General features: G+C 39.0%; 1 protein-coding gene across 1 annotated transcript; it reads right to left on the bottom strand.

Moving 5' to 3' along the window:
- Positions 1-19,196: 19,196 nt before the first annotated feature.
- On the bottom strand, positions 19,197-68,528 carry LOC104279132 (synaptotagmin-1-like; the record flags this gene model as incomplete). The annotated part of the gene is made up of 6 exons (XM_009876319.1): positions 68,360-68,528; positions 59,881-60,107; positions 46,963-47,085; positions 44,285-44,452; positions 40,450-40,617; positions 19,197-19,314 (listed from the first exon to the last, which is right to left on the bottom strand). Coding segments are annotated over exons 1-6 (973 nt in total), but the record flags the coding sequence as incomplete, so codon positions are not given.
- Between the last annotated feature and the right edge of the window lie 3,561 nt (positions 68,529-72,089).

Genomic DNA, 72,089 nt, shown 5'->3' with positions numbered 1-72,089 from the left:
GGCAAAGGACTTCCTCCATCAAGTAAGTGTCTTGCATATCCTAATCTATAGCAGCTCCAATGCTTCCAGCTCAAAACAGCCAATGTCTTTAGACAGGACTATGGCTTTGCAGAAAGAAAATCAACCAGAAAGCTAGAAAGCCATTCTGCAGATTGGCGAGTGTCTGGATTGAACCCTCCAGGAAATCCATGCCTCAGCAGCCTGGGCTGCAAGGTCTTCTCTACACATTCTTTGGGAGGGAAGAGAGTGGGGCAAGAGCTGCAGGAACTGCATCCCATCCTTTTTGTTACTTATTTTTTCCTGCAGGCTTGCAGAGCTCCTCTTATTGCCTGACTATGGGCACATTCAGCGTACAACTGCAATGTCTTCTCTCAACAGCTTGTGGGAAGATAGGAAAGGGATACCAGCTCTTTGGTCATCTGGTGAGCCTATTTTCAGTTGTATGATGAGAGGAAGAGTGGAGAATTTAAGCCCTGCTGTGCTCTCATACCAGGTGAACAGCTCCTCTTTGCTGCTTTAAATTATAGACTTGCAAGCTTTTTGGAAGAGCTGTGAATATGTGAAAGCTGCAATGCAGTTATTTCTTGGTTTCCCATCTATTTTTGTATTTCACTTTCTAAATTATCTTGTTACATAAAATGAGCTTATCCCCACCCACTATTCAGCATCCTTAATTTCGTATTTGATTCTTTCCCCATTTATTACTAAATCTTCTCTCAGCATAGTTTTGCCTTTTTTTTGGTAACTTTGGCCTGTTTTATTTCAGGGACATTCAAGTACATGATTACTCTCATGGATGATTTTAGTTCTCTCTGCAGTTTTTCTGTATTATTCCTTTTACTCAGCTTAAAGACTTTGGCTGATTTCAAAGAGTTAACAACTAAGAGCTTATACTGCTGTACAAAGTATTCTTTTCCATACGTGCGCATCAGTTTTCTCCACGCATCTGCCTAACTAATAATACATGTCTAAAAATATATGGATTTGAGATTAATCCGATTGATCTATGTGTGTAATCCAATCAATCTGTTTGTGTTTAAATATGTCTGTATATTGTTATGGCATTTGGGTACCTCCTATGACTAAAATCTAGAGCTAAATTAATGATACCCACAGAGAATTGTCAGGCCCCAATTACTCGTGTGCTGCTGCTGTCATTAAACTGAGTAAATAGCCCGTCTGTGTTGCAGTACAGAGAGTGAAGATGAAGTATTGTAATGCAGATTCCGGTGCTATCCATTAGCATACCCTCTGAGAGTATGAAGCATTTATACCATGCTAACTTAAAAGAATAGACTTCATTCCCATGTAATACACAACTAATAATTACATTAAAAAGCCTCCAATTAAAGTCCTATCTGAAAGCTTTCCAGAGCTGCAGAATCCCAAACAAGGAGTGGTCAATGTCAATTGAAAAATAAATTAAAAAGAATTTGATAAAAACCTTAATTAAAAGTGTGTCAGAACAAATACACCTCACTTTATGTCCTGAAGCCCATTAAATTTCAATACAACAAAGTGCCATTGGGCGTGAATGTTGGTGATTCAGTGCTGCCAGAGATTCGGTGCTGCTTTCTCAAAAGTCCTTTTTTCTTGGCCTGAAAACTTTCCCTTTTGCATCCTGACTGTCTCTGTGGCCAGCAGGAGAAGCAGCATCTCAGAAAACTTATTTCCCAGACACCCAAGATGGCAGCTAGGCTCTGGGAGGTGGCAGCGAGGAGACCCAGGTACTGCTTTTTCCCAGCTCCTGACACACCAGTAATATTTCCATCAGCTGCCAGCTTCTGAGCAGCTGGCAAAGAGAAACAGCAATAACAGCATCGACCTTTGGTCCTCTCGACATTGAGATGTCATGTGCACAGGAGCGACCAACCATAGCCAGCTAACCACCCAAAGGGGCCCTGGTCCTGCTCACCATTGGAAGGAGAGCAACCTTAAATTTAACCAGCAACAGCCAGGACAACTCCAGTCATCTTGAAAAGAGTGGACACTACACTCTCTCCCCCGCACATAAAACCCTGCAAAATTATCCATAAATTTCCCCTTACCAATAAGCTGTTTTTTTTGTCTCAGCCTAATCTTAGCTGGGACACACTTTTTTCAGATCTGTATTTTGGCTACTGAAGAATAAGACAGGAGGATCACAGAACCTATTTGCAAAATATATTCTGCAATAAACTCAAGCTGTCACAGTCACAAAGCAAAAAAATAGAAAAGCAATAATAAAAAAAAGCAAACAAAGAAAAGAGCAGATAGGTTTTATTCAGTTAGTGCTCAAATTAATAGACTAACACAATTGAAAATCACTGCAATTTCCATACATTGGTATTTTTTGCAAACATAGGGAGTATCTTGATAATTTTTTGATATGTTAAATAACACAGGTCCCTATTATAAAACCTACCAGAGACAAAATCTCCAAACCAGTGGTGAAACCCTCCGAGAAGAAACCCCAAAATCATTATAGCATTGTATAATTACTTTATGATTTTATCAGTGTGTATGTCAGCAGGAGCAAGAAACAGCCTGCTCTTCACAGAGACAATTCTATCACAACAAGGCTTACAAAGATATTAATGTAAAAGCTTCTCATTGTCTGAAAATCCTTTGCCATGGCAACTTAAAATCAGCTGCATCCAAGTGATTTTAAAGCTTAACCACCCCTCCCTAACCCTTGAGCTTCAGACCTGGTATTTCAACCACAACTATTAAATCTTCCAAACAGGAGTATACATTATCTCTACAAAGACCTGCATGATGAGCAGGTCCATTTACCCTACAGGGACAAGTAATCATTTCGGGTCTCATGCGTGGCAGAAATTACTGTATCAGGAATCTTGTATTCAAATCACTCAAACTCTTGCACAAGCACTCCCAGAATGGCTGGAGAGCTGAGACTTTTTTTGCATTATAATGAAGCTGCTTTTCACCGAACTGTATTTTTGTGCTGCTTTGCACTTGCTGACAGCATTGATCCTCTTATCATCTTCAAGGATATCTGATAAGAATTATCTGATTCAATGGGAACTTGAGACAGTTTCAGCTATAGATGTACCAAAATTTGCGTTGAAAGCTATAGATGCTCCTCCATTCAGTCAGTGAGACTGAGTATGTAGATAAGTTGAAAAAAAAATCTGTTACAAAGTTGAATTGGAGAAATGTGTATTTCTGTGAATATAAAACCTGCAGACTACATTTTCAGCTATGAGATTTTAAACTGTGTTGAGCTTAATGGTTCTTAGGCTTGCGTAACACAAGCAGCAACTGTAAAGAAGTTAACCCCCTCAAGAAAAATACCCAACTCTAGGCATTTCAGAAGGACTGCTTGTCATTTTCTGGTTCATTCACTTTATAATATACAATATACAACAGTCTCAGGGAAGAAAGGAATCTGAGCACCGATGGAAGGAGGAGAGAGAAATCAGGAAATTCAAGACTTACTGTTGTCATTGCTGCCCCAGTAGCGTTCAAGAGGCCCCTTTCAGTTGGACATGGGCTCTATATGGCAACAGGCAGTCCTGTCCCACATGTGAGTGCAAACAAAGGCACAAAGAAATGCTCTCCAAGGTCAAACTCAGCCAAATACCTTTCCAAATGGTGAACTAATAAGTTACAGGCAATTCTGGGAAGTTAATCTTGTGGCTCAAAGTAGCATTTAAGGAGTACAGAACAACACTGGCACATCTTGGGTACCAAAAAGAATAAATGTAAAATTACCTTAACACATACACATGAGGGGACATAGCTGGCAGTGTTTTCTGGAAATAGATTTCTTTTTCTAAGTGTCCAACATCACACCACTGCATCGCCCATGGAGCATGTTAACTTGGTTACCCATCATCTGGAGATGCCCTAACTCTCCTAAATATTTTGAAAAACGGACACTTCAGCTCCCTCTGAGATGCACTCTGACTCTGCTTGTGTTTCACACAGAGGTAGAGAGGTTGCAACTGAGCTCTACACAAAGCACAGACTTTGCACACTTGATAAAAAAATGCAGCTGTACCTGGAAACAGAGAAGGTAATTCTGAGGACTAGGTTTTCACCAGCAGAACATGCATCAGGGAAGCAGGAACTTCAGTCCTGTTCCTGCTCAGCATGAGGGAATTTAATCCTCCAACTCCTCTGAGCATCCGCTATCCATCAAGGTATAGTCTTGGCTGGTAGTTAGGAAATTAAACCCTTTCCACAGAAGCACAGAATGTCAGGGATTGGAAGGGACCTCTAGAGATCATCCAGTCCAACACCCCTGCCAAAGCAGGATCACCTACAGTAGGTCACACAGGAAAGCATCCAGGTGGGTTTTCAATGTCTCCAGAGAAGGAGACTCCACAACATCTGGGCAGCCTGTGCCAGTGCTCTGTCAGTGAAAAGTTGTGGGGTTTTTTTTGTGGAACATCCTATGCTCCAGCTTGAAGCCACTGCCCCTTGTCCTATCATTGGACATCACTGTGAAGAGCCTCTCAAATCTGTAAAGTAAATGAGATGGAACGGCTCTTGGGGCAAGAAGGACATCTGGCAGGAAACATCCTGACTTTGCAAACCACTGGGTAGGACACTTAGGGGGATGAGGACAGATGAAGGTCTCTAATTTATGAGATTTTACTTTGCTGTGATCACACAAGCCTTTTACATTAGGAAGTTATGAGTTAAAGCCCACTCACAAAGCATACACTAAAGTGGGAACCAGAAAGTAAGATTTCACTGAAGGTTCAGAGCAGAAGCTACTACTAAATCAGTCATGTTCCCATGCCACCCGTATGGCCACTACCTCATGCAACTGCATTTGCAGAGTCATTTGGAATACTAATGTTTAGAGCCTCCCTGAAAAATGCTAGAGGTAATTCACTGACAAATACAGTTAAACTTTTTCTCGTTTTGTTTTAATGCCTTAGGAACTCAAGAGTACCTACTAATCTAAGCTCTCCTTTAAAAATTTTTATCATCTAGCAATATATGGTTCATTGACATCCAAGAATCAGCTTTTGGACAAAAGAGCTCAAGGGAATGAGCAACATGCACATTTTTCTCCTGAGTGCTCCTTTGCAAATTTGGCTATCCAAGTCACATGATAGATAGCTACATTCCCATGCATTCTGTCATTTCGCTGTTGACTGCACATCTAAGGGACTCTGGTAAGCATTAGCTTAAGTCCGAAAACATCTATGAAGTCTCAAGTATCAAAAAGCATTTTTTGATTTTAAGTCCTCTAATTCATGAAAAAAAACCATTAACAGCTTCTCTGTGCTGTCAGAACAGTGTAAAAGAGTTTTCATGTAACTGAGACATCAGCTTTCTGCTTTTCCGTTTACAAGGCTTGGCCATGAACTGCTGATTCAGTGAAAAATTTGTCTCTGTGACAGACTGAATCAAGAAAAGTTGGTAAAAGTACAGCTTACAATGTATTTAAAAGCCTCAGTATGAATGAGATTTTCAAAACCACATAGCTAAGCATCTTTCATGGAACTACTGAAAATCCCATCTGATTTCTAACTCTTTAACGACTTAAAAATTATGGCCAAATTTCTATGCTCCAGTTTTTAAAAATCACTGTAAAATTTACTATTCTACTAAGTATTTTTCTTCCACAGTAAGTGCAAAGTTGTTTCTGTATGGTTATTCATTTTGTCTGTTAAAAAACATCTGTCATAACTGAATACCGCTTCTTTGCATTTGTAAGAGGACAAATAAAGACATACCGATCATCTATTCATGTTTGGAAAAAAAAGAAGCCCAAAACTCCTGTCATCCACTGGTGTTCAAACTCATCAATTGTCCTTATCTGAAATAAAAATGTTAGCAGAAGTTCCTCAGCATTTCAGTTAGGTTTTTCTTGCCCTTCGTTGCCTGTGATTTATTAGTATGCTATCCATTAAGCATCATGCCCGTAACAGAGTAGAACCAGATGTCTGATGTCAGGATACGCTGTCATATCTGTTGATGTAAAGTTTGAAAATACGCATTTGAACCAATTTTAATGCTACAGCCTTCTAGGACTTTGGAGAGGTAAAGGTAAGCTTTATGTTTTTTCTACAGTTGTTTGTGTTTTATGACCATTGCCAAAACTGTGACGTGACTGTGTTAGCTTGCTTGGTCTTTGGTGATGCATAGATGGCAACTCTCTGTGTCTTTTATCAAACCCAAAATTTATGCCTTCCTGGCATCTTGCATGTAATTTCTTTCAAACACTTTTCACTGTAATTAGTTAGGGTTTTTTTTATATCTTGCTGAGTATCTTTATTTATCATGCTAACCTGATTAAGTCATTAAGTGATTTACTGTTTCTTATATGCCTGATTTCTTTCCTTCCGATTAGCTTGTGAGACACTCTTTAATCACTGTGCTTTTTCTCTATAATACGGCTTGCAGATCATTTAGGAATATGTGCTATTCAGACTATTTTATTATCCCCATAAAAAAATCACATAGAAATTGTTGACAAGAAATAAAAAACACAGACAACGACAGGCAACGCTCCTTGTTTCGTAGGGGCAAAAAGGTGGCACTACTTTACGCACAAGCAGAACAAGTACCCAGTCAACACAGAATACTCCTACAACAGTCAAAGCCTTTACTGGTTCAGTGGCCACGTAGATGTTCAAAAAACAATTCAAAACAGTTAAGCATTAAAACAATGCAAAATCTGAGTTCTAACAGAGACTTCACCTGATGGAAATCAGCAGGACAATCTGAGGATATGTCTTATTGGCATATTGTGGAATGGCAGGATCTAACTGTGAGTTATAGCCAGTTTTCACTTCATAACATATGTACACAAATTGAAAGACAAGGAGGAATATAAACATTCAGTGTACATGGAAAGATAAAACTGGCAGATGGAGAAGACAGCTTTTATACTTTCAAGAATAAATAAAAATTAACAGAGAAAAACAAAGGTAAAAATATAAAACTGAGCATGAACATTTTGCATTTGACCAGAAAGTTATTTTTCAATGAAACAACACTGGAATTAAGACAGAACACTATTGTACCATATGGATGCTTGGAACCCTGTCAGAAAAACTGCACTATCTGTCCTTTTACTAAAAAGTGGACTGAAATGCTGTGAGTTACAGGAAGGCTACCATTCTTTTCAGTTTGCCAGACATGATCCTGACTAACAAAGTACACTTCTCAGTCCAGTAGTATTAGCAATGGTCCTGAGACAGCACTTGCAAACCAAGACTGACCCAAAGATACTGAAGGACTGTTTAATTACCGTGTCATACTTCAGAAACCCATGCCAGCAACATAAAATCCGATCACCATTAATGAGGAATTGTCAATAATCATATTCAGAAGCCACTTAGATTTCTCTTTGGTTACAATAAAACATTATTAACAAAATTTCAGATAAGTCTAAGTTTCCCCACCTGTCTCATCAAGCTGAGTACAACAACTTTGCCTACAGATGGTACCACTGTCAATTTACTTACTTCACACTGTTACCAAACAGACAACATAAAAAGCCATAAACAGCACATAGAACATGCGCTTATACAATGCGTCTCATTTAGTATGCCTGATTGCTATAATATAAGTAAAACAAACAAACAAAAAAACCCATTCCCCCAGGGTTCCTCACATTTGAAGCAGGTTTCATGGAAATTTAACTCAATTTCAGGAATATAATTGAACTAACAATCTGTTCTCTCAGACAGGATGTCCCTTGCTTGATACTATGCAGGGCTGGACAGATGCCAAAGCAGATTTGAATGTACCTCAAAGTGCTGGTGAAAAATGACTGGCTTTTTCTAAAAGCAAGACGCGTGTGCTGGGTAGGTCAGGCAGCAGCACTTTGGCTGATGCTAGTCTTCCCTTCCACTTAACCTATTAGGACTCAAATACGCTGGAATTGTAAACAAAGAGAAAATACAGCAAGCAGCATGTAAACAAGAAAACCTAAAGTGTTTACCTTGTGACTGCTCTGCAGAGAACAAACCTGTATGGAAATGCACAGCAATGGAATGCTTTGGGACCATGCTCTTTGCCAAAGTATGACGCCAAGAGCTAACAGAGCCAAAATTTGTTTTCTAAAATCAGGGTACGGCTTAGGTTATTCAGATTTACAGTCTCTTTTCCAGGGAAAGGAATTAAAACTAGAGAGGAAATAATGGAAACATTTGGAGCACCTATCTAGATTAAAACAAATAAATAAAGTATTAATTTGCTTTATCCAGAGATGAGAAAGAAAGAAAAAAATCCACTGCATGTCAAGAAAATGAGAATAGATTTAAATACGAATCATCAAAGTATGCTGTCAGTGGACTTGCAAGAAAGTAAAATGTATTTTTTTCTGGGGGGTTCCCAAGCAAACATAGTGCAAGTAATCACTCTGTCTTCTTTGTGAGCAACTACCAGCCTGGTGACGGTCTTTTTAGTATGCCTTTTTAGTATACCGGGCAGCATCAATCAGACTTGAGAGGATCACAGGCCGCTCTACGATATTATATTCCTACAAGTTTTGTGAAAGTAGGCAGCCAGGCAGCATAGAGAAAGCCTACTAAGTATCCCTATATGAGGTGAGAGCTGCAACATGGTCTCACTTCTTATTACACACCAGAAAATGGATAAGTAAGAGATATTAATGCATGTTCAAACTGTAGAAAAAAGTTTCAGCTGAGGCATGTATTTTATTAGACATGAGAATATCCAGTCACACTCTGAAATGTAAAGGAAATCATGCCTTATAATTCCACTGCTCACAGAATTATATTTTAAATTACTAAATGACTACTCTTGGCCTTGGGCTGTTGCCAAGTGATAATGCAATGGAACATTTAATCAGTGCAAAGCCTATCTCAAAGCTGAAAAGCTATCAAGTCCGTATTCCCTGCTACATCCTGGAACCTAAAGCTAAGGGCCACAGTACCTAAACACTACAGCAACTAGTATTTCATAATAGCATAGACATATTAGTTACATAAACAAGTGTGCATTGATGTATGCAGAAGATGTGCTTGCCTGAAAAATTTAATTTACGAACAAATGATTGTCTATATTTTGCTGTACATTCTTTTATACTACTCCACTTTATTGTGAGAAGGATTCAGACTTTGATCAAAGAGATGCAATCCATGAACAGATTAGACAAAAGCAACATCTATCTTGTAGTTGAGTCTATTTCTTGACTAACTCAGGACAAAGAACTTGATCAATTTAGAAAATCACTCACTCACTCTCCTGCAGGGACCACCAGACACAAAGTCTGAGCAGAGCAGCAGAAGGAAAGATTGCTTTTGTCTGTTTTCCCAACCACAAGTCAGACTAACTTCCTGAAGTTGATGTTCCTCTGCAATGGGGTACTACAGAGAGTCCCCAGGAATGGCTGAGCCAATTCCTGGCTTCCATTATCCAGGAAGTGGTTTAGTCTGACACCTCTTAAGCTTCCTGAGTCCCAGTGAAAGTGATTTTGAACGGTAACAGCAGGTATCTCTCCCAGAAGCACCTTTCCAGATCCCAGATACCTTACTTGTAAAGTAACATGCATTTCTGTTTAATTAAACATTCCCTCTCCTATTTTTTTTGTCCATGAGGGAGCAGCCTGAATTAACTCAGCTCCCAACCAGCTGAAACAATTTGCAGCACAAGACTTGCTGATGCTGTCACATCCTTACATAAGCATTTCTTCACATCCCACATAGCCAGGGCTCCTGAACTTAAAAAAAAAACCCCAACTCGTTATCCTGCATGCTCTCATAATCACTACTTTTAGCATCGCTCAAATGTTGACAAGCATGTGACGGTTTGCTGATGGGAAGCAACTGATATAGCCGAGTACTTCAACTCGGCTTCCTGGAACTCACTGCACGAATGCATCCCCTCACAACAAGGTTGTAATGAGACAGGCCCTGGTGCCAGCTGTACCACAAAGATTTCTGGAGAGGCTCAAACAGAATTTAAGATGCTTTCTCACTAGGGCTCAGTCGGGACATTATCATATTCTCTTCACTGGAAAGGTGGATTTAACCTGCAGACCTGTATATGTAAAGTGTTTTGTGATGCCACCAGGAATCTGAAGAAAAAGAGGTCCCATGAATTGGGCTTGACAGCCGAGATTAAACTGAACTCCTTACTTCTCTGACCTGAAGCAATTCCTACAAAGATGTTGCTAAACTGCAGAGATTACATTTGGCTCCTGAAATCCTCTTGTGTCACTACTTAGAGAACAGGAATTAAAATTTGGTTCAGCCTAGTGTTAGATCATGCAGAGTTTTATAACATGTAGCTGTATCTTCATTTGGTTATCGACAAACTAAAACCTGAGATTACACTGTGACAAAGCTCACAATACAGAGCTTACAAATCCTCCTCTCTGCCTTCACAAAAAAATAGTAGAAAACAGGCGAGCTTTGCAGGGGGTGGGATCCTTGATGACAGATTTCCTTTTAGGCAGGTTTTGCAAAAAACCCTCTAAATGTTACCCATTGCTCGTTGGTCAGTTGTGTTGCATAACATTTGAATTTTGCAGTCAAATAAAGAAGTTTATGGATACTGGCATGCATACTGGACAGATGCTATGTGATCTATGTTTTGTTTGTGTCTTCCCTTAATGAGAGTTATATATCATCCTATTCAATAATTATTACACTAATATCTAATATGATCGTATGCAGCAAGAAATCCACTCACATAACTTATTTAAAGAGAGGAAAAAATGTTTCTATGTGTAAACTTGAAGACAGCTAAGCAGAAACAAAAGGAATTCATGTGGGGAATGAGCATATTCATCAACAAGACAAAAAAAGACAGCTTAATAAACATAAGAGGAAGAAAAACTTAAATCTCCTATGGACCAGAGTCACTGCACTAACAACCATAAAATGTCAGGAGATGGTCCCTCCAGCTTTACTATTGCGTTATGTTGGTGATAGATGCATCAGTTGAGAAACATATCGAGCACCATTTTATCAAACAAGACTGGCATAATGGAGGAAAAAAACCCACAGTATTTATTTTAAAAGCAATCATATTGTTTAGGGAGACAAAAAAAGCATTTGAAATAACTGCTTTGCACCTTAGTTGTCTTACATAAATTAAGTATCTAAATAAAGGTGTTGCCTGTGTAGATACTTCACCCATACCCAGCCTTGTCTTCCCTTTGAATACATCTGAATGCTTCACAGAAGCAGCACATCTTACAAAACTATGCCTGAAGAGCCCAGTTGTTCAGTTTATTACAAAGGAAATGTAAAAACATCCTAATGATGATGGAGAAGACCTTCATGAAGACAGGACATCCCCTGTGCTGACTTTCACAGCTAATAAACCAAAGCACAAGAAAAAGGAGCTAGGAATTAAATCCAGATAAATTCTCACCTCCACCACACAGGAACTTCTTTGCAGGTGAAAAGTAGCATTTCTGGGCTACGCTTTCCCACTTTGTTGGCAGGTAATTTGCAGTTAGTCAAACCTCCATGACTGACTCAACTAGAACAAGGTGGCTCTAAGGCAGCATGGCCTGTCCTGGCAGGACGAAACAGGACCCAAATGCTGGGTTTTCTATCTCATTGATTGCTTCTGTGATGCTAAGCGAGGGATAAAATATTTGGAAAGATAATCCCAGTGAGATTTGTATCACTCTCCGGAGACACACAAAAGGCCCAATGAGAAAAACTGAATGTTGGCACCTCAATCTCAATCAACAACGAGATTACATTTCTCTGTTACCTTGAGAACAGTAATGGCACTTTTTGGGGGGACTTCAGTGGAAGAGAAAGCAGGACTTCCATCTTCATTTAGAAAGGTTTTGGGAAAACAAATGTTGAAATTGGCAAAGGGAAAACTCCTTTTTCATTTTTTTGTTGAATGATAAGCATCTCATGACTGCCAGCAGAGAGCTTCACTTGCCAAATGCGTGAACAGAATCAAACAACAATTGCCCATAAAGCATATATGTAAAGAAATGATACTGACAAATAACTAGAAACACCTGTCTTTCTGTCCCTCTCCTTACACTGAAGTATACTCTGTTGTCACTGATGTATTTTTCAGCACAGTGTACTAGAGGAGACACGCAGTTTCCTCCTCTGCATACGGTTCCTGCTACCTTCAGGGATCCTTCAGATCAGGATTAAGTGTCCAATTTGTGCAATGTTTCTTTCCATTGAGATGTGCACACAATGGAGCTACCCATTGGAAACAGAGTGAGGAGGCCTATAAGAAGCAACCACATAAAGATCTAGCAGAAACTAATCAATCATCTTTCTTGCCCATATGGGATTAAACAAACAAAAAAGGCATGTAGGATTTAAAGTAATGCATACTCTTGAATTTGCAGTTGTTTTTATTTCTTCAGAAAGTCCTATTAACTTCATCAAACTTCAGCTGTGTAACAGTGCTAATAAAATGTTCATCATGCTCTCGTAAAAACCTGTATGACTGTACACAGTCTTGTAAAGGAAATATCCTCAATTATAATTTCCACACTTTCTGTGACCATTTAAGCACTGATTTAAACTGTATTTATAGAGATGAAAAAGGACATTTCCTTTTTTTAGTTCATTTTTTTCTTCAAACTCATTAAAAGAAAAGACATAGGCTTCAATTTTCAGAGAGTAAAAAGAAATTAAACTTACTTGCAAGAGAACTGACTAATTTCCCTAAGGACTCTAGAATCTATCTACAGTATTTCTACATCCATTTTACAGCCACTCACATTGCTACGAAATTCTTGTAGAGCTTGGAAACCTAAAGTATTAACCATCTCATTTTCATATAAGTAATTAACACACACATCTTCACACTTGCTTTGGGACTGCATAACCGAATAAAAAATACTATAATTTAATCAGGAAGAAGCATGCACACACACACACAAAATGCATTATTTAGATGCAACTATTCAAATAAAAGAATAAGAAGTCTTCCTGCTCTCTGTTTTGGGGAAGGTGGGGGGGCAATCAATAGTAATGCCAGTAATGCAGAGCCCACATAGCGGGGTGCTGACCTCCTGTACCTTTGGGCATTGGGTACAATTAAGAAGATGTACACATACAATAAGCTTTCTTTCCTTTCTCAAACCGAGATGCTGCTCAAACATCTCCTGAGCCCTGGCACTTTTTCAGCACAGTGTTTGTCCTAAGGTTTCTCAGAGCAATGTCTGCAGGTTTTGTACGGATTCACTGGTAATCAGCAGGCACAATCTCCTTTTTTCTCATTTTAAGCATAGGAGGCAAAAAAGAGCAGAACAATTTGACTCTGCTTCTTTGTAGTAATCACCACATTTGATGGTTCATCTAATACAATATCTTATTGTGTGCAATAGCCTGTAGCATATGATTCAACAGAAATTGTGTTCTTGCTCCAAAATGGACAATTACCTGACAGTTTCCTTGTAAGGCTCTCCACAATGCCCTGGAATATGAGTACCTATGTATCCTTTAACATGGCTTCTATGATGAATACATTGTAGCTTGGAATATACTTCAGTTTTGGAATTGCCCTCTTTAGCTTTTAACTTGAAGAAGAAGGTTGATGTCGAAGGCTTGAGTTGGGATTAGAAGAAACAACTCCCTAAGACCAAATTTATCCATTAAAAAGAGGATCATTTCAGACAGAGGATCATTTCAGCCTGCCACAGCTCCTACTGCCCAGTCTTAGGGAAGACGTCGTCATCAGGAATGTTCTTCCAGGCAGGAGAGACAGCTTTTAACATGATAGAGACTTGGTGACCGATTCCATCACCACGGCAGGAGCCCACAGTGAGTTTATGGCGATGCTGAGATCGCTTTGCAAGTGCTAGAGAGATGTTTCGCTGGGGCCACCTGCTGCTGGAAGTTCTGCCAGTGCATTACAGTAGAGATACTGACTTAATAAACGTTATAGAAATCCTTCCAGTAAAGTAGAGATCTTAAAATGGTACTGATCTCTGTTGGATTCTTTAGGATTAGGCTAGTTGCAAATGCAGCTGTTGTGGTGGTGGTGGTTGTTGTTTATGTTTACTTTTGTCTTTTAATAAAGCCATTTTCTTTTGCCTTAATATTCACTGAGTTATGCTCACAATACGGGTTATAGCAAGGCCATGGCACTAATGGTGTATTTCTGTTCCCATAATTCATGTTAGCTAGCTTTTAAGGTTTCTTATGTTTTAATGAAGTTATTAAAGTGAATGCTCTGACTGCATAATTCATGAGCCTTCATTCTTTCTTCAAAGAGTTGATCTCTAAACAATTTTTAATTTTTCAATTCTTCTCTAAGACATCCAACTAAGCCTTTTGAATTTGAATGCAATATTTAGAATAAATGTCTAACTGTAGAAAACTAACTCTATTTCTGCTGTAGCACTATTCGGTCCTGATTTATAGTATTTGCTTGGCAGATACAAAGAGGTGCTATGAATTTTCTATGTATTACTCATATATATTGAGATTAGATTTCACATACAATGGACTGGACTATGGGCCGCTTGCTCTTCATGGCTCTATTTGCAGCCTTTTGCAGAAAGGAAGAGCACATGGATCCAATGATAAACATCTTTTCATTGCAGTTCTTCCTAAGAATTAATTTGGCATAAATAGGCATATAGTTTAGGGTCTGCTATAATATTTGCTACTTGGCCACAGTTCCTAAGGCAATACTTGAGCACATGCCAGCTAGGGCATCTCTTCCCCACTGAAACTCTAGGTCAGAGTGGTGAAAGGCAGCAGTGCTGAGGAGACAAGAGGAGGGTACATTGCTTGCTACTAGGATGTATTCCTGGTAATTAGGTTCACTTAAATCTGGGCATATTAAAATAATACACAGAGAACAAAACCATATTAGCTCTCAAAGATTTTTAGAAGGAATAAACCACACTGATGTTAATCCTGAAAAGACTATAAGCTACGTAAAGGCTTACACTTATTAACAGCTACCAAGAGATGACAAAATAGTATTTCGCCAGTAATACATACAGGCACTCAAGTTCTTAAAAAGAAAAAAAAAAAAAAAGGAAAGGGACATTTAAGCTGATTGGCCTGGGTAGCTAAACACCCATAAAAATAGTCTGTCCAGGTGCCAGCCTCAGCCCAGCCTCTTCTGAAGGTTCAGAGGGAAAATGCTTTTCAATGTATTCAGGGTATTTATTTCAATGATCGGCTTGGTCAAAGCAAGGACAGCTGTTGGAAGTTGGAATAAAAGCTTTTATTTCATGTCAGGATCAAAAATGAATACAAATGGAGGGTATGACTAAATACACGGAAATCGATAGAATTGCCTGCATAAATGCCCATTAATATTGGGAATCTTCCTATGTAATACAAAGAATCCCCATATTTACTGCACAGACCACATTTAGCTGCTAGTCAGTTGTGCTGAGGGTTAAACAACCATTTTTTTCTTTATAAAGTAAGTAAAAACTACAAATCCAAACCAAGATTGAAATGAATTTAGATAAAAGTTTCATACTCATATAAATCTGTATGTGAAATCACTACCACTTAGAACGAAATGAATATCTCACAGGGGAGCTGCAGATAATTCCTGCCCTCTTTCTGAAGCAGAAGGGATTGTAAACCTGAATGAAGTATCATAATTCATAGACAACCTTTGTGAACTGAACAGCATTGCTGAGCTGCATTGTGCCCCTATCAATGAATTAGTCAGATTATGTCTCTACAGCCAGTTTGGAGAGATTAAACTGCAAACAGTTTTTGAAATCTTCCAGTATCGCAAATCAATTAAATGAAATTAAACAAAAACATCACATCACAGTGACTTCGGAGTTTAAGTTCCTTTAATTTGCTGTAAGACCTAAGCTTCTAAGTCACACAGAGATTTTGGGTAAGGGATACCTATAAAACTATCTAACCACAGTTTACCAAAATCAGACAAATAAAAATAATCTCTTTATAGCTCACATTCCTACATATCATCTGCCAGATGTCAGATTCATTAAAAATGCAATTGAATATAATGTAAATAATTAAAATGCCATTTTAAAACATGCATAATTGTTTGCCAGAGGCCCTCGCTCAGAAGTAGTATTTTCCACTTGTTGATGAGCTCAGGCTGAACAGTTCCAGTGCTTGAGCCAAGGTTTGCTTTAGTCACAGCCTGATGTTGCAATTAAGTTTAAGACCTGGGAGTTTATTGCTCAGATGGGTGATCTGGTTTTGTTACAAGCAGTCTAATGAATTTGACGATTAGTCTGTCGTCTTTTATTGTCTATTTCCAAAGTAATTTGTGTTCAGCTTTTGACTGCTAATAAAATTTATGGAAAAGTTCAAAATGCTGGAGATAAACGCTATTTTTTTGGAACGGTAGTAACCGTTAAATAGGATATACACGCTGACTAGCACGATTAAGGTTTTACCAATAGGAGCCATGAAGAAGTGCTAGGAAAGGTAGTACTCCCAATCTCCTTCGATCTATCTCTTGCTTTTGGCATGTACTTTTGTAACTGGTCTCTCTGTCTACATAATGTAAATGTATGTGTTAAAAATCAAGCATGTATTTAAATCCAATTGACCACAATTACAGATTTAGTATATTTCTAAATAGGAGTTCAGAAGGCTACTGAGCCACAGCGACTGGTTCCTTCTATGGGGACTGAAGATAACATCCAGGCTAAAGCTTTGCACATCAAAGAGGTGCAATGGTATAGCAGCTATTTATTAGCAGCAGGAACACTCAAGAGACATGGAGAGAAGGGGACTGAAGGAAGCCGCAAGGTGACCCGCCGCTGAGTACTTGGCAGTGCTGTGCCAGATCTCCTGCAGAGCCTGGGCCTTGCTCCTCCTTTCTGCAAGGCAGAGAAACTCCACGGAGAGGCACAAAGGCTGGATGCAAGAGAAAGCAGAGCCCTTTCCAAACGTCTGTCTGCTGCGTTTCCAGCACCTTCTCCAAAGCAGGAGAGAATAACAAAAAGACACATTCTAAACTTAAAAAACCAGAGAATTCTTGTCTTTTTGACAAACTTCTAAGATTTATTTTTCCGCTCCATTTGTGTCAGCTACATAATTTTCACCTCTTGATAATGGCTTTCCCTTGGTGACAGTAAGTGCTGTTGAGTATATAGGTAGCATTCAGTTTGAGATCACATTTGATTGCTAACATTTTCCCACCTCTACTGCAACGCTGAACTTTTGAGTTTTGCAAAAAGAAAAGACACTTAGTATCAAGAGAAAATAAAACTAGTGGGGAAAGCATTCACTAATCTAGATAAAATCCTATCACCTTCACTACCACTTAGCAGTACTGTATCTTGAGAGTAGGTATTATTTACTGTGAATAATGACAACAGAATCTCAGCTTGATTTCAGAAGTTATTTCTGTATGATTTATCCAAACGATAAATTCCCTAATGACAGATACTGGATCCACTTTAAACCAACATTATTTCATCTATAATTACCATCTCAGGAATACCCTGCTAAGTGTCATATATCATGGTCAGTGACTTTTGAATTCCTGCTACAACCATGGTATCTCCCATTTAGTTTGTTTGTCTTTGAGAGAACACTATGTTCCTAATTTGGCATAGCCCTAAAAAAAGGAGAACAAAACCAGTCATCCCCTAGAAATATATTCAAATGTTCTCTATATGCTTCAGTATATAAAGCAGAGAAAGCCCATTCATTTCCTTGTAGTAATTTCTAACACAATGCATTACATCTTCCACCTGAAGTTTGTCTTCAGTTCATTAGTGCTTCCCCTGCTCCTTTCTCTCTATTCTTGTGAGCTGAGAACACACTATCCATCACATGTCTTGTAAAGTTTGGGAAAGAATATAGATGCTCTGGCTCTTAGAGCTACACTTCAGTCAAAAATCCCACACTTCCTCATTAGGAGAATCTAACCTTTCATTACAAAACAATTAGGAAGTAAATGTGCTTAAGAACATTCATTTGCAAGTGGTTCAGTATTAGGGAAACTGTTAGTGATGTGTCCTAGTCCAGTGTCTGTTTTAGACAAGAAAAAGTTAGACTTGGTTGAGGTAAAGACCACGGCAATATTGGGATGTTTTTTTTTTTATTATGGCTTTTGCTTTGCAGTGGAAAACTCTAGCAGCAGGTATAAATGAATTAAAAAAAAAGAAAAAAAGATAACTGGTTACTTTTAAGAGGCTTTGTTTCCCCCTACTTTCTGAAGTTCCTCTTGTTATTGTTCATCAAAAGTGGCAAATAAAACTTCAGGCTTCCTTTCAGCAGGTTTCCATTTCTCTGTGTATTTCAAATATAGCTCCTTCCTTGTGCCAAGATTATAAGTAAATAAAAGCAAAACACTCTTCCCTTGTTACTTGCTAATTCAAAATTGGTAATTACATCATCTGTGCGTTAGTGACAGCTTTAGAAGTTTGCGGTTCTAGAGCAGCACTGGAAATATCCTCATTCTCAATGGTGGGTAGAGAAACTCTCTTTTAAACAGAAGGTACATGAAATAAAATTCTCCTGGAAAGACTTCTCCTTCTAAAGCAGCCTATTATTTAATTTGGTCTCAGCTAACCAGCAATTTAGACAGTAATGTGCACCCAAATTCCAGACAGAGCAGAGAACAGAAGCCCCACCAGGTCTATGCAACACAGCTCTACCACAGAGACACAGCCCCAAAGTCATGCCCTCAGAGACAGCTACATTGTGGTGGGCAATGTAGGAAAAACCACGAGTACTATTTGTAGGCACTGAGCATGCTGGAGGTACCTGCCTCCACTTGCCCAAATGCAAGACTGTCATTTTGCTTGCCCGTGTACGTGCAAATGCAGAGCACTCCCAACTCTGTGCACTGAAGCAATCACACCTGAGCCCTTCAAAAGCAGAAACAATTATCCTAGCACCCCAGCCAGCAGTCAGCATGGTCACCTGGGGTGAGTTTCCTCAATTACATATTATCAGCAACATTGCAGGGAAACGCTCACGTTTTGTGAGATTAAACAGACAATAGGAACTGTAGTCAGGTTTTTTTTCTCTCGCCTGAATAGTCTGTATTTATCTCCAGGCAACAGGAGAGAAGGAAAGCACAGAGAGCTTGCACTGTCATCTGACTGCTTAACTCTTCAGACCTTGGAAGGCAATGCATAATGAAATTCCTTTTTTTAAGCTAGAATGAGTTCTGATATACTCAGTCATGCCTCAACTTTCAGAGAACACAAACCACATTTTTCAGACAGTGAACAAGAGCCCTCACCTTCTCAACCAAAAGATCACCAATGGAAAATGAGTTTATTTTCTGCCTTTACAAGCTGACAAAATCTACAAGCAGATTTTCATGCACGTTACCTGATAGTCCACCGACATCCATCTTCTTCAGGTTCTTCGCCTCCAGAATGACGACAGTCAGTTTGCCAGCAGTAGGCACATAACGGAGGGAGAAGCAGATATCACCCAGTTTTTCTTGCTGTGAAAGCAAACAAGGCACTGTGTTATAACTTAGCAATTTTTTTTACATTTTAGAAGTGCAATTTTGGAAGTTCCACAGAAAATTAACAGGATTACATCTCAAACTCCTACTGTTAAACAAAACATTTTAATAAACAATATGAGATATCTGCCACAAGTTGCTTAGCTAAAATCCTTGATAACCTTAAGTCTGTTCCAGTAACTGGAGTCCACAGCAACTGTATGGAACAAAAAAACAAGGTATGTGCTGACTGTACAGTAAACTATACGACCCAGCATTTCACCCTTGACTATCAGAGCCCCAGAAATACTGGTTGCCCTTAAACAAAGAAATGATGTTTTTTTTCAGGTTGTGTTTCAGTCAAAATCAATTAGGCTTACACAACTACTAGACTTTTTCTCCGTGAAACTGTAACACACTTTGTCACAGAAGCACAAAGTCTAAAACCCACAAAGCACAAACCATTCAGTATAAAAAAAAAAATTTGCCTCCTACCTAACAAGAAAAAATAATAATAAATGACAAAAGAAAAGGCAATTATAGACCAGGAAAGCACACAGTGTTTCCTCCTCACATCAAGAATGGTTGGAAGGATTTGGTTTTGTTTTTAGCCCTGCATCCTCTCATCTGGCATCCTGCCAAATGCAGCCTTCTGCTATTCATTGCTTAGTACCTTCCTAAGAGTCTTGGCAAAGAGGGAAAGGCTGAATTACAGGAGTTCAGAATTACAGGAACTTTATTTTAAAAGGAGGAATAGTCAACTAGAACTAGCAGATACAAGAGACAAAGAGGAGAATACTGCTAAGAAACGGTCACTAGGATGATCCAAGCTGCTTTCCTCCCTCCTTTCAGGCACAAAGGTATCTTCTCTAGGGGAGTAACACTTGCTCTTGAGACAAGCAGCATCAGGTTACACTGGACAGTCCCATCAAGCATTTCAGACAGCAATTTTTCTCTTTCAAAGACAGCAGTTCTTATGGCATATGTGTGTTTCCACAATTTATCCTGGCAGCAAAGTATAAAGTACAGTGCTATGAAGATATATTTCTGCGGATCCAGTGTCTTGTTAGAAAACACTGGAAGGTTGGTTGTAAAAACATTTTAGGGGGTGTACCCAAGCTGTTTGTTAAGACGTTAATTATTTTTTTTCCCGAGTTATGTAACATAACTTTTCCCCATACCACAAACAGAACATGGCAATCTACCAGGTTCAAAGAGCCAAAGGTAAAGAGGCAAAGTCAGAACATTAACTAAAGAGCTTGGGGAATACTACTAAGAGCAACTGGCTCACATATTCATGGATGTAGCAACTATTTCCTAGAGAAAAGACACTCCATGTCCTAAGGTCTTTACCATCCATGTGAAAGGAAACAAATATTCCTTTTCAACTTGGAGCTCAAGCTTTCAAGCCATTTAAGAGAAACTGAACTTTGTCCACTAGGCCAAATTTTCAGCATCACTGGCAGCTGTTCTCTCAATAACTCTTAGAGACAATCACTTCTGATCCAGGTTTGGATAAACATCCGCAGTACATCCATCTGAAGGATTCACGACAGATACTCAGCTATACTTTAGAGTTTACATCTCCCTCCTTTATCAAAAGGTGTGTGGGCTTGTCTCGGAATTCTTCCTTGGGGATGGAGGATTCTTTGTTGCTCCCAACAATGGACTGGAGCAGTATGTATTAAGAATGGTATCATGTAGTTATTCTTCCTTTTAATTTTTTAAAAAATAGGAAAATGCAACAATAACGCAACACATATAAAGTGACAGTCTCTGAACTGATTATTACAAGTTGGGAACAAGACCCAGGGATTGTCATAGATCCCTGCAAAACATCAGCTCCATGACTGACAGTGGTCAGGAAACATAGAGAACAGAGTTATGTATAGTGAGGAAATGCTCAGACAGATCATTTACAAAATAGCTCATGATGTTAAATGTGTGTATCACCTACAAAAACGCTGTCAAAATGCACTTGTAACCAGTATCTTGGAAACTTACTGTGTCCTCCCCACCTCAAAAAGGATATGGTAGAACTGGGAAAGATTACAAGAAAAGTAGGAGAAATGATCAAAGATACGACACAGCTTCTGCTGAAGGGAACGGCTAAGTAGATTAGGACTCTTCAGGCTGCAAAGGGGGCTGTTGGAGAGCAGTATCTTAGAGGCATCTGTCTCACCTAGGAGAGCCATAATGATGTTATAACCTTGCTCAAAAGAACAGATCCCAACAACAGAAAATTTACATTTTTAACTCATATCTAGAATAACCTAAGATGCCTTTAACAGCATGGACTGCACTGCTGTAGAAGAACTTATATTCCTCCCTGCCTGCATATACTGTTATAAATCCCAGCATAGATTCAGATAATGGAAATACAGATCTCAGCATAGTTCATGCTTGACTCTAACTAAGCCTGCAAAGGCACAGTGACAGCAAAACACACTCCTAGTTCCCCTGACATTTGGGTTTAGAAGTCCATGTTGGCTAGGCTAATGGTGAAGTTGATCTATCACTTGCAACTTACTCAGAATGGAAGAAATCAATTCCTTATCGGCTTTTGTTATCGTGATCACAGCTCACCTAGCCATCCTGTATTCTCCACAGATTCTGTTCTATTATTTGGTAGACTTGGTTTAAATTAGCCTGGTTGATTCATGGGGCTCTGAATAAGACTGAAAGCTCTTTTCAGCCACCCATCTTAGAGACCTTCATATTCAGCTATCACTCGATATTCTGGGGCTCTGCCCTCATTTCTAGGTTCACAAGACAGAGCTTTGGTGGTAGCAGCACGGGAACTTATGTTCCCTTGTATTCCTCAGAAACCTACCTTGATGACAGAATATCTAAACGTCTATTTTGGAAAGTACTTTTAAATCAATACCATGCTTCGGATATCATTCTCCTTTGAGTGCTGGGTTTTGTTAATTTATTTTTTTTTTTAGTTCTCATTTGTTTGATTTTTTTATCCTTTTTTTTATTTGTATTTTTTTTCTACTTGTGTTGAGGCTAGAGTGTATTTAGTAAGCATACAGTGGTGTTAGGATTGTTGTTGCTTCTGATCAGAGCACTTCAGCAGAGGCTGGGAGTGGTATTTTACAAACATAGTTATTGCCACGGAGACCATCACCTCTCACCAGCCTTTCTCCATCTGTAATCACGTTATGCTTCCGTGCAAATAGCGCAATTGTCTACACAGAAGAGTAATCTTATGAGAGCATTTAATGCATTTTCAGCCTCTTTTAATGTAATTTTAGCTACAGGAAGCACGGAGAAGAAGTCAACATCGTGTAAACAGCCTGTTTTCCATACATCACTAGCAAGCCATAGGAAATAGCAGCAGATGATGGGCTCATTCCAGTGAATATAATAAAAAAAAGCAGAGGTACCTCTTTAAATGCCTACAGAATCACATTTAGTACTTTTCTCTTGTTATTACAATCTGTATTAACTCCATTTCTTCAGCCTTTCTTGCACTTTTAACATTTTCTCTTTGCATGGCTGCCACAAGTTTTCTATTCTTAAGCTTTTTTTTTTTTTTAATTTCAAAAATATTTGTCAGGCAAAATACTGCAACTGTCAGCACTGCAATGAAGCAACAAAAAGCAATCACTAGAGGTGTGGTTTGCAGGAGATAATTACAAACCCCTGCAGGGCCACAAGGTACAGATGAGTGTTTCTGGTATGGTGATTATCTCAGGGAGGTGCCTTATTGTTATTATGAATTTCTTTCAGCCCTATGTATAAATAATTTATACTAGTAAATTACTTTGATCTCTGACGGAAACTCTAAGTTAGTCTTAGAAACTTCCAACTGGGAGGTTCAGAGACATTGACCTATTCATGTATAATGCCTGAACACCAATCAAGAGACTCTCTCCATCTAAGCAACTTCATAACTTCATTACATTAAAGAGGATGCAATGGAGCAGAACATAAATGACATAGACAGTGCTACTAACACTTCCTCAGCTTAGAAAAGGCTATTTGAAGTCCTATTGAGAACCTGGGCTTTTTAGAGATGACTCTAAGTGGCTCCTGCCTGTCTCATGTTTCTTCTCCTATTTGTCAGTAATCATTTTTGCCTTGACAGTACAGTCTCCTAATGAGCTACAGAGAAAATGTTATTTATGCAGATTAGTCTCATTCGCACTGCAGAATCTGTAACACAGATATATATCTTCTTGATACAAACATTCTCCACATTTTTGTGGAATATATTACAAGAAAGTTGATGCTTGCAGCTTTCTTGGTAAAACAACACCAAAATAATGAGCCACAGCACCTTACGCTTTTTTTCCTAATTGGATCTAAGATCGAAAATAATCCAAACACAGTGAGGTGGGTTTCCAACTTCAATACCTGGTTTTGATTGTGGATATTTGCATAAGCCTAAGAGAAATACGATAGGACATGGTTTACGGGCAAAGACCCAAACCACAATCTTCCCCCAATCAGTATATACATTGGAAGCTCATAATGTTCCTTGTATAGTTTTTGCACCAACCAAAATGTTTTAAAACTGTGGAGTAAACAGGGAGAGCAGATAGGTGGGTTACAAGCTAAATTAGAGCCTTTCAAATTCAGGGAATGCAGGTAATCCCAATTCCCACATTCAATCCCAATTCCCAATTCCCATATTCACAGGCTTCAGAGAGTTTTGAGGCCATCATATTCTGCCTCCACATAGAGATCTCAAATCCAACAAATTCCTTTTCTTGGCACTAAAACCATGAACACACTAAGCCACAAAGGTGTCACAATAGTACTAGCAACAGAATCACACGGATGCAGAAATGGATGACATGGACTGGCCACAAATTCAATGAAGCCACCATAGCAAGTTGGCAGAATCAGTAACCCATACACATAGCTGGGATCTACAACTGGGAAAGCATTGCTTCTCTACAAATCCAGGACAAATAGGGATCCCATTGGGAAAAGGAAACACTGGTTTGCTGAGCTCCCATTTTTTCCTTTAAACCTGAAATTTTATTGCCACAACAGCCATCTTTAACATTATCAGCTTCAAAGGCATTCTGTTTTTGATAAACAAACAGTTAAATATCAAAACAGAAGATTTCTTGATTATACCTATTGCAGGTTTGAAAGACAGACAATCTTTTTCTCTTGTGCTTGCAAATCAGGGATGAGATGACCCGCAATATGAAGATGATTCTGCCACAATTAGGCAAAGGAGTGGGAAGCGAGCAAGAAGCTCTTAAAATTCAGTTTGCAAAAATAGGCTAGAAATAGAAGGTGCAGCAGGGAAGGATAAAGAAGAACTGCAAAGAGAAAGAAAAACCGGAGCTAATGTGTCAGCCCGTTATTAAAGCACTTTTGGAGATTATCACATGAATATAGATGCAACCAAGTAGCACTGTACCCCAAATTCTATGAACTACTTTTGGGATAAAGTACTGAGAACGAATAGGAGAGGTAGATTTCTCCCAATCCTTCTCAATCAAAAGGCTGATCACAGAAGCAGCTATTTCAGACTTGCAAAATGTTAACTATAAAACCCAGTCAATATAACTTAAGGACTTCAACAACTAAACCATTAATCTGACAAGCAGAATAATTCCTTTGCTGTCTAAAAAAATTCATGCTCATGAACAGAGCAGCGATGGTGTTGTACAGCTATCAGTAAAGAGGTGCTAAATGCCTCTGGAGAGAAGGAGGAATGTTCTTAATGACTGTACCCACTACACTTTTGAAGAAAATATGTTAACAAAATAAAATATGACCAGGCAAGTGCCCTATTGTGCGTTTCCTTATTTGAAGATCAGTCTTTATTTTCTGGAACAACCCACTTAGCTTACACAATGGAAATACAGAATACCTGTGATCCAAAGTCTCTCCTTTTTGCTTTAACTACTAACGTTATTTCAGAAGCATAGGTTTAATAGGTTATACCCTCTTTGAAAGTGCAAACTTGGCTCTAAAAGGAAGCTCCTGTTTACATAAAGTGTTCAGTCACAAGCCACATAACTAGCAAATTAAGAAGGAAAGCAAAGTCAAATAGGTTACAGCAGAAGATCTCGGAAAAAACAGGCGTTCTTCAGGCAAAGACCCAGTGGGCTCGTTCTAGATTCTGTGAATAGGGACTAGCAGTGACAACAGGCTGAAGAAGAGAGGGAAAGAAAAAGGTGAACAGAGAACATGAATAGAAGCAAAGGTCCATGAGGTGAGTTTTAAAAGGGAGAAGTTCTAGGGCAGACAGGGAACAACCTGTCAAATGAAGTGAATTTATTAAAGGTGGTATCTGTAGTGATACAGCCATGGTGTAAAATAGGAGTGAGGAAGAGCCAAAAGAAACTGTTTAATTGCATATTCCTTTTGACTGATTTCCCTACTACAGGACTACTCTCTGACTCCTTTGTGATATAACTGCTGCATACCAGCACTACTTTTTGCCTTCGGTTAAAGGGAACAGACCTAGCAGGATCTTTGTGTGGAAATAAAAATCTACTTTTTTTTTTTCTTTCCCCCCTGCTTCTGAATAGTTCTACTTGACACAGAAATTCTTCACAAATCTCTGTCTTGCTAGTGCAGTATATATAGAAAGGCAGTAGACTGCATTTCTTTTAACTGCCCTAATTATGTAGTGTTCTCCAGCACACCAGTAAATCAGACCTGAAAGCAAGTTGGGCAATAATTTGAATCAGACAATATTAATAAAAAATTAACAAGTCAGGTTTCCTCCTTTTAGTCCTCTTTATTACATTTTTAACTGTTTGAAGAAAGCACTTCTATTACTGCTTTCTAAAAAGCAGAGGAAACAGAAAGAGGAAACACTGTTATTATTAGTAGAAAATGACACTTCACGGTCATCAGTTTAAAAGCATTACAATCAGCTGCCTCTTGCAAAATGAGAAACACCATGGTTGAAGCCACTTGAAATCAAAGATTAGCAGAAACGCACTCTTTGGTTTCCAAACAATAGACTGTGCTACCAAACATACCACATTCTTAATTAAACAAGTAGAAAATGAATTTTTTAAATCAACGAGAAAGAGAGGAAAGAATTAAAAGAAACATATATACCAAAATATTATAGCTTCGCTTTATGTAACTGCCTACCCACAAATGCTTGCAGCTGGCTGCTCTGCTTTAATCATTGCATCTCACTCTGTTCTGCCACTTGGCTTCTCCTCAGCTCCTGCCTGATCATATTTCTAAATGTCACTCACGTTTATGCAGGCTAGTGCACAAAACAAAATTAATTTAACTGAATGGCACATTAATATTATTACTTTTGACAGCATGGAAAACTTATTAACTATAGCATGTCACAAAGCTAGTCTTCTAGTCAGTAGCTAAAGTACAACATTAAAAGCAAATGTAATACATTTGAAAGATGTTTTTTTTCCCTGCTTATCAGACACCATGAGGTCAGATCACAAAGCTTTTCCATAATTATTAGAATATTGTATATGCATTGCAGTCACTCTACAAAAAGTCCTTGTGCTTCTGTGAGAGGGTACAGGAAACCACTGTACCATAGCCTTGCTTGATGTGAAAACATCTAAGCATGTTACCTTAAGGTGACATCTAAGTATGGCCCCTTAATGCTTACTTAGTTAACACGGTTTCTACTACCAAGGGTGTCTTAGTTTCCAAAACTGATTGCCTGCAAAGCCTTAAGTTATGGACTGGAATTACAGGATACATCAAAAAATATAAAGGATCGATAGACAGCAGACAAGCATAGTTAAGAATCAAATCAATTACTGTGTTCTTACTTGTAAGATGCAACACTGGATGTGGTAACATATTAAAAACCTGGCATGAATAGAGTCCTTGCTATAATGACCATATATTATTGAAAGACAGAATAAAATGAATTAATGAAAGACAGGATAAACAGATTAAACAAGCCAGCAGGTGGGAATGATTGGCATGACGGCATGAGCAATCATCTGTGGCTGCTGGTAAATTCTGCTGAAATTCAGCAGCCTCAGAGGAAGACTACCAGGTGAATGCACTGCCTCCATTACTGAAGTCTTATAATACATTCCTATTTGTTCTGCGAGAACTACATAGAGAAATTTGGTGGAATTTGTGGACTACCTTTGTAAGAATCCATCTTCTTCCCTTTTCTCTGTAACAGACTACCAAGACAAAAAGACCTTGTACCTCGTACCAGGCCCAGCAACAAATAAATGGTTCTTTTTTCAGTGACACTAGTACGGCCTCGTTCACTCAACTCTTGTCTACAGGTGTCCTCCTTTCTTCTCATCTCTTGCCTGTTGTTGCACCAATTCAGCTTTCATATTCCTCCATAATATCCCTCAGCACTATCTCCAGCTCCCTTCCATGACCCCAATCACAAACTCCACAAAACACAGCAGTCTCCTCCAAAATCATCTAAATTGGCCATTAGGCAAGATGCAGTATGCGATAGCGTTTTAAAACTAGAAACTTGCTGGAGGCAGGCCAAACAGAACATATGAGGACCTGGCACATGCTCAAGGGTTTCCCTGAACAGGGCAAGAATCTGAGTATCTATCCCTTTTAAAGCACTGCCTTCCATTAAATTTATAGGAACCTTCTCAGTGTGCTCCCCAGCTTCCAGGATAACATACAACACAATTCTGTGCCAAAACTAGCTTGTGAATTATTTTCAAAAGAAGACAACAGAGCCACACAGACAGGTTAGGATCCTCACTGCACTGCAGCCACAGTAGCAACTGCACAGCAAGCTGAAAAAAAGCTCTGGCTCAATGACGTTCATTTTTAATAAATCTTAGACCACAAGGGAAATTCCAAAAGACTGGAACAGTGCTAATGTTGTGCTCATCTTACTCAAAAAATGGCCAAATGGTTTAGCAAACCCAGATGAAACTAAGGGAGAACTCATAAAAGTTTGTATTGATGTTGATTTAAAAGATATGAAATAAAATGAATGTGTAGTCACATGGTTTTAAGGTAAATAGGTCTTTTCAACTAAACCCAGGCTCACTCTTTGACAAGACTGTAAATTTGGTTGATGAAGGAAATATGCAAATTTTTTCTTTGTTTTGTTGAAGATTTATTGCTGGTTTTATAGATGTGGTAGACAGTTCTGCTGATAAAGTTAGCAGGTGATACAAAAATTATCATAATGGTAAATAATAATGCAACAGGTTGTTCAGAGAGAAAGTGCTAAATCACTTAGCTGTAACCAGCACACAGAGTACCTTTCGCACAGTCTAACGCAAAAATACTACATCCTAAGACAAAGAATTCAAGACTATTTCTAAGTATCTAATCAATCAGTAAATATATCTTACAAGGCAGTGCCTCCTGCTGAGGATTTAGGGTCATAAGCTACAGGTCATGAATGGCTACTGTAGTGCTGTGAAAATTATCCAGTAGTACAAGCTAGCAAAAATAAATGGTGACTTAGGCTGTCTGGCAAAGATGAAAGGCATACTGCACACAGTTCTTGTGTACATTTTTTTTTTAGTCGTATTTTTTGAGATGCTGAAAACTACAAAGAAATTTAAAAGTCACAGCTCTTACTGGAAAAACTGAGAAAAAGCCTGATTGTGAAAAACATGGGAGATTAATTTCTTCCGCTTTCTGAAGAGAGGACTGGAAGTGACTTGATTATGGTGCATAAGTACTGTAAAGAAAAGAAAGCATCATATATTAAATGGTCTGAATCTACTGAAGAAGGGCATAACAAGAACGAATTACTTGAAGTAGAATCCAGTAACATCCAAATTAATGAAAAAAGTACACATTTTTAGCAGAGAGAGTAACTGCTGAAGCTGTAAGAGGTGTGTTGTTTTCTCCATTTATGAATGTCTTAAAATCACTAACTTGCAAAATCTTCAGGTTTGAAGACCCTCTAAGAGTTCTCCAGCAGACGTGCAAAGCTATCTTCAATGAACGCTGGTCTGCTGTCAGCAGCCCCCTCTTTGAGTCCTTTGTTGGTAAGGTCTCACACAGAATTTTCCAGTTCTCATTAGATGATATAGGGATGTATCACAGGAGACTTGGTTTTGGGGAAATTCCATTAAAAACATGCAGGATAGTGCTGAAAGTCAGGATGCCATAAAGAAACCTGAGCTTTCAGAATTTGCAGTCTATGCCCATGCAGCCAGGGCAAAATACCATGGACCAAGAATTAAAGGGTTTCTAGCTCCTTCCTCCAAACCCAAACAAGGTCTGACTTTTAACCTTGTAAGGGGGTTTTCTTGTGCCACCTTTCTCCCACCTTGGCACAGGGCGATGACTACTATCTCCTGGATGCTCCCTGCTTCCTAGACCGAGTTTGATTATAGAAGGTTCTCAGAAGATCTAGGAGTCCTCCAGGTTTAGGGCAGACAACCTCATCTCATTTAGAAAGATACTCAAGTTGATATGAATTAGTAGTATTTCTAACAAAACAAAGGGTTTTGAAATGGGGGAATTTTGTTTTCAGAAAGAAAATTTTAATGTTAGTTGGTCTAGTCTCAATGCAAATAAACTAGATGAGATTTACAGACCTGTCATGCTCAGCGAATTGTAAGAGCTCATATAGTGGTGCCTTCTGGCAATAAACTCAAGAAATCAATGAACAGGTGGGCTAAAAAGTCTAAGAAACGTGTCCCAATGTTTATACACAAGATATTCACAGTTTTATATGTAGTCATTCTGCTTGAGGGCTGATTAACAGCTAGTTTTCATGAGATGGAATGTATAAACAGGAAGATTTCAGAGCCTTAAATTTTTACATTATGTGACTGCAGTTTGTGCTTGCAGGAACTTATGCCAATTGTAGAAATCTACGGCTGAAATCCAAGCAGGAAACCAATATTCTCCAGTCATTCTGGAACATATGACTGCTGCAGCAAATCTAGTAGAGCTTAATTAAAATCTGTTCTCATTTACAATAATCATATATCAGAAAATATTAATTTTTGGATTTTATGGTTTTAATCATAAAAGTTGTAACTTTCAATACACTAAATGTGCATAGATTTCCTTTAGGCTGATGGATAAAACTAGAAGCATACAGTTCTCCATTGAGAAAGCAACTAACAGATTAGTATCACAGACACAGTCTAAAGAAACAATCATGTCCTTTAAGAGATTTTAAATGATTTAATGATTTAAAGAGTATGTAGAAAAGTATGATTCTATATCTAGAGAAGCATTATCATCTGATATATCAAGTTGTAATGAGATATACTGGGCCTCTCTGAAAAAATAAGAAACTAGTGAAGCATGTGCATATTTGGATGGCACATAAAATTACAGGTGGCTTGTTTTGGAGGGTTTTGATGTATCGTCACATGAAAGTTAAAGAGTGATAGAAGAACAAAACAAAGGGATAAATATCTACTATGACAAGAAAGAAATCATGGATTACAGAAATGTGCTGTGGAAGAACTGCTGCTCTTACTTTGTGTCACAGACCTGTAATAGGTGCACCTATTTCCTCTACAATAAGTACGAACAAAAAAATTAATCAAAATTAAGTGAAATGACCCAAAAACTCTGAAAACTTGCTTGCTCTAAAACATCATAGAAAATTAATGTTAGGCCTAACTGATCAAAGTAACAAATCTGAATGAATTAAAGCACTTCCAGCATAATTCCACTGCTCTCTAACCCTGGGCTGGGCACTAACAGACAAGGGATGTCAGCTGCAGATCTCAGGGCACTCGCATGAAGATGAGCTGCTGCCAGTTTGGAAGCCTGAGGTCCACTTATCAACAGAGATCTTCCTGTTAGTTCTCACACTTACTGAAGAAGACACAGAAAAACGCCAGTAAAATAACTGGGTTCTAGACAACCCAGAAGTTCTGAAGATTACCAGAAGCAGCACCTAAACGTGGCTAAGGATCTAACGGGCAGCTCAGGCGCCCAGTGTTGTCCATACCACTGAGCAGCTCAGTGCCACCTTTTATGCTGGTGGCATCGAAAGTGAATTATAAACCTCAAGTAACAGTAATTGTCTAGGCAATGACTTAGGCTAGAACTTTATGGCAAGGTCTCTGTCTGAGAACAGATGTGAACTCAAGGTCAGCCACAAGTGGAAAAAGGCACTAGAGAAGGGTTCCCAAATTTAGTGACAGTGGAAGTAGCAATAACTCCTGATTCTGTTCTGTCATGCATCCAGCTGATTAAGCAGCAATAACATACCACTTTGCACTCTCTTTCTCACTGCTAGTTTGGAAACTCCTACTTTTTGCCACTATTTCTATAATAGTAATTGCAGACATAATGTGGAAAGAAAATGTCTGGGCCTCCATGTCACTGGATTCCATTTCAGGTATTTCTTTTCATCTGGTGCTCAGCCAGCAAAAAGCACATACAGACAATATCTGGGTCCAAAAGGAGATCAGAAACTAATTTCATCTGCACACTGATGATTGTAGCTTAAAGTGAGTTGTGTTCCGCTCTAAGAAGATGGTAGCAGCAGTAATTCTGTGGCAGTGACCATACTCAAGCCCTCCACAGGAAAAAAAAAAAAATCAGTCTGGAAGCTCTGCCAGTGGAAGAGATAAAACAACTAGAGCACCACCTCATCCATCTAACAAGTGACTCAGCCAACCAGCCATCTGAAACCAAAAGTCCCAGTTAATGCAGTTAAGGGCCGCTCACGAAATTATTGAGGTCTGCACAAAATCTTCCATCACAGAAGATGCATTGTAACAGAATGACATATGTCTGCTCCATACTCAGGTCTACATCTCATACACATGCATACACACAGAGTAAGAACATGCTGAGAAGTGAGGAGGTGGAATGATTCACAAAGTTTGATCTCTGGTCAACACATACTAAAAAGCAACAGCAACCTCAGACTGGAGGCTAAGAAATGCAACTTAATTATTAACTGACTCACTCAGGTGTATAGAAAGATGGTAGAAGTGAGCAAGAAAAAGAAAAGAAAGTCTAAAAGAATAAGAAACAGTCAGCATTTTACGATTTTCTCCATTTATGAGGCCAGTGCTATGAAAGTCTGGAGAGACAGATAGAAAGAGAAGAAATAGTTTGATCTTTAGATAGTGGCATCATTCTTGGCATAAAATTTCTCACTAATGGAATTCTAGATGACAGAGGGGTTAAAAAATTTGGACTGTATAGCACCAACATTACAAATGTTCATGCTGAGATAAGGTACAGAAAAGCATTTACATCTACCTTGTTGATCTCTTTAAGTCTTATGTATGATATACAGTTACCTATGAACATCCAAGAATAATATTTGCTTTGATCTGTGTGATTGAAAGACTAGCCATAATCAGCCCTTCAAAAAAGCCTGTGTGTATCATAGACTGCAAGGTCTTAAAAAATGGAAATGTCAGTTCTCCATTAACCTGCAAGGGAAGAATCCATTAAATGCCAAAACAGAGATATTCTACGAAAAAGACTTTTCCTGCAAGGTCTTCTAACAGCAGCAGCCTGCCCAGAACGAATTAGACATGAACAAGGCTATGCTATTCCAAAGGTTTTTAGAACCTAATTTAAATCATTGTGTGCTGAGTGTTTCTTTTGTTACGATGATAACAATAGCAGAGTAAGCTGCAGAAGGCCACCGAAAAGAAAGAGGAAAGAAGTACAGGGCTGACTGCACTAAAACCACCCAGCTGCAACACCTGTAACACACCAACACCACAGCAGCCAGCATGAGGAATTTCTTTGGCCTTTGGTGGAAGGCTGAGTTTCACGACACAGTTGAACAGCTAACTGCAGGAACAAGTTATCGCTGTCTGTCATCAATTCAGCCTAGAAATAAGACCTGGTAATACCTCCTAAATTCATCTACTCTACCTCATGAAATATTAGCATAAACCCAATAAAAGCCTAATACCACCAAACTGAAAATATAGTATTGTGTTCTAGATTCTAATTGTGATTTCTCTAAAATAAGGGCATTTGGTGCTAATTCCTGTCACAGGTACAATGCAAAGTGCTTCAAATGCCAGTTAAGCTCCTTGTTGAACTAAACTGAAACACAACAGGCTCTGAAAAGAGGTTAAATGGTTACTATGGTAATCTCTGACATGGTCTAAATTGGTGGTTAAGAGCTGACAGAGGGAAAAAAAAAGAAAAAAATGGCTAATCTGTTTCTTTCTTGGATCACTATTCCTAAATCTTTGTCTTTAACCTTTTCAAAAATACATTCTTGTCTGATGCATCTGGTAACCAAGATCTTTTAGTTCTACGTGGAGTGGGCACAACGAAGAGAGGAGACTGGAGTGGTACACTACACCTCAAGCTCTTAGTGAAAAAGTTGTCTTTGTGAGAGCTCCTCTTTCCTTGTGACTCTTAAAATGCTGGCCTCTGTTCTGAAGGTGCTTCTAACGACACTTAGGATGAAGTAGTTTGATACAACCATTTTAGACACTTCCCTTAGTTCCTGATTCTGGTTTGTAACATTGACCAGTTAATTTTTGTCACTGTCGGTTCACAAAGGGAGGAGAGAAATGGAAATAAGGCATTACCCTGGACTACTGCAAAGCTTCTGCCTAGAATCCCAGTAAGAAATTCAATTCCTGCCTCTGGATAATGCATTGGCTGATGCTGGTAGTCATAAAAAAAGTAAGTATGCAAAAGCACGTTCTGTGGCCCCTTCACACCAATGAGCTGATTCTGCAGATGCATTTGCAATCCCTCCCAGGTTATAGAGCTTTATAACTGGGCGTGCTCCACTGTTACAGCTGAATTCCCTGAAATTCCTTCTGCAGCTTCCACACAAAACATCTCTTTATAGTGAAGTTTTAGCACCTTCCACTTGGAGTATACTTCAACCCATGCAAATGACTGATACATCAGCTACCTGAATGAATCATTTGCAGGTATATAGAAAACACTTCCAGCGTCTAAGTGATATAAATTCTGCTTAATTCTTTTTAAGAAGAACTCTAAGATGATTTTGATCCCTCTCAGCATCCTTCTCAAGAGCCTATAAAAACACTGTTCAGAACATTGTTTCCAAATGTCACTGTGTGTTGAACATCCAAGTCTTCTGAACTCCTTGGCTGGTACGACCTCTCTCCTCTGTTAAGCATTTTAAAATACCCTGTATTTGAGCAATAAACCCCCCCACACTAACATTAAAGAGGCAGAGGTTGGGAATTGTCCACTATTCCTTCCTTTGGCCTTGAAACTTTCTACAAGGTCTTTAGGAATATATCTTGTCTAGAATCAACATTAGTGTAATTATTATTATTTTGTGTATTGATCATTAGACGCTTAGCACCAAGTATAAGATCTACTTTTTCAGCATGGTTAAACATCAAGATGCTCTTCCACGCTTCAAAGTAAAATAATAGTAAGTATGTTTTTGACAAATAAGCAATACAAATGTTTCTGATCTCAAAATGAATACTGTCCAGAAACAGAAGGGCCCCAACAGAGCCTGACTTTAATACTATCACTGAACTGCTCCTTCTTGTCTACTGTCCTCTGTATTTGAATTTAATATCTGTAAAGCCAGACAGTCTGAGATGAATCAAGACAAGTTCCCTTTTGATTTCAAGTAAGCCAATTACATCCTTTTTGTTATAACATAAGAATGCCTCTGACCTCCTAAGGTAGGTGTCTCTTCCAGAGAGGGAGTTAAAAAAGAGAATACTCAACAAAGGTATATAGTGGGATTGTCAGCAGTTTGAGTATGAAAGGGGAGAAAAGAAATGCGTAATTCTAATAGTCTGAAACAGTACTGTAACCGCGCTACTTAAGTCATGTGGTTTAACCTTTAAAATCATAACATTTCAACATCTGCAGTTACAAGACGGAAACCAACTAATTAACTGCTGAAGTATTTCATATTGGGCTTGCTTATTCTCAAACTTAAGAACTTCTGTTTTGCTCCCTGTATATACAATGTTGAACATGCATTTAACATTGTGCATCTACTATATGTAACTCTGCCACAAAACCAGAAAATTACCTCCCCTCCCTTAGATTTAACATTTCAGAGTTTTATTTGGGTGTAAGAAGAAGTGAACTTGAGAAAAATTGAGAAAACAGTGATCCGATACAATAAATAAAAGAGACTTCATATTTTAAAATTTGTCTGATGCTCTGACAGCATCTCCACAGGGATAATAATACTTTCTTTCGCAAAGCACTGTGCTATCTGCAAAGCTATATAAAAACTAAGTGTTATTATTAGAGATGGGAGAGGCCTATTAGATCATCTGTCCATCTCTGACATAGCAAAAAATGACAGTGATTTGCTGGTGTGATGTGACAGTGACATTTGTAAAAATGCCCCTTCCTTTTAACTCCCTGAAAATTTCAGTGCGGAGGATTAAATAAGCCAGGTGGTTTACTAACTTTGTCAGTCTCCAACTTCTATAAAGCATACAGAGATACCAAATATACCCAATTTCAGGCTCACTTTTCCAACTCCTTCCTTCAACTTTCATTTTTCTAACAGCAAGGAAAGAACAATCCTCATGAATACTACATATCCAGCTTCACAGAACTGGTCTTCCTCTTCCCAGCTGCAGAGCTCTTGCACCTCACCCCTTTGCAAGTCAGTACTGTAGCATCTCTCCTGCTTGGGATTGCGCATCATGCTGGAGAGAAGCTGCCGTGCATCTCGGTGGCGTTTTCCAGCAGGCTTCAAACTCAGAAGTCATGTACAAAACATGCCCATCACAACCCGATGTCATACCAGCATGCAACCTATCTGTGGTGGATGCCTGATCAGTTGATGCAGAGCCTTATGTGATGGTTGTTGTAAGAGGTTTGCTGGTGGATTCTGGCAGGGTGAAGATCCTTCTCCTCATGTTGTAAGACTCTACTTCTCCACTGCTTTCAAGGGAAATAATTGTTTCTGCTCCTCCTTATATTCCCTAAAACTTCTTGAAATGTTTGCTACAACAGGTTTTCAATTTAAGTGCCAATATAACAAAATGTCTGGAGGGAAATCAGTTGAAGTATTCAGAAGATGACTCTCAGTATGATTCACACTGCTGCGAGCAAAGAAGAGGTCTCTCTAGCCTTCTGTAGTGGAGTGATAACAGATATTGGATGCAGTGTGTACTCAGATAAAGTTAATGGCAGTGACATCTGGTAGATGACACAGAGGAGCAAACTCTTATCATCTGTTTTTTAACACTCTGTGCCCAAACCATTATATGTGAGAGCTAGTAGAAGTGAATAACCTTTCAGTACCTACCACTCTTCCTTTCCATGCTCTCAGTCATATGAGACTGAAGGACTACTAGATAAATCACTTCCACATATTTACAAGGACAGAAGAGCTAAGAGCAGCCAGGGAAAAACGACTCAAGGTACACAGCTCATTAGTAGTGGCCTCCCCAATATTCACCAGTCCTTAAACAGGCTTGTACATTCCCAAAGCTCTCTCACAGCCATAACAAACGTTTACATAAAGTATTGTACCTTCAAAGTACTTCACCAATATGAATGTATTATTAAGGCCTTTCCCTGAAGAGAATACAGTGCCACAGAGATGCCATTCAAATGGCTGGGCTGTGAGAGGTAGAACACCAAATATTTCATCAAATCTTCATCCTCGGCCATCAACTGCAAGCCAATTTAGAAAAAAAGGATGGAAAGTACAGTGGAGTTCTATGAGTAAAAAGAAGAGCATAACAATTTTGGCCTCTACGACTACAGTGTTAAATAAATTGTATATTCTGTGATGTGCATCAACTGAATTTGATATAAAGTAAAATAAAAATAAGATTTTTATACTTAGTTTGACCTGGATGGTTCTTTCAAAGTGACTGGTGACAATTGCCACCGATGTGCTTTGGTATACTTCCTGTTTAAGGGTTGTAATAAGAAACATTAAGGATAGTTTGTCATCTGATACTTAACTGTCAACATGTCTAGAATTCTAGTTATCACTAGGTTCTTGAGAATTGAGAAACCTAAGTGTTTTAAGGGCAAAAAAGGAAAGAAAACATTCACTCTTCAAATATTGCAGACCACATATAGACATGCTTTTCAAGGACAAAATCACTATGCAACTATAACATACAGAATAGTCTACAACAATTTTTTGGTAGCAATAGAATTACATTTGTCATGCAGTTTTGGATGAAATCCAGTTGCTTAGATTTTCATTTGTTTTTTATCAGGTTTTCTCACAATTAGTAAGCCAGATCACCACATGATTTTCCTGATCACTACCAGGAGACAGGCATGTGCAGTACTGTATTTGCTAATTCTGAAGCCAGGGTACTGCTTGATCGCAGCTGCCAGCTGCTTCTGCTGTGTCAGCTGATAACAGGTTTATGGGGACAGGACCTCTCCTCCACCTTTGTCCCCCACTTATTACCTCCTCTCCTAGAATTTATCTGGCATCTTTGCTGCTGAGCAGAGGTTGGAAGAGCAAAGCTGGTGAGGTATTTGGCAGTAGTCATATATGGAAATCTGAATATTTCCTGGGAAACACAGCTCTCAAACCACTGACAGATGTTACTCTCTTGGTTCTTGGTAACGCTTTCTTTTTCTAAATTGGGCTAAGCAATTCTTTGAATGACGTTCAGCACATATATGACAAAGGTAGAGGTTCTATAAGAGAGCAAAAATAAGTGAAGACCTTTTGGATCAAATACATTTACCTAACTTACATCTTGACTAATTGGTTTCTGTGAGGTCACTTTTTATTTGTACCATAAACTCAGGAGACATTGTAGGAAAGCTACAATTAATATACAGAAAACTAAGATTAACAAAGTCTCCAACCAACTTAAGATGATATTTTTCCACATTTATTGGGTACTTCTCATGCTTATGAGCCTAGACATGAAAAAGTGGAACAGGAGACCTTCTCTATTCTGAAAAAATTGTTTTTCAGAATGTTTTCGTAGGATGATATTGCCTACCTTCTTATAAATAAAAAACCCACACATCAGTAGCAGCTTTATAAAAAGGCCCTATCAGAATCATAGAATCATAGATCATAGAATCATAGAATGGCGTAGGCTGGAAGGGACCTTAGAGATCATCTAGTCCAACCTCCCTGTTTTGGGCAGGGATGCCACCTCTCGACTAGACCAGGCAACACATGGGGACTGAGCGGGAATCAAACTCGCAATCTCGGTGTTGGTCGTTGTTGTCAGCACTGCGCTCAAACCACTGAGCTAACCGGCCCCCAAAACTTGAAAAAAATGAAAATTCTTTTTCTGTATATGTAGTACCTGTAATCTGAAGAAAGGTGAGGGTAGAAGCTCAAACAGGAACTAAGGAAAGCTAGTTTTGTCTAGTTAACATGATTCTCATGCAACTATATTTGCATAGACAAATGAAAAAGACATGGAGAAATACACATCTGTCAGTTCACTTGGGCTCTGAAATCACAAATAAGGCTCAACCTAGGTTTTGTCCCTACTGCAAACTATTCAAAGTCCTTGTAATACTCTTCTAATATCCAAATACTTTGAGAATTCTTTCTTTTAATTACTTTATTTTATTTTGATAAAAAGTTCCTTCCAAGTCAGAATGCATTTCTGGAAGTAGCTCACACTGTATTTTAAACAAGTTTAACATAATTTTCTATTAGCAGGACATGAACTTTATGAAGCAACCAAGGGACTGAGTCAGGTCTCACTGTGGATGTGAGCCAGAATACTCAATTGTTCTATGCCAGAAGACAGGTGAAATCCCATGCTAACCTGTGCCGAGTTATCTGTCACCTGCATATGGGGATATCATTGTTTATGTTCTAAAAGCTTGATGTTACACTAAAAAGGTGAAGGTTCAGTTCCTCTTTGTGTACTATTTGGCTTCTTTTATGTATTTTGCAACAGAAAACCATGAAACACTTCAATATCACACACAGTAGGGCAATAAAAGTCCAGTTTGATACTTAATAAAGTTTGGAAGGATTAATATGCTCTGATTTCACATTTCTACCTTTCTGGTATGCTGAAGCTTTAAAGGAATAGGGCCCTCGAACTGAAAAATTCATTTTTAACTTTTTTTCTGATTTTCATCTTTAGCTCCAAGAGTGGATGAAAAATACGCCATGTAGCTTGGATACCAATGTCACATGCAATAAAAGAGCCCTGCAAGTTCTTTCACTACAAAACAATGCAATGCAGAATAGTCTCAAGGTAGTAGTGGTTTTCAAAACAATAAGCAGTAGAAGAAAGCCATCTGAAATCACAGTCTTTAAAAACAAACACTCAAAAAGGCAAGACTGAAATCTATCATTTTTGAAAATGTGAGAAGGATGCATAGCTCAGCATCTGCTGAATTTTTAACAGTGTGTAGTCTAAATCAAATATTCAGGTTTTCATCACTTCTATTAAGGCACGTTTTCATCCAGAGACTGTGCTGTTAATTACAGAAACTCAGGTTTGAACCCAAAGCAGTTTATTAGCTAAATCAGACAATGAGTGACTGAGACTCAGATTCCTTCTTCTCCCACCATAGAACTGAAGTACACTGTGCATTCTGACTACTATGAGTGGGCAGATATTATCTAGCAATCAAAAGGAAAAATAAAGTAAAACTGAGTACAAAATGGTCTTATACAAAGAAAAAGGTGGATGTGCCAGTATGAACAACCTCACAGGATGCACAATTTAGTGATGAAACATTTCCAAAAAGTGTATTGTGTACTTGTAGCACTATACCTACTAAATAATGAATCCACAGGATGTTGGCACAGAGAGGAAAATAAAAAAGGTGATTAATATTTAAGTGAGATGCCATTCCAAGGTCTTTGTCAAATGCATAATTCCAATCAATGGATATTACCGCATAGCAACTAAAAAACCCAGTAAGGTATTTCAAAGAAAACCTACCATTATCTTCATGCACAATAAGAAGCCTTGAGATGCAAACATTGAGAATGATTAAGGTCACAAAGAAGCCTAAACATACCCTGCTCTTATAATTCAAATGCAAATTCTATGTCCCCAAACCACACCAATTCAAGAAAAAGTCAAACTCATGAAAACTTTCTTAATATGTTGCATAAAGTATCAGAAAGATTGAAAATAGGATTAGCAAAGGAGACTGTACCATTCAACGAGTATTGGAAAAGATGTTTATCAAAAATTTATCAGGCGAACTAAGTCTGAGAAATGCTGATAACAGATGGGAGCTGTCTTCGAAAAAAACCCCACTGCCAATTTGACTTTCTTTAGCTGAGGAAAAAACTTGTCCTTGGGGGAAAAAAAAAAAAGAAAGTCTGATTTTTCTTACCTCTTCCTTCTCTGCACTTTGCAAGTCCCTCCACTCCTCAGTGACGTGACCAAAGTCCACTGTGTTCATTGCAACCTTATATTCTCCGATGATATCGTGTTTGGAGAAACGATCAAAGTCATAAACTGCCATCACTAAAGTTTTTCCACCCAGCTCGGAGTATGGCACCTGCGAAGAAGACAAAATGACAAACTCCGTATCTGACACAATAAAGATCAGTCCACTCCAATGCAAATCTATTTCTTTGGCTTATCAGCTGTCATCTCAGGTAAATTGAACTGCAGAGAAAATGATGAGGTGTATTTGTTTCAGAGCCACCAGACGCAGTATTTTTTGAGACCAGGCTCTGGGACTCGACAGAACAATGTGGCAGCTCACTCATCACTCCTTGGTTTTTTTCTCATTCTACTTCAAATCATTTTGTGGGTGATGAAACTGAAACAAGAAGCCCAATTATTTGCACTGAAGATACATGAACTTTTCACACAATGGTGTCTTTTCCTCAGTAAATCAACTGTCATCACTCAGAAATAGGTAGCTCCCAGCCTGATGAAAAAACGGAACTGGCATACTGTATCTGACATGAAGTAACTAGACAGTAAATAGTTCCCTTACAGTACCACTACCTATCACTTACCAAGGCATATTTTTCATTATTATACTTTTCACACTGTAGACACTAAGGTGCTTTCTAAGTCACAGTGTATACCTAGAAATCATGGTGGTATAACACCAAGCTTTGACTAATTCTCCAGCTGTTCTGATGTGTTTGGGACAGATGTTGTGGGTTAGGATGCTTATGAATCACATTTTTAATATTCAGATGAAGATGCACAGTTCAGGCAAGCTGCACTTGAGGGGTCGTCTGGAGAGGTCTGATCTAGGGATTGTTTGGACTTAAACTGAACACTTGGTCAATTTAAATATATTCTGCAAGTATAAACAGTTTCCATGGGCTTCAGTAAACATTCCTCTATTAATTATCTATATAAAAAGAGAAATGACAGCGTGGCATTATCATTGACCTTGTTAACCCACATATGTTCCAGTCTGTTTAAACTCTAGGACTGTTGTCTTTTGTTCAGTGTGGCTTCAACTTGCTTTTAAAAATACTTACTAAGATGAGTAGCTTCCTTAACATGTTAAATAGTGCTTAAAAGAAGCTTTTCAAGTTAAGAGCTAGCTCCAGCTCCATTACTGAGTAGAGTGGGTACAGAGTTGCATACTGTAGTAAATACTATAGCAAAATCTATTTTGATTCCTTAAATTATTTGTAGCTTCTAAAAGCTATTGAAGCCAAATACATGTGGAAGGTAAAACTCTAAATAATTTCACTTTTATTTTTAGGCAGACTCAGAACCAGAAGACAAACGTTCCAAACTTTCTTTCTCGATTAGTTTACAATAACACCCGGTGGTATTGTAAATGTATGTATCTTGGTCATTTGGAAAGCATGAAAAGACTACGTTTATCATTATTTACTTTTTTAAATCATTGAGCTGGCTTCACTAAAGCTTATTTTAGCTATCTTCCTTTTTGAAGCAGATCTAGTGGCAGCTATGTCTACAGCAGCCTCAGCCTCCAGCTTTGTTTAGCACTACCAAGGATGTCCCCAGCTCTTGTGAAGGATTGCTCCCTCTCCCTGCTTTCTCCTCTCCTCAGAGACACTCAGCCTCTTGACTTAACCTTGGCAGACCTCAGTAGAAGGGCACGTACAGGAGTGTTTGTCAGGCACAGACTTGTTGCTCCTCTAGATATGAACCCTCTTCTTACTTTGGGCCTGAGGAGGAACACCTCCCTCTGCCAGAGTGGCCTAGTCCAGCTAGGATTTCTCAGTTCCCTTTTGGGCAGCACAGTGCAGGTATACAATCATAGAATCATAGAATGGCCTAGGCTGGAAGGGACCTTAGAGATGATCTAGTCCAACCTCGCTGTCATGGGCAGGGACGCCTCTCAACTAGATGAGTCTACTCAAGGCTCCGTCCAGCTTGGCCTTGAACACCTCCAGGGAGGGGGCAGACACAACATCTCTGGGCAATTTATTCCAAAGTCTTGCAGCCCTCATACTGAAGAATTTCTTCCTAAGGTCCAATCTAAATCTATTCTCCTTCAACTTAAACCCATTTCCCCTTGTCCTCTCACTGGACACTCTTGTAAAAAGTCCCTCCGCAGCCTTCCTGTAGGTTCCCTTCAGGTACAATTCGGGCAGCTGGAGCCTGACAAACACCCACACCCTGGAATGGCAACACGGAGGTCTGGGAAGTAGAATTGAAAAGGTGACTAACACAGAGAGTCACCAAAAGAAGAGAAGGAATGAGATCCAGGGCTCCTTTGCAAGACAGCAGAAACACAACCCATTTCATCCCTGCTGGCCCTGCTCTGGGAGGGGGCTCACAGCTGCGCTGTGGGCTCGGGCTGCCTGGTGGGTGGCTCTGCTGAAGCGAGAGATGGGAGGAGATGCCAAGAGAAGCTGTGCACCACCTGATCTGGGCCACAGGAGTAAGGCTCTGACCAAGCAAAGGAGATATTGCCAGTAGTTCCCAGGGAAGTTAACTCTTAGAGCTGCAGCGCTGGTTAAGCAGCCGCTTGTCTTTTTCATTGTACTCCCCAGAACAATGATGGTACATGGCAATGCCCCATCAGTTTTCTCTTGAGCATGACCACAGTATCCAGGGGCTGGTCAGTACCATACTGGGATGCACCTAAATGCTCTGTCAGGTCTTGCACAGAGAGCAAACTCTCTTCTGGAGCATAAAATTTGAGTATTAAAGATGTGATTCAAAAAAAAAGTGAACACTATCACCCAGGAGTGGATGATCTGATTTATAATGTGTGGCTTCATCTTAGTTGACAGCATTATTGGTTCTTTCTTTTCTTTTGTGAGCTGCATAGGAATTTGTAATTTATAACTCTGTTTTCTTTTAAATACTCTCTTAGGAAAGCTCAAGGAAAAAAAAATATTCCCCACAAAAGATTACTTTTATGAACATCTTCAAGGGAAAAAATAAGCTTATATATGCAGTAGTAGTTCTGGCCTCCAGGGATATCTTTCTCATTGAATGATTACATAGCCTGAGTCTTTCACTGTTCCTGTTTTCAATCTGTAGCTGTTATTATAAGATTGGGCATACAGAGAAAGGCCTAAAGTAACAGCAGAGGAATGTCTATTAGGAGAAGCCCTATGAAATACGCTGTAAAATATTCCTTTACTGTATTTAGTTAAGGCTATAGTTTTAGAAAAGCACTATTGATAGATATTACTGGAACAACTTAACTACTGCAGCGTAAGGCTTAACTACATTTGTTTAATTTGTTATTAAAGCTGAGACATGGCTTCTTTTCATATGTAAAGTAACATGGCAAAGAATTGCTATGACAAAGTCTAGCAAGATTAATCTGCCATATTGTCCTTCATCCATTTACCTTCCTTGAGTTTTAATTTATTTTTGACGGGAAAAGAAATGGTATACTGAAATTCATAACTCAGACTACAAAGATATTTTTTAAAAAAAGCTAGTCTAGTGAAATTTACCTGACATTTATCAAACTGTCACTGTATTCTGACTTTCTTGTAAGTTCTATCCAGTCATAAAATATGGATCAGATTGTCATACATGAGGATAACTGAAGTGCCTAAAATCAAACTGTGCCTTTTATGCCTATTGAGGTCTGACTCTATGTTATACCATTTTCATTGCAAGACTGAGTATTACAGGTTTCTACAATATGAAAAATTGCTGTTCTGCAGTTACCAATTAAGACATCTAAGTTTGTTCCCAAGCATGAGATACATAATGATTAAATAAGCAAGTGCCAATAATTATAAAAAAAATACCTTGAACGTAAATTGCTCATTGAAAACAGGGTTAAGAGTCTTTCTGTGGACTTTTGTCTCATATTTTTTCTTCTTATCAGGCAGCAGGAAAACTTTCACATAGGGATCAGATGTACCACCCATGTCTAATGCAGGCAGCTCAGCTGCTTGAATAATCCCAACCAGAAGCTGAAGAGGCAGAAAAATAGCAGAATGAAATTTCAAATAGATATTTACAAAAAAAAATATAACAGAGAAATACACATGCAGATTCTATTTCTGGTCTACAAAAAACTATTCCTCCCACCAACCCCCTTCAAGGAAGGCAAATGAAACAACACTATAGACTTTAGAAAACCAATTACGGCAGATGCAGACTGTACAAAGGCTGTTTTTAAGCAGAAAAGAGGTTTTCAAAGGGCAGCTGATTACAGCTAAATACAGACTTCATCTTTTTAAAGACTGCAATCAAATAACTTTCAATTGCTCTCTCCTCTTGTGCATTATTTTTCTATGCTGGGCACCATGAATAGAAATCACATTATTAAACAATCAAGAATGTCTAATTTTGACTACAAAATTATAAATCCTCAACACGTAACCTTCCCCCCAACAAAACAGAAAAAGGTGATATTTGAAATGTAAATCCTTAGGCAGAGCTTACTGAAAACAAATGGATCTTTAGTCTTCCTTATAATTAACTTGTCTTGCTATGTACACAAATGGGTTTAGGTAGTATAGGACAGCATTTTCAGAGAACACCCCATGAAAACTAACCTGAACTAACAGAAACTAACTGAATTTGGTGACAGAAAAATTAGGATCTTAAATCCCCTATACACTTTTAAAAATAAGACTGAAGCACATTTGAAACTTGTAAATTCTTTGGCCATTTAAGTGTTATAAATGAAAGGTTATGTGGTGTTGTTACGTTGTTATGTTATGTTTTGTTACGCTATGTTATGTTATGTTTCTATGTTTGTTATGTTATATGTTATGTTATCCAGACATTCCAGCCTGCATTAGCTCTCATCAGCATAACAGAGCTGAGAGAAAGAAAATACTTTTAATCTTGTTTCATAGACACAGAACTAAAGTAAACATTCATGTGATTCTTCAAGGTCATTCTGGAGACAAGATATTAAGAAGTGGGAATGAAATCTGAGAATATTTTCTTCTAAATCATTGCTGCAGTCACAATATATTTGCTTCTCTCATGGATGAATTGTTCAAAATTGGAATAGAAGCCCTAACAACTGGAATACTGAACAATATACTCAATCTAGGAAAGAAGCTTCTGGCTTCTGAGAGATTCCTCAGTTTGACTTATTTTTACCATTTTTAAATTCATAGTATGGCCTGCATGCTTTCCCACCTATAGCACTCTTAAGCTACATGAAACATTTTCCTTTAGCTGTAAGAAACAGTTCTTTTCTGTCTCATTCTTATTCTAGATGCCTAACAGTTCATAAATACATGCATAGGCTTAGGATCCACATCAAGTCTTTCACATCAAAGAGGGAAAAATAAGTCTATGGCTTTTAGTTAACAGAGTAGAAAAGCAATTCAAACTCCCTTTTAAAATATGTCTCTTCAAAACCAAGGCATTGTGCTCTGGAGAGTACATTGGTCATCTTGTCCCTATTCCCAACCCTGTGCAACATATTAATCAGATTTTTGGTCTGTAGTTTCATGTCACCACACTATACTAACCTAACTAAATCCCCTCTTCTACTCTTTTATATCATGTATCTTCTGATAAATTCCAAGCTGCGACACAGTTTAGAGCAGCAAAATGAAAACCTGACCACAGGTTCTTGAAAGGCTTCAGAATTCTTTTTGGCTCTTGCACTGAAAAACAAGCACTGATAGCCAGAAGATAGTTGAAAAGACAAGGAAATATGATGTGTTATGCTAGGTCATAGCTGTGTGTAAATACCCCGCTGCTGACACAGAATTTTTCCTTAATTTTTTTCTTATTTCCTTGACCTGTTAAGTAGGTCCATTCTAAGCCTACATCACATTATGGTGTCTATTCCTACTGAAAACTTGGGTAAGTACACCGAAGTTTGGTCTTATCAACTTCAAAGTAGGGTACTGAAGGTGTATCAGCCCTTGTCCAACTTGCCTGGGTTTTTCTGGGACAGACTATTTTATTTGAACTTTTGCCCAAACTTAAAACTTTCTTGGCTAGTCAGTGTACTTTTGTGGAGAGCAACAGAACTTGATGCAGCTAGTTAATAAGGGAAAATGTACACTTGATGAAGTGAGGGAAAGCTATTCCTAGCAATCTTACCAATTAGGAAATGACTTTAATGTCCGTCTCTCTTTCTCCTCCCATCTTTTGTTTGCTTACATTTTAAATACCTGAAAGCTGAAGCTATCTTTTCCTGTCTGCATGCAGACTCCATAATATAGTGTAGGCTGACATTGATTGGTGATGCCGTAACGTATGTTATTAATAACCATTAGGTAAAACCGTGTCTGCAATTTTGATTAAAAGTGTAATATAAACTAACTCTGAGTACACTGAATACCAGTTTAGTAGTAACTCTGTCATGAATCTTCAGTCTTATTTTCTCCCTTCACTCTGTTCAAGCAGTAAGGATTTCAGATATATCTATGGTAACTAAATGGATTACTTCATTCTCCACGTGCCACACATAGAAATGAAATGTTACAGGTTGTTTGCTTCAAACCTGATTGTTCTGGAAGTCATAGTCCAACGAATATTGGATTTTCCCTAGTTTCTCCACTTCTTTGGGTTCTTCTTTCTCTTCCCCATCGGTCAGCCCAGTCTCAGCATCATCATCCTTAAGAGCCTAGAAGGAATGTAATATTCATAAATAAGGCAAACTCTTAAGTACCAGTTTAGATACTGTCCTCAAATCTATTTTAAAGCCATTATAAGCAAGCATGACAGCAGAAATCCAAATATGCAGTTTTGTGTATATTTATACTATTTAGGTTGCTCAGGAAGATGTTATAAATCAGCAAGCAAGCAATGGAAGTAGGACGAAAGCTTCTTGGGCTATTCAAGCAACGATTGTTATAAAACCTGAAAGTAGAAACAAAATATCAACTCGATATAAAAGGATTCTTCTGGGCTCACATTGGCTCTTAAAGAGGCACAAGGAGGCAAACATGCTATTAAAGAAGCAAAGTCACACATTCCTTCAACTTAAGAACATCTTGGCAATGTCAAACCTGGTTGTGCATGCTGTGAATTGTTTGCAATTGGCAACATGTTTCTGTAGGATTACTATGATAAAGAGCATGTGCTGTGGATGAGTTCTTCCTGCAATCATATGGCAAACATCTTTCATGTTTATTTAGAATGAATATGGAAGCAAAGTTTTCACCATGCCATTAGCAAATGCATGTTTCTCCTTTTCCCTCCCACCCGAGACCAATTTCCTTTTTATTCATTCTCGCTATAAAGCTTGGCTGAACCAAATTGATTGCAATTTGATTTTACTTTGCTTAGAAAGAAACACAAAAATAAAGAAATAGAGAACTGCTTACAGCTTTGTCTATTGCAGAAAAACTGCTATTTTTAAAGGAGACAGCAGTTATCTTCGATTTTATACATAACTAAAATACGAAATGATGTAATCATTTTCTTCCTGTACCAGAAAGCAGAAGTATTTGCACTGTGGAAAAGGGAATTCATACAATTATTAAACCATAGGAATCATAATTATGTAGATTTTATTCCAGCAGATTCCTACCTGAGTAAGAACTGAAAAATGGGCAAAAATGATGAAATAGTGAAAAATTGTGGAAAATGTGAAAATAAAGTTGAGAGTGTGAAAACAAGGAATCATTACTGAGCATTCACCCAGAATTGTTACCTGTGTGTTATAGTAAACAATCTGCTTATCTACAAGAGCCTTATCTGGATGAAAGTTCCTTCTACATGGAGCTTCTGCTTGCACAGACAGACTATTAAGTGCCAAAATAAGACTTCTTAAGTTCTTTATTTTTTTTCCACAATGTGAGGTGCTCTGAAGAAACCTGCAGCATTTATAGACAATAGGCTGCAGCTGGAGCTCTCATTCTGAAGAGACAGTAAGGCTGGAAGGCAGCTATATCGATGGTTGATGGTGGCTGGTGAAAGAACGAATGTGAAAGCATTAACATTCTCACTCAGCCATGAACACAGTGGGGACCACGCAACAGTTGCGTGGGTGTGGTAAGAAGGAAGATTGATCGCCGAAGTAGAAAATGTTATTTTTCAGAAGCCCAATCTAAACTCAAAAGGTCATACTCATATTAAGCAATTATTTCTCTACTTTTATAAATAAGCTAGGAATTCAGCTGGCATAGCTCAACTGAAATCAATGCAGCAACATTGATTTATGCAAGCTGAAGAGCTGGATTTGAGTTAAATATCTGAATGTTAGTGAATGATGGACTCTTTACTAGCAACATAAACTACAGTGTACCTAGATGAGCTCTGTGGGAGAGGTGGGTAGTGGATAAGAATCACTGGTGATGTTGCAAGAGTAATACTTTTGAACTAAACAGCTTCTGTTCGGAAAGACTGAACTGCCTGAAATGAAAATTATTTTGAGATATTTTAATCTCTGAGCAGCTAGTGAGTGCCTGGCTGTAGCACAACATTTTTCTTAGCCCAGCACCAAGAGTCAACATTTCAAAACTGACAGGCTCCGTGACAAGAGGCACAGCCCCTCCAGCACCATATATGGGCCTTTCAGAATATGGGGTGATGTGACTAGAGCAAACACCTTGTTTTCATTGGTAATAAAAATTAACTTGAGGTTTTGTGATCATAAAAAAAAAGGAGGAAAAAAAGAGATGTGACTCAATCCAGCTGAAGCAAGCACATTTATCTGAGCCTGGAGACAAAAGGAAGCAGTAACTCAGAGTGGGATGTTAACTCCAGGACTCACTGCTCTGAATCATCTCAGTACTGCCCTAATAGAGGACTTTATGACTGAAGAGTGATAAACAGCTCCAATATGTCACTGTTTCTGGGATAAGTATTGGACTTTGTGCTCTTGCATCTGCTTTTGACCTGGATTTTGTCTGAGAGGAAATATCTTCAAGGATAAAAGGGAGAATGTAAAAAGACCCTTATACGCTAATTTCTAGGTATGAGGAATTTTTAACTGTTGCATCAATGTAATAGATATCCATACTCTCTCTAGGAAAATTATATACTCCTCTGCATAGCTGATTGATCTGAGAGATGCCAGGGCTGTGGGTACTCAATTTGAAAAACTTCTTACTATGACTACAGAAAATAGAATGGGAAGCTAATGTCCCTCTTGCAAGGGAGTTCTGAAGTGCAGGCACAAAACAATTGGTTGGGAAACTCTTCTCCACAAGTTATGAGAGGCGTATTAGAAGGTGAAAGCAATTTCCCAGGGGAGATGGAAACACTGCGTGTTACTCACACCAGCTGAGAAGCTATATGATTCTCCTTGACCTTGACTCGGAAACACTGAAGCACAAAGAAACACTAAGAACGAAACAGTGTTTGGATTTGGTCAAGGTTGTGCCATGGGGAGAGGGAAAAAATGACAAATTATTATTTCTACAGCAGTCTATACATAGTAGTTTTTACTGTCAAGAGAGGAATTTGCTTTCAAACTAGAGGCCAATGCTTCAAGAAGCTGAGTCAAAGGAAGCACAGAAGTTTCTCAGGTTTGATGCAGCTCTGAGTTCCAAAGAGGAAGAAGAATTGGATTGCTTCAAAGTACTTGAAACACCCTGTAGGGATTTTCATTTTATATTGAGATTCTATGAAAGATCAATATTTAATGGAATAGTACTGCAACCCTCAATTTATGGCACACTATATCACACTATATTGGATCTTTCTCTGGTATTGCTACAATCAATTAAAATATGCAGCTATACTTTATTGGTTTTAGAAACAATAAAATATTTTTAATTATAAGCTAGCTTTTTTCTCAAGTCTCTTTGACTGACATAACTATAATCAGAAAGTCAGAATTTAGATGCAAGGCAATATAAGCCTTTCCTTTCCTAATATCTTTTTTTTTTTTTAATTCCATGACATTTTAAATGCTTTTTTGGTTAAATATGCACCATAGAAATGCATTATTACATTGTGCTGATGACCAGACTTATCTTTTCTAATCTGGGATGACTGTGAACTTCACTCAAGTGGTTTCTTCATTTCTGTACAGTATACACAGAAAGACACAACAATGAAACCTCTCTATCCTCTTACACGTGTCTAAGTATCTGAAAACATAGGCTTGTATGAAACTAGGTGTAGGAATGTGAAAAAAAAGAGTTAATCTAATACAGCCATTACAAAGTGATACATTCACATCTAAGGAAATCAGCAAGTGGGATGTGTCAGGGACCTTAACAAAGTCGCAGAATATACAATATATGTTTTCTTAGAACTGGAAGATAAAATGAGTTTTTGAGCAACCTCTCAATTCATATTTGAATGAGCTCTGTAATTAGTTCTAACCAAGGGTGCAGACATAAATCTACATATGGCATTAGGATTTTCTCTTTTGTGTCATGTCTAGTTAATCGCTTTCTAGCTAATCTACTCTGTAGCGATTCCTACAACAAACAGGGCTAAATTAAAGCTATCTGGGATCCACAGTTCAATCTGCCGGTTGTTCCTTCACTTCCATAACATAATTAAGAGTGCTTTTACAGTCCTCCTTTTTCTTCCGGGTTGTCAAAATGCTTCCTTTTTGATTTTTTTTTGTAGTTGCATCTTTCTGCATTAAAAAAGGGAAGAAAAACCCAAAACTGCTTGCAGTGGCAATTCTGCAAACTCCACATCTCGCGGTGGGATTTACATATCCTGGGCTGCCTCTACCTCTTACTCCGCTGGCTGACAAAAGCCTCTCTCCAGCGTTGCTGCTTCCTGACACTGCCAACAGCCCTTGCTTCCAGCTCAGTTCCACCAAAAGCCCCTGCACCTTGTCACTGGGTTTACCCCACTACTGTCCACCAGAAGAGAGATTCTGGGGATTAAACCACGTTTATGTAAAACTTTTATTTAATCCTTCCCAAAACTGCTTGTAGAAATCGAGAGGGACCTGCAAGGGATTTAAGTGCTGTTGGTCTGCTGGTTGCCTTCAGATTCCACGTTCACAGAAGCTCCACAACAACAAACTGATAGGAGACTCGGGAAACAAAGCTATTGGGGGAGCAAGTGCACTTCCCTGCCTCCTGTACAGTGAGGCAGAGGCCACAATCACGTCCGAGTCACCAGGAGGATGCAAAGACCCATGAAGGTGTATTTTGCACTTTGAGTCCAGCCTCAGTTATTTTCACGTCTCCTTGCTGATGCCTAGTTCATGGCACAGGATATTTAAGACTGCAAGTAAAGTGTGTTTTGCTGTCGTATGTAAAGAAATACCTTCACTAACAAAGTTTTTAGGGTTCCTTCCATTTATGGGGTGGCTTATAGCCTCACTTTTAAGGAAACAAGTTGCCAATAAGCAAGAAGAAGAGATGACAGGAAGGAAAACACAACACTGACCACAACTTGTACGTTTATTTGCTGCACATTACGTGCTGCCATCCCGAGTTGCATCTCTGCCTGCCCCATCAATCACTCCTTTCGTTCACATGGTGAAGGGGATATTTTTTTAATAAGTGAATGATGCCCAGTCCTCAGGCTTGTGCAATGCCTGCTGAGCTGAATGGAAGAAAACACTGCGATTTTGTAGCAAGAATGTTCTGTGCCATGTCCAACAATGAATTTATCAGAAAGGCAATTTTTCCTCCGTGCCCAGGAATGGCTGCATTTCCACTAATGGTGGTGCACCTCTTATCAATTTCTTTCACATTCAAGAACACCATAATTCAGACCTGGCCAATTTTTATGCCAGGGATAAAAAAAAAGCCGTTAAAAATTCCTGGCTGATTTCCTATCACAAAGCAGAAAAGCCTGCAATTGTAACACATTCTCTATCAGAGTCCCTCAGACGAAAGGCAACATTTCATTCATTCAACATCTGCTTTCTCTCCATGAATTAATTTAAAGAGCGTGTTGTGCATGGGTTTCCAGTGGCTGAGCCAGGCTTTGGTCATTGTGAAATCTACTTTGCCATTGCTGCCATAAGAGTGTCAGCCTCACACACCAGCAGTGGGCAACACGGATGCACAGAATGAGCAAGACCCTGCTGTGTTCAGCACACGATGCCTTGACATTACTTCTTTGCTTGTTATCCAGGTTTTAAATGGTCTGCTGGGTTATTCAAAAGGCTTTCTTTCTGTCTTTCAAAGCTCTATGACATGAGGTCATCATGCTCAGCTTAAGAGCTCGCTGAGTTTTCTGGGTACCAGAATACCAACTTATTCTGGTGGAATAGAAGAATATAGCAAATGCTGCGGGTGGTCAATGTAAAGTGTGAATACATACGTTCAAACTGGAGCTCTTAAGCCCCCAGATCACCTTGTTTTTCTTGTAGACAGCATTTATTTGCTGAAAAAGAGATGCAGCTGATCTCAGCCTGGGGCACTATTTTGGAAGTTGGTCCCGTGGGTCAGGGCTCTGCTTTGAACACAGGACCCATGTGTGTGAATGAGAAGTGAGTGCTCCTGCAAGCACGCCAGCGTGCTCTGCGCCCACCTTCCATATGGCAGCGCTCGGCAGCGCTGAGCAGCAGGCTGTGAGTAGGAGGCAGCTTTAGGCTGCTTGGCCAGTGCATGCTGCTCAACCAATTGTTCCTCATCCTCCCCAAAGGAAGGGCAGCAGGCCAGATGGAAGCATGCTTGGGAACAGAACTGGCTCCTCGGCACGGGAGGACCACTCCGAGTACTGCATTTACTTCTGTTCGAAAAATCGGACATACCGTATAATTAGGACCACATCTATTCAACAGTGAGAATTAACCTAAATAGAGCCAGACATGATTTATTGGGTGACACGTTGAGCTATGGAGAAAAACGTGGCAAAGACCTGTTCTTCTGGCACAGTTGCTTAAAAAGATTTAAGATTATCCTCTGACCATTCTCTAAAAAAGACTTAAGCATCTGATATTCTTATGCTTGAAGGATATTTTGCTATTCACATTTATTATTAATAATTCTGTAAAGAGTAAATGCCTTTGTTTAAGAAGTAAACAATTAAATATTCCCAAAGGGGCTTCAAATATACACCTCATCGATATGAACTGCTGTTCCTGTTGCAGGTTACTCATACTCACTAACTTCAGGCACTCAGTGTAAGAGTTTAGCTTTCCATATGATCACTAGATACAGGTAAATACCTCAAGAGTGTGATTCAAATCATTTAATTTAGGGAGTAATTGCATACTTCCTAGACACTACTCATTAGGAACCTGCAGACTCTGTTCTTGAATAAAGAATTAAAAATTTGGTCTATTAATCAAGAGAATGCGAGAAAGAAACGTCCTTGAGAATGGAAGTTTGCAGTGGCAAGACCTTCAGTAAAGAAAACAAGACGTGCAAGAAAATGAGTAGAATCTGTGTCCTGATATCAACCTAACAATAGGTTATAATGAAAGTAACGAATGAATTACTTTACAAGAAGAATATTTTTTTTAAAAGGTGGAAAAAGAAACTCAGAAAGCATGCAATGAAAGCTCCTATGGCTTCCTGGGAATGACTGAGAGGAAGAGATGGAAATGCGAATAAGCCCAGCCTTGTGGTTCACAGCTCCTGCTTCCATATTTTCACGGTTCTGAGGTCTCATGAAAATCTAAGTTTTGAGGAAAATCCTGCAGAACACACTCAACTGTATCATTGTATCTTCATAAACATGGCATTTTCACATTTTTCAGGAAGTTTTATGCACCCTGCACATTTGTCTTCTGAGATAGATGAAAAAGCAGGGCAATTGGTCAAGCCTGAGGTTGAATCAAGGTACAAATGGGACTCAGTCAACCCATTTCAACTGCCACAGCGTATTTATTGGGTTTATCTTCTATGAAAGACTTGTCCCCATTGCTTCTGACTAATTTTATACACTGTAATGGCTCTGCAGCACATGCTGTCTTTCTGAGTGTGAATTAGCAAGTCTCACTGCATGGTGGATAAGCCACAGCGAGCATTAATGTCACCATGGGCTGAAGATGCCAACAAATGGGAATTGGCATGCTGAGAGCAAGACAGGTGGCATGGTGGAATAAATACAGTCACTATTCTCTAGGCATTCAACTGGGAAAACAAACAAGCACATGAGCAAACATTGCAGCAGAAAAGACCACTGCCAGGAATAGAGCTCCTATCCCTCAAAAAGATCCTCTCCGATTATTTCTGGCAATAAAGGCTTGGGTTCCTCTGAGTGAAAACCAGGCTCCCTGGATGGCAGTGTGGATTTTAGTGACTTCATTTTGGCTATCATCTTCACACTGCCAGGTCAACACAAACTACTTTGAAATATTTCAGGGTACTTAACACTGAAAAGCTTGTTCTTTCAGTATTTTGCCTCCATGAAGGCAAGGGTGTTTGGTGTTCAACAGCTAAAATCATAAGGGGAAATAGTGTAAGAAAATCATTGTATGATGAAGTTCAATTAGGTGCAACTGCACCTCTCATATGTTATTATATAACGTCGTGATATTTCACTGCTATTAATACATGAAAATTAGTTTGAATGTTCCTGTAAAAGAAAGGCCTATGTAAAGGAAAAACAAACATAGAGAAGTCAGATGGCGGACATAAGAGCCACAGTAAGTCAGTACCAGAGCCAAGAATATGTTCCTCATACTCCAGTCCAGTACACATACCTGATCCCAAATCCCCTATTTCACCTAGCAGACACATTCATTGTAAGCCAAAAATCTTTCACTAGTGACAGTGTTTTAGCCTTATGCAATGAGAAAGGACTGAGCTATTAAATCTCCTTCTCCACAAATGCTCTGTGACCTAATAAAATGTTCAGACCACCGCAACAATTACTCTCCAAGCAATAGGGCTAAATTTCAGTAATTTTTCAGTGCCAGTGTTCATGACTGAAATGAATACATCTACTCCTTTCCTCAGCCCACAGGCTGAGCTTAAGCAAGAATTTTGCTGTACCAATGCATTAAATTCAGACCAAACAAATCAGCAGCTATTATACTGTCTCTGGAGCTGTGTGTTGGGGTATTTTTTTTTTTCCCTAAACAGAAGAGTAGTGGGAGCCACTGGGGCATTAACAGAGACTGGAAAGTTATAAAGATGAAAACTGTGATGGGAAGATCTCATAAAAACAACGGTGTTAGTTATCACTGTGCTGCACCCACGGAAATCTGGAGTAAGACCACTTAAAAGAGTTTGGTGTGGAGCACTAAGAACTTAAAGTGTGGGCGCTGTACTGAGATGATGTGCGAGCCCACAGCAAGTTTGATGAGGTACCAATCATTTGAGCAACACTTAGAAACCAAGACATTAAAAATACACACTGCTTTCCTCTACTTCTGATACGGTGACATTTATACAAAAAGGAAATAAAATTAGCAAGCTCTTTTTAAGTGCCTATCAATTTTAAACTTGAGCTTTCCAGTACAGTTTGCCTTGATATTTTAACTACAAAAAGAATGACAGTCTCTTTTCTTTTGCCCTCCTATATATACCCAACCAAAAAAATACCCAATCAATTTAGTTCAGCCTCTTGATGTGTGTATCAAAGCTACTACATATAAATCTCAGCTGAGGAGCCAGAGCTGTCAGAAGACTATATGTATCAGAGCTTTAGACTAGGTGCGTCCAAAGAGCAAAATAAACCTACCGCAAGTGACAATCCAGAACAGTCATGAGACACAATATAGACAAGGAGGACATAGGAGGAAGAAATAAAAATTAAAACATCCACACACAAACATTAGCAAAAACCATGGAGAAATGACCTTTTAACAGCAATACTTCCCTTAACAATTTGCCTCCCCTGGAATGAGAATCTAATCCTGCCAGTGGCCTTTGGTGGAGTTGTATACTCTACTTTAAAAAGTAACCAGTATCTGCAATGGAAACAGGTTTCAAGACTGAAAACCTCACCTTACTCTCAACTCATCTCCCACTTTACCTCACCTACATTTGCTCAGAATCTGTATTATTTCATAAATAGTTTCTCATTTGCAGTTGCGTTCAGGAAAGTGGATATTTTGAAGCACAAATATTCTAACAGAGACCGAATTTTTACTCTAGTTTCTGTAATATCTAGCTATCACATGTGATCGCTGACGTGACCGAGTGTCTGTGTCAAGAGGATCTTTAACTATGCCAAGCGATGTGGCTCCATAATGATTGGGCATGGGTATGCAGGTCAGCATTACATGTAGGTCAGAAGTTCTCTTTGACAAACAAAAGCAGACTAAAACGGAAAATATATTCCCAGAAGCTGATGCTTTGAACTTACCAAATGCTCCTCCCTTTCAAGTTTCGTGTGCCTAGGGAACTAGGATCTTGCCATACACCAAGTGCCTATCAACTGCTATTATGTACTCACAGCTGAAGGTAGAAAATAATTAGTACTTGTAGGTTCAGGCCTAACAGTGGCTGAACTAATCGTTTCTTTTGACATTTCAGATCTTTGGTACTGTATGCCGCCCTTTATAATGGCATTAGATTTACATCTTGATCTTCAAATCCTTCTTTTTGACATTAAAATTTGCTTCTTTAAAGAGCCAAAAGGCATTCTTTTTATTCCCTGTTATTCCCTTTTCTATTTTATGCCAGAGCCTCTAAAGCAGTTAAATTCTCTCAACTGAAATATTCTATATTTAGCATTGCATTGAGTTCAGCTAAGTATATTAGAATTTACACTAATAATTCAAAATTAATAATAATTCAAAATTAAATTGTTAGAATAAACAATCAGTCATACAGAAAAAATTCTAAAATTTCACAAACTAGGTGGTCAAAGTTGGTCAAAGTCATGTCAAGAATGTCAAGGGCTTAAAATCTGTACACTATCAGACCACTAGGTATGAATTTAAGGGACTAATTTAAGTGTGTTGTTTTTGAAATCCTTGACGACAAAGAAGAAGCTTGGCTGATGAGCTCGTGATCCATCCACTTATTAAAGGTCTGACATTTACATCAAGACAATCTACCCTGCTTAGGTTTAACTGTGCAACATAAAAGATGTTGGTTAAATCCCAAAATGTCTGGCAAAAGTATGTTTAAATAACTATACAGAATATTTTGAATGGAGTCATCTTAAAAATAACTATCTGTGCAACATTTCAAAGTTTGAGCTCTCTTTGTAGATGAGATATGCATGATTCAGCTTTTTATCAAATTTCCCCAAGAAAAAGAGAGAAATGAACTTCAACAGTAATTAAGTAATGTAGTTGGGCATTCAAAATATTTACTTTTCAAGAATCCATGGTCATTTATCCAGGTCCTAATGAATATAATTAAAAAACACTTAATAATATATTGTAAATACAACAATGGCCTTACATATTATGGAACAAATTCCGCATAAATATCAATCAACAAATTGCACATTTTTTTGTCATACAACAAAGTATTAGGTTTGTTATCATTGGTAGAACATTACGAACATCTCAAGGAATTTTTCCACAAGCATAATCTAACAGTTCTTCCAAATTATTCTTGGTTCAATGGGAGGAGTTGGCTAACAGTAGCCCAGGGTACTCCAACAATTGATCTGATTTTCCATGCATTGCTGAGGGGAAAATATCTCACAATTACTTAATACTAATAGTCTAGAACAAAGTCTATAAATCAAATACAGGGAATCTATGAATGTTAAATCAAATTGCTTGAAGAAAAGGGGCTTGTTTCACATTCATCATACAGGGAAAACACAATCAGCGTAAAATCTTTTTTCAAGGGAGAACGAAAATTTTCTGCTCTGCTGTTTACTGAAGCCTGGCCTCACAAATCTTCCTAACCTTGGACTGGCTGCATCTACGTTAGCAAAGTGCATGAAGCACATGAAGCATCTTCTCTCCAGATGGAACCGAGGTTGAAGCTGAGCACCAAGGCATTATCTGAAGCGCTCCACCTGCAACGTGGATACAAGGGTCTCCATCCCTTCATTTTTTGTGCCTGTGCAGGACTCTTTTAGTTGCAGTAAGAGAAATCTGTAGAGAAATTTGCCTTTTATTGCCTACAACCATATAAACACATGAGTATGCCTCTTGTCTGATAATGGAAATTGAAAATAGCTCTGATGCCCCTGTATCTTTGAAGCTTATCCATTATTTTACTCTCCTTATCCGAGCTCCTTTCAGACTCCACTCATATGATCCAGTAGGAGGTAGTCATCAGACTTGTAAGGCTTCTTCATCCACTCTCTTGATTTTGATCTTTGCCCCTCACACCTTACATGCCTGGTGAAGCACGCTCACCTGATCCAGCACTCTTGAGACTTGTTAATAATCCACACTAGTGGCTGCTCCATCACTGTACAGTGGCACGTCACCATTTGTGCTGGACTGTTCCATGAGTCTCTTGGCCCACGTAGAATTCTAGGCTTCTCTTCTTGGATCTTTTTCCCGATGAGCTGGCCCTAGTCCTCGGGTTCCCAGCTCTGGCTTGTACTTCTAATCAACCTGCCTTCAGCCCAGCTTTCCTCTGTACCAGATCCCAACTTGTGGAGGAAACTGCTAATTCCTGGCCATGCTTCTATCTTCTCTTTGGCTGGATAAGAGCTTCTGGACTGACCTGTCTCAGCCTTACCAGGAGTTCTGAGAGCCCAGATTTGACCATGCAGTATCTTCGCAGTTATTGGCTCCTACTGAAGGGGTTTTGCAAAGCAATTCTCTAAACTTCTTCAGCACTTTATGTTTGAAAAATATATCTCTTTGTCTTCTTAGCTTAGGAAATCTGTCAATGCAGTGAGGACACATGGATACTTCAACTTTATTTCCTCATTCTTCTGCTTATTCTCAACAACTTGCTACAGGAAGGACAATACTAAAACCCTGTTAAAAAACCCTTTGTTTTCTTTCAGGAACATATTAGTCAAGTCTATGGCCCTGAGGCTTAGGTCCTGCAACCTTCTGCTTCTCTTGCGTGAAGCAGATCTGAAGGACAAGCTTTTCTGCTCTTATGAAAATGATGCTGCTCAAAGGGCATTATGCTAATCGTTTCCTCCAACATACTCAGTTGACTTACTGCTATCTTTAATCTCCTTCTCTCTAGTAGAAAATGGATTCTCCCAACATCATCGCATTGTTCACCCCTGTGCTCTTCTTTTTTGGTTGCTTTTTTTTTGTTTCTTTGCTTCTCGTTCTTTCTTCCATGCTGTTGTTTCTTTCTCTTCTGAACTTCTGCTTTTGTGTAAAAAGAGGTTTACAGTTCACAGCTACTTTTGTTTATCATGTAAGCTCAGAAATAGTGCTAGAAAGATATACAAACACTGTACTAGGTCCTAGTCAAAGTCTTGAAAAAGGACATTTATTTTTGGGACAACCAATAAGCTTGCTCATTCCAGACGAGTCATTACATGCCTGCTCAGTTTTTTTTTTAAGCAGAGTAGGGAAACTAGCTGACTGCTTTATCGATGATGTCACACCCAATTCATCTTTTGTGATATCACTGAGAAGATGATCCCCTCATCACAGAGCCACTACTGTGGCAACAAGCCAAACCTTTTCCAGACACATCAAACAGAAACCTTCAAATGCAACTTGAGTTCAAGAAAAGGAGAGGTACTTTACCTGATCTTTCATGGTTTTCCCTAAATCTTTAACATCTTTCATGTTAATAGCATTCTTCCCTCCCTTCTCCTTTCCCTTCTTCTTGTTCTTCTTTTTGAACAAGCATTTCTTACAGAGACAAAAGCAGCAGGTAAGGATTAATAGGACTGCAACTATGGCTATGGCTATTAAGGCCCAAGGTGGCACTGGAAGAGAAAAAGAAACACAGACAGAAAGAAGGTGGTAAACTGTTAGTAGAGTTAAATTTAGAAACAAGCACATTTCTCTCACAGCTAAGCCTTTTTCAATGAAAACGCCTTTCTAAAATATCCTGTCATCATCTGTACATTTCTCCTAACAGAGCATTTGCACACACAACAGCAGTTTAACACATCTATGTATTTACATGCCTGGTGACACGTATGAAACTCGCAGCTATTTTGATAAATTGACCATCTGAAAACAGTATGACTGAAACATTTGCACTGTGCAAATCTGTGAAATGCTCAACACATTTAGGTAATTACTTGCTTTTTTCGTTAATCATCTCCCCAACCCACCTGGCATTGTGTCTGAACCGAGAGGAACTGACTGGGAACTTCCCTTTTCTGGGACGGCGTCCGATCCAAGCAGTCAGTTCCAATGAGCAGCCCTTCTCCTCTGCTCGCTGCTGGACTTGACAGACTCGCAGGCTCCTCGCAACAGACGCAGGTCAAGGTCAGTAAAGACTGACCAAGGGCAAAGGACTGTCCAATCCAAGGGCATCTGCCCTCTTCGTCATCGTGCCCTAATGCTAGCAAAGCTTCAGTACGTAGCTATACTCTCGTCTATACTTTCCTATAAAGAAAAGCCTATGTGCCGTTTATTCATTCGGTTCAGCGTGCTGAACGCAGCTGAAGCATGAATAAATAACAGAGAATGCTTACTATGTTAAAATGGTCTTGTTAAAGACCAGGATTTTTTGGAAAAAAGGAATTAAGATGACACTTAAACACATGTACTCCGGAAGAGATTTATCTTCACACAAATCAGCTCTAATAGCCACTGATATCCACATTTAACCAGAACACCTGACAAAACTTGAAATCTTGTAAACTGTCATTGTCTAAAAATCCCAAAATGGACTCAGTCAGGTCTGCAAGATACTCTCTCAGCACATAACCTAAAGGTCTCTAATATGACACAGAGCAAAATGGAAGAGTGAATCAAATTTGACATGTTGACATCAGTGAATCACAAAAGGGAACGGACAGTATAAATAGAGAAAATTAATTGCTTAAAGTAGCTAAGCAGAGTGTGAAGCACAGTCAAAGGAACTTCCACTACAAATTACCAGCGCAGGAGGAGAACAGCATCTATACCTTCCACACTCTAAATTTAATCATCATTTTTGAGATCTTTTATGCAAAGGTCCTTGATGACATATACGAAAATAATGCAGAAGAGTTACACAATAATTTCTGTAACAGTTTCATGCCTCCAAATGTTCACTAAATGCAGCTGCTATAAAAGGGAAGCTTTACCATATGTAGAACAACTGAAAACTGATTACTAAACAAACGTTAAAAGATAAACAGTGAACAGATTAACAGCTGTTTATGCGATGCATTTTACGGAGTCAGCAGTAGCAATTCTGCAGTTCAAGTTGCATTAGATCTGCACTTACCACAACTTAAAATCTGTATTTCGTGCATTAATGATTTCATTTCATCTTCAAATTTGGTGTGGTAACACTTTGTAGCACAACTGTCTCTCCTGCAAATCTCTGCATTTTCTTTTCATCTAGCATTCATAAATGCAAAGCTACCACCTTTCACAGGCAAGGTGTGCTCACCTCAAATCCTAAACTTCACAGGTGTACTTAGCCTGTCAGATCCCTAGCATCGGAAATGGTATTTACATAAAACTGTACTTTATATCTGAGTTAATCTACAGGAGTTATGTCAATATGAAATGAACGCTGCCCTCGAATTTATCAGCTATTTGTTTTGCTGCCTTGCCCACAGCACTGGAATCATGATGCCAGTGAACATGGAGAGCAGCAAGAATATGAGATGGGATTCTGCCAGCCGGATGGCACTGTGGGAGGAATGTGAGGAGGAACAAATCGAATGCAGTAAACTGGGAGAACCAAGGAATTGAGGAGACAGCGAATGTGGGCCTTAATAGGACATATATATATATGCATCCTACAGATTAAAAAGCTTGTGTAAGCAGTGTAGTCAGGTGCCTTTGTGCTGGAATTGTTGTGTAAAGTGGTATTCTGGCACCGCTGCCTTGCTTCTCTGGAGCATGAACAAGGTAGGGTGCCTTGGGGAGCATTTGAAACACTTGCAGAGATTTCAGCTTCTTTTTTTTTATAATGCATTTTCTGCTCTAATCTGTTGGAAATTTAATTTCACCCAATAGCTCTTGTGATGCAATTAAGTGATCATCAAACTAATACCTGAGACACCAAGAATTTTGCAGAATTCCTTATTTATTTCTTCGAAGAAAGTATGCTTCCTGTTTTATTAAACAAAGCATAAGTAAGAAAGAAAAAAAATTGGGTCATCCAAAACCGGGACATTTCCAAAATGTCCTCAACATTCAGGTCTTAAAAAGCTAAAAGGAATGGATTTTTTTTCCCCCCCAATATCTATTTCTTCCAAGGAGATGCTCATTCGAACACTGTCATTAACTGAGATTGCCCAATAAGCGGATGTAAGTGTCAGATTTAATACAACTGAAACATACAGCTATCACTGGCTTTGAAGTGATGTGTGTTTCCTTTCAAAAGAATTACTTAAAAATTTTAAAAAGTTAATAATTTTACATAATAAGGACAAGATTTTCCAAAATTACTAAAAGTCTTTGAGAGTTTTCATATCTGTGCTCCTCAATTCATGACACTGCCAGTGGAGTTTGAATTTCAGAAAATGGTAAGTTTTTAAAAATTAGTTTTCTGTGAAGTTGTCTCAAGGTGGACAGGCCAGAATGAAATGACTGAAGTCACCAGTCACTGGAAGAGTCAAGTCTATAGCTTTTAATTTTTCAGCTTTTTTACCAGTTGTGAATAGTATCTATAAGAAACTTACTGACAGTATCTTCTTGGTTTTGCATGGTAGCTCTCTTTGGAGATTCACACTGGTTAATTCTATTTGGACTTTGCCCACACTTATTCAAGATCTTCAAAGAATTTAATTTTTCCAGTGTTTAAATGGACAATAAAGGGAATCTACAGTTTGAAGATTATCTCCATCTATATTAGATCAGTTTGATGAGGTTCTGTAGCACAGCTTGAAACCTCAGGAGGTCTTTGGACACGATCCATTGAACAAAAGACCTCTGTGACAGACAAAGCAGGGTGGGTGACACGAAAAATACAAATATCGACCAAGCAACCCAGGCGTCAGGATGCCCGAAGCTTGTCTTACCCAGTGCCTGCACAAGGGGGTGCTTTAAAACAAGCTATACTTCATAGAATCACAAAATCACAGAAAGTTAGGGGTTCAAAGGAGCCTCAGAAGATCGTCTAGTCCAACCCCCCTGCTATGAGATGAAGGAAAAAGCTATTGGTTTAAGGATAATCAATATGTGTGTAAACTTTCTGGTATTTCAATGCTATTTTCTTTGTTTTGCTCCTGTGGGCAAATACAGACTACTTATTTTGAAGAAGGTGTCATCATCAATCACTATATGATTTGGTGATCATGCACAGCTCTTAAAAGACAAATCTATAGAAGGGGATCTGCTATAGTAACAAAGGTCTTGAATTAGTCTTACTGATCCAATCCAAACAGGATATGCTCTAGGACTTTACTCAAAAGAGCAGGAACAAAATTTGTCTGTAAAAAGAGAATGTAGAGGAAATGAAATGGATGGCTTACTCCTGAGCAACAGCAGGGCACTGAAAATAGTAAACTCTAGGACCGTGTTGACCGGGATTTTGGGCACCAATTTTGCATTGAACATCAGTCAAACATGGATAGAGCTAAAGGAGTTGTGAGCTCTCTCTCATCCCTCTCTGTTGCTTCCTTCCACTGATGCCAGCCAGGGTTGTGTGCGTATCGTGGTTCATTTGATGCATTTGTAGCATTTCACAAATACAGCAGCTGTGATACACTTACATTATCATTTTAGTTTGGGCTTAGGAGCACATTTATGAGGCATATCTCCAGATCATATCCATACACCATGCTTGAACTCATGCATCACAGTGATCTGGGAGGGCGCGATGGACCACATGGGAATACACGCTCCCAGAGCTCAACCAACGGTGCTCCAACTGCAGAAGTCACTTGGCCCACAGGAGCAAAACTAAACCAAAGCATTACCTCCACAAACTTTGCAGTGTGGGCCTGGCTCCTTGGGACTGTTTCACTCCACTGATTTGCTTGTACTGTGCTGCACTAAATACAGCTTGTGTGCCAACTTGTCATTAAACATTGTTCCACTGAATATGATAGATTCAAATGAAAAGACGCATTACCAAGTTATCCAACTTAAGAGCTACAAATTACATTCCTTATATAAAGATATCCTTACTTGGCCTTACACAAAATGCTTGGAGAGGTACAGGCCTTGGGTCTAAAACTGACATTCTTGTTAGATGATCTAAAATTATCAAATGCCTCGGAGGACATTTGGTTCCAGAGGAAAGACAGTAAGAGGGAAGTCACAAGACGTGTAACAGCATCAAAGTGCTACAGTCTGTAAAAGAGAATAAAATCCTTCACTCTAATAATGGTCTTCCCTTTCTGTGTGCAATGTCAGAAGAAACTTTATTAACTTAGAACCCAAAGACAGGGAAGGTCAAGGAACAACTGAAGAGAGCAGCTGAATTAAAACATGACGACTTTCACACCAAACCAACAACTCCCAATTAAGCAATTAAACATCCCCATTTAAACCGTGACAGCAAAGGACTACCAAAATGATGGTAGCTTCCATGTTACTCTTCAAAGGAGGCCAAAGGCATGTCAGAATTGATAAATATTAATAATCTGTGTTTCACAGGGGACATGATACTTAACAGGAAGCTGCAACTGCCGAGCAGTCGTATGTGAAGCGCACTGCATTAATCTAAAGCTCTGGTAGCCTGAACATGAGAGAGCACTGGCAGTTTTCATTTGCTAACCCATAGTTTTATCTTAGCTTTTTGCACTTAACTTCTAATCATGAAGCAAACCCCATATATAACCATATTCATATACAGATTTTCTGTAGAGAAACTCCCCCGCTGCCACATTAATCTAAAGCTCTGGTAGCCTGAACATGAGAGAGCACTGGCAGTTTTCATTTGCTAACCCATAGTTTTATCTTAGCTTTTTGCACTTAACTTCTAATCATGAAGCAAACCCCATATATAACCATATTCAGATTTTCTGTAGAGAAACTCCCCAGCTGCCACATTCTGGGAATCAATTTGACTTTCACTAGAAGTTACTTAAAGAAAAAAGAAAATTAACTGAGAGCAAAGATCCAGGTAATAGATGTCACTATTTACAGCAGAAGGAATACAAAGGTGATCGATGCAAAGAACAGGAAATGCTGACACACAGTAAAAAGACTTGTAAAAGAGAAGGATAAAAACTGCAAATATATACTTACGAACACTGGTGATTTAAATACTAGCCTTCAGGCTTATACAGCTGCATTTCCACCCCAAATACTATTATGCACAATCTCTTGCTTTAATAGCATATTTGGAAAGTATTATTTTCACTTTCTTACATTTACCACAGATTTTTTACGCAGTTCAAGTTAATGATGCTACCTTTGACCCAACACTAGAAGGAACCACTACTAAGTATCTTAACAAATGTCTCATGCTGACATTTCCCTCCCCTTCTCTATTTTATGAGCATATGCAGTTACATAAGACTATCTCTATGAATAGTTTATGGAAGTTGCTGAAGCTTTAACTGAGCTAAGAGATGTGTGTTTTGACAGTGAAAGTTCCCCACATGCAAAACAGTCTGTAAAAGTGCACTGATCAGATGAGCTTCATGCATTGAATACACTCCTGCCTATAGCCTCTTTGTCAGACGTTATCATGCAAAATTATGCAAACTTTGTGTGACTGAACACTTCAGTCTTTGCAAATAAATTGACATTGAATTTAGCAGTAATCCTAGATAGGGCTACAAACTTAGCTGAGGTGCTTGGGTTGCTTGAGAATCTGATGGAATTTGCAGGTCATTTATGTTTATTATTACTGGTATTAATTCACCTTTTAGGTCATGTGACAGGTTCTCTGTCACAGTAAAACCAATCTACCCAACAGCGTATCTTCTTTCTGCAGAGCAGAACCATTTCTGTCTCAGTCACTATCTCTTTCTCCTTTCCAACATGTTTTGCTCCCTCTCTCCCTCAGCTCCTCATCACTCAGACTCATCAGATCCTCTGCCCCTCATCTACTGAGACATGTGGGTGAAAAAGCAAGGCAGGGGAGTTTCCCAGTAAGATGGGATGGATGGTGAAGCAGCCAGAACGAGGAAGTAAAGCTGCTGAGATGTCTCCCTCTTGAAGGAAGTGCCTCAGAGAGATCACAAAGGCCTTCAAGCTCCAATGTCAGGTTTCATGAGTACAAATACTAAAATCAAAATAGCTCCCTAACATGTCCATTCCTCTCAACCAAAGTGAAACAGATTATGAGGAAAAGAGAGTTAACACAGATCTCCCCTCTGCTGGGCTGGTTGTGTCATTGCTGGTCTTCAGCTTGTTCTCAGCTCAACTACCATTGCACAGCCTCCCTGGAGGCCACACGGCTCCTCCTTGGGAAGGTCCCTTCTGTGGTCTCTGGTGCCTGGCTGCCCTTCCCAGCAGTGCTGTGCTTCCGCAGGGCTGTTTGGTCCCCTCTCCCAGCTCCCAGCCTTCACAGAATCACAGAATTATTGAGGCTGGAAGACCTCTGAGATCATCAAGTCCTTCCTGCCTACTCCTGCTTTCCCCTGCCTCCAGCAAATCTGGTTGTCTTTTTCCACTGCCCTCTGTGAAGGAAGGATATCCCCCTACTTGGCACGTAATGGCTCAGAGAGGATGAACCAGCAGCCCAGCTCCCTGCTGCACAAACGTGTCTCTTGTGAAGGAACACTACACTAGCCAGCATGACAAATAAAAGCAGCCCTCCCTTTCGGGCAACACCTCTAGGGCACTACAGGAAACATTGTAGGTAAAGACTTCAGTGGAAATTCTAATCAAGTAGATAATATTTTTAGACTGATGCTTCCTGTCGGTTCATATATCTGCTGCCATAAAACTTTTAAACTAAAATAAATGAATTCAGGCTCTAGAAAATTGCCGGTGAAAGCATTGGGTACACTGAGCAGCTGGGGAAGATGAAGAAAGCTGCACCCTCCACCCAGACCTGGAAGCCAGACAGGTTTTTTGCAGGTTTTCCAAAAAGTCTATGTATCAACAACAGCTGAGGCCAAATACTTCCCTGAGAAGGGGCAAAACAACCCATGGGGCTAATACTCAACTCTTACAAGCAAATCTGTAGAAGCTTGAGAGGACTGCTTTCCATCATGTGGACAATTCTCTTTTTTTTGGTTAAAATACACTTCACTCTTCTTGTGACATATACAATAGGATGCACTTCAAACTTCAGTAGATAGTCTGAAGGGAAAAAAACAGTAAAAAAGTAAAGTCGTGCAACTCCCTCCTACTTGGAACTGGAATTTTGAAAGGGAGAAAATAATCCATTTTTATCAATCCCAGTACTCAGAAATCAAGAGAATAAGACTAAAAAGTAATGAAACTGAGGAGGAGGAAAAAATCAATTATGCCCATATATATTTGTTTTTCTTAGCTGATACTATTCATTTTACGTGAACATTGGTTTTGTTTTACCTTCCTTCTCAGTTTTTCAACACTTGGAAACGTTATTTGTGTCAGATTTACAAGGTTTGCCCTGTAAATATGAGGGACAGGTTTGTATTTCAGTTTTCAAAGCAGCGATAACATTTCTTGCATGCCAGAATTAGTACATGTTGAATGTTTTAAGTTCCAAAACTAGGTAAAAACTTAATTGCCATCCAAATTAATTTGGCACACGTTTGAATAAAATACTATGCAGGGCTAAAGTCCTTTAAAAAAAGGAATTGATTTGTGATTTCTGAGAAGATGAACTTATAGAAACTGTATCTGTCTGTAAGCCAATGGTCTGTTAACATATACAAACTTAACACAGGATGCTATTACATGATGGATTAGGGTTTAAAGGAGAACTGCTACTATTAAAAAGAATTAACAACCACTCGAGTAATGCTAAGTTCACACTGAAAGTAATAACCAGTTTTACTCCTTGATGAGATTTAATATTCATTTAGAAGGTCTCAGATAAAAATGGCTCACAGACAGCACTTTTCACCAGTAAGTCACAGAGTGTCTTATAAAGGAGGTAGGTAATAATACCTGAACTGCAGAGATGCAGACATTAATACACATAGAATAAAATTATTTTGGTTAGCATCACATAGAAGACACCATGGGAGCACTGGTCTACATCACTGACTGGTGTGGGCAGAGGAAACCACAGGGGCTTCATTTGCTGCCAGCACGTTCCCAGGACCACAGGTCCGTGCTACATCTTTGCCAGGAGCAAAGTTCACGTCAGCAGCAGGTCCTAGGGCTCCACCCTGCAAGTGCGGGGAGCTACGTGCAGGAGGATACCCAGTGCACATGGCAACCCTGAGCTGCCGGGGAATCTCTGCTCCAGCGCCCGGAGCACCTCCTGCCCCTCCTTTTTCACTGACCTTGGTGTCTGCAGTGTTGTTTCTCTCACATATTCTCACTCTTCTCTCTGGCTGCATGCGTCATTTTTCTTTTTTTGTGTGTCTTTTCCTTCTTAAATATGTTCTCCCAGAGGTGCTACCACCACTGAATGGGTTTGGCCGTTGCTGTCTTGGAGCCAGCTTGAGCTGGATATTTTGGAATTAGGGGAAGCTTCTAGCAGTTTCTTACAGAAGACACCCCTATAGCCCCCACTACAAAACCTTGCCATGCAAACCCAGTACAGCTACTTTGATAATAATTTTTCACTTCTAATTTAAAGCTTTAACAATTATCCTTTTTCTTTCCTGACTCCTTCCATTTTATTATCCAGCCAGCAAAATTGTGAACAGAATTCATGCACAAAGACAAAGCACTGAAGTATGGAATAGAACAGAGTAAAGAGAATTTACTTCTCATACACACTGAACTGATGAACCTACCCACTGAAACAGTCCTGATGCTTGTCAGCTTTGTTGTCAGTTCAGATTTTCATTCCCCACCTTATTAAAATATGTGGTGAAATTCTCAGAGAAATTTACCATCTTTCATGTGAAATAATGCCAAATGTAAAAATATAAAGTAATTATTTGCCTTGTAAATAATCAAATTCTTTCTGTTTGTAAAAAGTTCCTTAGGACTTGATCTTTTACCTCTATTCATACGTTATAGAGCCCAGCAGAGCCATATTCTTGACTTTGAACAGACACTAAGCAGGTTCATATATCTGCTTTTTTTTCTAACTGTCAAAAAGGCTTGGGATGAACCTGCTTTACCGCTATGAAAGGTAAGATAAAGACAGGTTAAAAAGCCTCATCTACAGCATAGGATGTAAAATACATGTTATATCTGCCACCCACTTATTAAAGCAATAGATGTATTCTGAAGCTGAGAATTGTGCAAACAGCTGATTCCTAAAACTGATGATTAATGCTTTCAGAAGTATCATCAACAAAACCCTCTGTTGATGTTTTTCATATTTTAACATCACTCCAGCAGGAAAGCATTTACATACTTAAGTATGGTAAGCAGTGAGAAACACTGGTTTCTAATAGGTTTGGGAACCTATTCATATCTTCAATATCCAGAATGATTTTTTAAAAAAATAATTTAATTGCTGTAGCAGTGATAAACAAATTATAAAAAAAAAATGAGAAAATCAAAACCAGTCTCCTTTTTCCATACAGAATAAAAGCTTTGTTTTAAAATTTTTATTGTATGTTAGACTAATTGCAGTACATAGGCAGTAACTGTTCATATGAGAAGCTGTAATTCTTTTTGTGACAGGAATGTATCTTTTGCTGGGCAATAGCTTATACTTGGTGAAATCAGCTGAGTATCCACATTTCTTGATCTGTTATTTTAAGCGTACAGAAACAACGTTGAACAAGATCCTTTCATTAAATATTATCATTATTAACAGACACTCATTTGCGTGTGGGATAGTGCCTAAAGGCACCGACTCAGAAGAAATGCCTCACCAGATCAGACATTGCACACAAATGAAATAATAAGACAGTCTTGCCTGAGAGGCTTTACAGTGTAAGGTTCCAAGCCTGCGTGGTGGGTGAGTTTAACTGACTGCTCACAAAAGCTGTGCCCTTGTCCAACCATCAGCCTAAGAGAATGCACAGGCTTGTACATGACCAGATCAAGCCTGTCCAATCACACTGCCTTGAGCACGACCCTTGCTAAATACCAACTTCAGAAAGTGATGCAGTATCTTAGAAGAGACTTAGCTGAAAAGTAAAATCACTGAACAGAATTGGTTCTGTTTAGCTCAAACCAGGACAGACTGTTAGGCAATCCTGGCCTTGGTGCATGGCCAGCAACGCCTGACTGGGTGCACTGTACACAGACTGGGCTTAAATAACATGTGTCAGTCGTAGAGTGCACCACAGCAGGATGCAGGCATTGAGACAGTGCTATTCCACCCCCGGCTGGCTCTGCTCTCCTTGGTGAGTCGAAGCAAGGCTGGCTGTGGCTGCAGGTACGTATTTTTCCAAGGGATCTCAAATTGTGTACTGACTCAGTTGTGCGGGGGTATGCAGGGGGCGCATTCCTGGCAAGCAACTCTGTCTTTGATGTTGCACCTTGCTCAGCTCAGGAAAGGGCAAAGGGTAAACCGTTTATGCTACAGGGGTTTTGAGAACGTTCTGTGGGTGACGATAGCTCATGGCATTGGGTGCATAATAAGCTGGGCTCTGCTGCACTGATATATGATGCACGTCTGGCAGGCCAGGGCAGCTAGGCGAGCTGTTCTGCAATGTAGTCTGCCAGACTGCCTGGGGGGCGTGTGCTGAAGGACTGAATGGTCCCAGGCTTGCCCCAGGCATTCACACTAAGATGTTTTTATGACCTCTATCTATTAAGCAGAGGTGTCAGTCAAGATACTTACGCCAGCTTTGCAAATTTTGAGGGTGTCGGCACCAACAGCTCAGCTATCCCAAATGTCATCCTAGTGCTGAGATGGAAAGAGAGAGCTGTTCCCATGGCACCTCTCACCTATGCCTCAACAATCACCAAAAAAGGTAACTCCCCTCACTTCTTCCCCACCAAGCCAAACTTCCCAGGACATCATGACTGGCGTGGATGCGCACAATAGCTTTGGCAGAAGGCAGCAATGTTCTGCCAGCATATGGCTGTCACTATGAAAATGTGATATTACAAAGATACAGTTCTGTGGAATCTGTATGCAATTAGACGTTTACACTGCTAATACAGAAAAAAGAAAGTTAATTTCATTATTTACTGACCATATACAACTCCAGTCCCTTGAACAAAATGTTGTCTTCACCTGTTATTTAAAAAAAATAGCAGGCTTTGACCTTTCTTTTTTTAAAATGCACAGTTCTATTTTAAAGCACTGAAGCAAAGAATTTAAATATGGGTTGCGCCCTTGCCTAATACTTCGATGTCCTTTATTCTTTGAGAAGCTATCAAGGCTGCAACCCACACATCAGTATCGGCCTTTGTAGCAAGAAATCTATTTTCAAGGTACAGTTAAGGTTAATAGCCATGTTGCTCTTCTTTTTCAGAAGCTCATTTAGCAGCACTATTATGATGAGGTTGATGATGATGATTGATTACTAACTTCTGCCTTTTTGCACAAAAAGCACGATTTCTGATAGGCTAACTATAAATGCTGTAATGTTCATTAACTTTGTTGCAGGAACCACTGCCAAAGTGATAAATAGATTTGGTTTACATTAGCTACTAGTCTAAAAGCATCATTTGACCTCATTAATAGATCTAATCAAATTTGGAGTTATGCTCCCTAAGAAGGAAGACTATCCTTTTCAAGACAAGAGATCCGAGGCTTTTTTCTGGTCTCCATAAAGACAAAAGTCGAATTTTTTTTCCATTGATATAAGGTCACAATTCTCTCCAAAATGCTTTGTGCAAATGTTTGGCACTTAAGTTTTCCTTCTTGTTCAGTCCGGAAGAAATTAAAACTGCTTATAGGAATCCGT

The sequence above is a fragment of the Apaloderma vittatum genome, unplaced genomic scaffold, assembly GCF_000703405.1.
Source record: "Apaloderma vittatum isolate BGI_N311 unplaced genomic scaffold, ASM70340v1 scaffold7169, whole genome shotgun sequence".
Taxonomy (NCBI): domain Eukaryota; kingdom Metazoa; phylum Chordata; class Aves; order Trogoniformes; family Trogonidae; genus Apaloderma; species Apaloderma vittatum.
The sequence above is the reverse complement of the archived record's forward strand: the minus strand, read 5'-3'. Positions and strand labels throughout refer to the sequence as shown.